The sequence below is a fragment of the Struthio camelus genome, chromosome 3 (genome assembly GCF_040807025.1).
Source record: "Struthio camelus isolate bStrCam1 chromosome 3, bStrCam1.hap1, whole genome shotgun sequence".
Lineage (NCBI taxonomy): Eukaryota > Metazoa > Chordata > Aves > Struthioniformes > Struthionidae > Struthio > Struthio camelus.
The window spans coordinates 21,151,182-21,223,270 of record NC_090944.1 but is presented as its reverse complement, the minus strand read 5'-3'; the positions used below and the strand labels follow the sequence as shown (position 1 = coordinate 21,223,270).

At 38.9% G+C, this 72,089-nt stretch overlaps 1 long non-coding RNA gene across 1 annotated transcript; it reads right to left on the bottom strand.

The window, feature by feature from the left end:
* Window positions 1–20,061: 20,061 nt before the first annotated feature.
* Window positions 20,062–54,597, bottom strand: LOC104145357 (uncharacterized). The gene is made up of 4 exons (XR_694312.2): window positions 54,306–54,597; window positions 51,358–51,424; window positions 29,232–29,395; window positions 20,062–20,195 (listed from the first exon to the last, which is right to left on the bottom strand). It is a non-coding gene; the product is annotated as an uncharacterized lncRNA (long non-coding RNA).
* Window positions 54,598–72,089: the final 17,492 nt, after the last annotated feature.

The following is a 72,089-nucleotide window of genomic DNA, read 5'->3' as shown; positions in this document are numbered from 1 at the left end:
ACTAATGAGGGGGAAAATCATATTGACTTTTGGTATATTAATTTCCATGATTAAGGCCTAGATTACTGTGCTTCCTAACTCCTTTTAATTTGTTAATTTATTTCATCTGAGCAGCCAGAAAAAATATCAGAAGTCAGACTATCAGAAGTCTGATGGTCTTTGCCATTTTGAAGTGACCTTAAAGATACAAATCAAATACTTCTTTTGTTTGCATGAATAAAAAGAAAAATCAACCTCTAACAGATCATTTCTTTAGTTGCTGTCTTATATTCCTTTCAGCTCCTTCCAAAGCTACTCTCAGCCAGGTCTTCTGACTGATTGCTCAAGTACTGTGACTTCACACTCTTTCTCTGTGTTGGCTTCTTTTGTTTTTCTCTGTAAGATTCAACACTATTATGAACAATATCTTGCAAAACTCTTTCAACTGCAATATTTTCACTCAACAAAGACTGCCATCTGAATTTTATGTGGAAGATGTTGTTTGATCATGATCTTCTGTAGGATATTTCAGCTGATTTGAGTAGGAACAACTGACCGACCTGTGTAATGTTTCTCTTACTTTGACAACAGTAATATCATGTCAGTAACTGCAGAGCCCTACCTGCGCTGAAATTCAACTGAGCTGCTTCTGCACAAACTTTTTTAAGATTTGGTCTGAATCCTGAAGATTTTGCAGTTAAGAAAGACAGAACAAGTTTATATAACAAACCATAAGAGGGAGAGGTGGGTAGAAAAATGCCAGTAACAGAGTCACTACATTTCCTTTTTTTTTTTTTTTAAAGACATATGAAAATCTCTATACACAGGTATATTTCCCCCCAGGGCTCAGTCCTGGGTCCGGTCTTGTTCAACGTATTCATCAATGACCTGGAGGAAGGCACAGAGTGCACCCTCAGCAAGTTTGCTGGTGAGACTAAGCTGGGAGGAGAGCGTCTGACTCACCAGGAGGCTGTGCTGCCATTCAGAGGGCCCTGGACAGGCTGGAGAGGTGGGCGGAGAGGAACCTCCTGAAGTTCAACCAAGGCAAGCGCAGGGTCCTGCACCTCGGGAGGAATAACATCATACCCCAGTACAGGCTGGGGGTTGGCCTGCTGGAAAGCAGCTCTGCAGAGAAGGACCTGGGAGTGTGGGTGGACAACAAGTTAAACATGAGGCAGCAGTGTGCCCTTGTGGCCAAGAAGGCCACTGGTACACTGGGCTGCATGAGGCAGAGTGTTGCCAGCAGGTGGAGGGGGGTGGTCTTGCCCCTCTCCTCAGCCCTGGGGAGGCCTCACCTGGAGTACTGTGCCCAGTGGGGGCTCCCCACTACAAGAGAGACATGGCCCTACTGGAGGGAGTCCAGCAGAGGGCTCCAAAGATGAAGAGGGGACGGGAGCATCTCTCCTCTACAGAAAGGCTGCGAGAGCTGGGCCTGCTGAGCCTGGAGAAGAGAAGATTGAGACACGGAACACGGGAAGTTCCATCTGAGCCTGGGGAAAAACTTCTTGACTGTGAGGGTGACAGAGCACTGGCACAGGTTGCCTAGAGAGGTAGTGGAGTCTCCTTCGCTGGAGATATTCAAAAGCTGTCTGGACGCGATGCTGGGCAATATGCTCTAGAGGACGCTGCTTGAGCAGGGAGGTTGGACTAGATGATCTCCAGAGGTCCCTTCCAACCTCAGCCCTTCTGTGATTCTGTGATATGTTTATGTGTGCGACTATATCTACAAAGCAGACAGATATGAACCTTTTCAAATAAGTGTTAATTTTCAGTTGTCAGTATCCACAGGTATGACATCTTGCAGAATGATTTAATCTATTAGAAGAACACTCATAATACTTCTCAAGATTTTCAAAATGTGCCGAAGACTTTGCTTTAAAAGACTATCAACTGAAAATAAAAAAAAAAAAGAAAGTACTTAGCTAGTGTGTCAGTCTGTTCTATTAAAATGTTACTTCTTCAGTAAAACATCAAGATAGAATTTAGTTTCTGGTCTGACGGGTGAAAGAGAAGGCAGGGTAATTTATTAGGATATATCACTGCTGTTTTCTCTAGGGTAGGCATCATTTCATGTACAGGGCAAAATGTCAATAGAAACATGTTACTATGCCACGTTACACAGGAGATCTAAGAGGTTTAGTGCCCCAGAATGTTTGGTATTCCTTTTAAGCCTGCAGTTTCAAAAAAATGTTCTAAATCCCTCATGTTTATTTGAATAGATGTTGGCAGGATAATTAAATGCCCCCTTCAAACATCCTGTTGGAAATATTAAACAGTAATTACCTTATTCAACTTGTTCCTTTTGTGAGAAGGGGAGCCACCTGACTGCCGGCTTTCGTTTGCCCTGACACAGATGCAAAGGCTGTGCTGCCTTTCTGATCTGTTCACACATTTTCTTCCCATGAGAAAGTAAGCATTGTTTGGAACATAGTATTTTCTCCCAACTTGCACACACAACTGCTGCTTGTTTCAGAAAGATGCCGACTAATTTGAGCAACCTCTCCAAACAACTCTCCAAACAGTAACGTCTTTCATAAGTTTCCGGGTCAGCAGCCGTTAGTAACTCAGGATGACTATTCTAGTCCTGGAGGCACTGAAATAGCTCCATATAAATTGAAGCAGTTCCTATATCACATTGTTGCCTCAAGCATAGCATTCAGCACCTCCTTGCACATTAAAGTATCTCTTCATGGCACAGCTTTACACAAAAGAGTGTCTTTGCCCATATGGTGTCTTTCTTATTTGTTCATTTTCTTTAGTCTGATCCTCTCATTTACTGTAACATTTATATCTTATTGTGGGTTGAAGCTTTAAATGGTCAGCACGAATAATGCATGTGGAGGCTTTATTTTCTGTGCTATCTGTATGTCAGTATATGCTGAAGGTGTCATTTTTAAAAGAAAAAAAGTGTCAAGAACTTCTGTACAACACTTGCCTTTTCCCTTGCCTTGCCTTGCCTTCCCCTTTCCCTTCTCCTTCCTTTGCTTTCCTTTACTTTGACATAGAAACAAATTTATATGTTGATTGTACTTCATAATTATAATACTGCTTTTCTTCTAAGATTTTGGGTCTAGTCCACTGTTTTTGAAGGTCAGCACAATTCTTTTATTTGAGTTCAATGGGCTTTTGACATACTATATGCACTGTTTGCTATACCAAAATTATTTAGCAAGTATACAGGGCTACTGCGGTTAGAAAGAATTGCAGGCAAGATGGATGGGAAAGATGTTCCGGATTTTAAAATGAAGATAACTGAAATTAATCAATATAACATTACTGTCCTTCCCCTAATTTCTTTTCCTCTCTCTTTCCTTTTCCTTTACATTTAACTCACTGGAGAAAGGATGGGCCAGTTGAAAATCAATTGAAGTTTTGCAATTTTCTTGAATGCCAAACCTGAACTTCATCCATCATCTAGGCATAAGGGTTGTAAATAGTCTATAAACCATGTTAGATATGTAAATTGGTAGTTGGAAAGTGCTACTAATAGCTTTAGTTTCCTAGGTATACTGATTTTTGAAACCTATCAAAATGCTGGGCTTGTTATTAATGACATTAGGCAGGTAGGTTGCTCAAACCACATAGTATGAGTGTAACTTGGAACAGACCTTTTTAAAATATAAACTGCATTATTACAACATATTTCAGGCACAGTTCTTGAAAAATAGGATCTTCCAAAGCACCCAGGAAAAGCAAGTGGATATTTTGATTGTTTTGGTACTGGACATTTGAAATTTTCTTTTCTTTTCAAGGGAAGCCAGTGCTTCCTTTTGTTTATTAAACAAGCAGAATCCCTATTCTAAACCTCCATAATTAAGGACAACTAAATGCACAAATCTCATATTGTACCTTAACCAACTAGCTAAGGGTATTTCTCAATTCTCTTCCGCAGCTACAAAATTCATGGAATCACATACAGAGCAGGTAACCTGACAGCTCTGCTGTCCACTAGGTGTAGGAGGGGAGAGCTCTACAATTCCAGTTCCCATAGATGCTTACAGATAACTTCAAGCTGTTACTGGTTTTATATCCTCCTCTTCCTTGTCCTCATCATCAGGTTGGACATGCAAGTGTCAGACTGCTGTGATAAACTTGTGTGGATAGGATGTCTCTCTACAGGTTATCAAAAGCACTTAGATTTTCTCATTGACTACGCATAACACTCAGACAATTTAGGAGGATGAGTTTAGGCTAAAGTTGTAAGCCTTTTAATTGTGCTAAAGTGTTTGGATCCCACTCACATTCTTGATCTGAAATGCTACTAATTGATTATCCTTTATCATATTAAAGCCAACAGTTGGAGCATGGTCTCACAGAAATTAAAGAAATAGTTCCTTTTTTTTTTTTTTTTTTTTGGTATGGACATCTTCTTACTTTCATGAAAAGCTTCTCCAAAGGGGTGTGCTCATGTGAGTGACTGCAACGTGGATCACTTTTCACGGTCAAATTGCAACAAAATTACACTTGAAAAAAACCCTAAACATTATCGTTTTCAGGAGCAGGGAAAAAAGATTAACTTCAAAATTTCAGAGCAAGCTTTTTGTTTAATACGGTTGTCAGTTCTTTGAAAGAGGAAATGGGTAGAAGTGCAATGGTAAAGTCTCCTAGCAGTATATTTTAAGAAGGATCGTGAATCTGGCTATGTAAAAATAATTACTTTTATATGTTTTCAGTTAAACTGAATTAAAAGAAAACAATTCGGATTAAACCAAGAGGACTTTTAGTTTTCTCATTAGAGAAAGGAATCACTAAAAAAACGTGTCAAATAGAACACTTCATTCATCCCCAATGAAATGCTTGTGGAACAAAAATCAAGAAAAGGGGCCGGAGTAATAAAAGAACCCGCAGATCCCACCTTACCTCGTCAATCAGGGATTGGAGCACTCACTGGCATGTGTGACATCCTTCCTCTTCCTGGCTTCCAAAGGGCAGTGCTAACTACAAGCCTTTAAGCTTCAATTCCTTTTTTCGGACATGCTATTTTTTTCATGGAATAGTAATGTTATTCCGTGCCAGGTATCAAAGAGGTAATAATGACTGTGCAGCTTGACTGGCTTCCTACAAGACAGGTCAGTGCCTACTGTGCAAATTCCTGCTAGGAATCAATGTCTGTCTTGTCCAAAATATATATTGGGATAAACCATTTGAACAGGAATTCTAGCTGAGAATGAATGAGGGAAACTTGTCCCACTAATCTCTGGCCTGTGCAGTGGGACTGTTACCAAAGTAGAAGACAAGCAGTCAAATCCTTTCATGAAAAGACAACATTGAATCTAATTCTCCTAGGAAAATGCTCTTCCTCTGGCTGTTTCCTCCCCAAGGGAGAGAAAAATCAGCAAAAATGAACTGATTAAAGTTAGGCAAGTTTTGCAAATAGCTTCAGAATCACCGCAGTCACATTTCTGGTGAATTTAATGTTGGTGAGAACTAGTTTTCCCAGGTCTAATTGTTAGATATTTCCGTTGATTAGGAAACAGAGGTTTAGCTACTCACCAGCACACAATATTTAAATAAATAAATAAATGAAACGTGTAGTAGATCTTGCAGATAAAACTCTAATTGTTGTAACAACACCAAAGTAATTAGTAAAATGCAGTTAATACTTTATCTGTTACAATCTGAAGTAAATAAAATGAGTAAAACAACGTGATATGCGCTATTCTGACAAGCATTTAAAATCTTCCTGGTTTTGACTTAGGGTACAGATTCAGAAGCCTGTGGCTAGCCTTGCTGAAGTGTCTGTTTTAAAATATTGAACAGCATAATAGAGAAAGTGTGAGTGGGACTCCTGAAATGGTCTAAAATACTTTTGTGCCCTCTAATTAGGTCTTGATTGAAAGAAAAAAGTCATGGATTATAAATATTAAGAGAAAGGCAACAAGCAACTGGAAATGTGATGGTATACAGAAGTATATGGCAATGATTGTGATTCTATTACTGGGATTGTGTAGTGAAAAACCAAAAGGGACTTAATTGAGAATAAAAGCTCGGAATAGCAGATTAACTTTTTAATGTGGCAAAAACTTGAAAATATAATCTGAAATTTGAAAAATGCCCAGGGACCCTGGCATCAAAGAGAATAAAAACAACATTATTTTATTGAACATTTAGTGAAGAAGTGTATTGTTTGCCCTAGAAGATCATCAAAGCAAATACTACTACTGATTTTAAGAAAGAATTTCATAATTTTATTTTCTACAGTATTATTTATATTTTAATTAGTGCTTTAAAATAATATGAAGATAAAGCAATGCACTGGGCTTAAACTGATTGTTCGTACACTCAAGAAGGAATGTTTTGCTTGTGGTACTGTATAATATAATTACTTAATCGTAAGAGGGCTGGAGCACCTCTCCTATGAAGAAAGACTGCAAGAGCTGGGCCTGTTCAGCCTGGGGAAGAGAAGATTGAGAGGCGATCTCATCAACGTGTGCAAGTATCTGAAGGGGGAGTGTCGAGAGGATGAGGCCAGTCTCTTCTCCATGGTGCCCAGCAGCAGGACAAGAGGCAATGGGCACAAGCTGAAACACAGGCTGTTCCATCTGAACCTGAGAAAAAACTTCTTTGCTGTGAGGGTGACAGAGCATTGGAACAGAGAGGTAGTGGAGTCTCCTTCGCTGGAGATATTCAAAAGCCGTCTGGATGTGATCCTGGGCAAAGTGCTCTAGAGGACCCTGCTTGAGCAGGGAGGTTGGACTAGATGATCTCCAGAGGTCCCTTCCAACCTAAACGATTCTGTGATTCTGTATTTCTTTTATTCTTCTGATGCACTTGGGGTGGGCCATGGCTAATTAAAAAACTCTTACTTGCTTCCTCATACACATAGTACTCTTGACTTCAGTGTATCTATTTATGTGATTTGTTTAAATGCAGCCTAGACTATAAGATCCCAAACTATTTCCTAAGGATTTACGCTTCTCTTACGGCATGTGGAGGACTGTCAGTGTCTGGCAGAATCAGGTCATCTACACTTAGAGTCATTAATCCCACTATAAGATTTGTCTCATCTGGCATTAGCAATCTGAAATTGAGGCAGCTATTCAAAGTTAGTTGTGTGATCTCCTTTTATAATCAATGGAGAAGATCAAGCACTTCCAGAGGCTGATGCTGCCCATTTTAAGATAGGTATGTAAGATGCATGAGATGCGTTGCCCTTTGGGTGAGCCTATCTGTGTTTTCCAGATGCCTCACTTACCAGCTACATAGCAAGTCATTGAATGGCTTAGCATTAGCATGTTTCCTTGGCAAGAGAGCCACTCTGCATGCTTTTGGTTGGCCAGCAAAGACAATTCCTACTATGTATAGTTAAAAGTGTCATATACATACAGAATACCTGGAATATGGTTATAAGAACATTATTCTAGTGGTATGTAGTAATTTATATAGTGGATCCTTATCACCCCTTTACTAAACCATGGCATAAATGTTAGAAGGGGCATTTACCTCCCCCCGTTTAATTTCCTGCATAAAACAGACCGTAGACCTAAGGAACAGAAGGCAGGAACAAAGTATATCATTCTTTTCATATATATATAGGAAACACAGGGAACCTTTTCTAAACCAGAAGAGTCTACAGACCTTCTACTCATGCTCCCCACAAACCGCAAAATACTTCAGTATCATTGAATAAGTTTAAGATCACTTTGAGAACAAATCTGGCAACAAGTTAGCGCTACTGGCTAAAGCATAGCTTTGAGAAGACTATTTAAGCTTTAAGCTAAAGACTTCAAAGGTTAGAGAATTCAATTCTTCCCCAGGAAGTCTGTCCCCACTTCTAACCATCATCACTGCTAAGAAAGTACTCTTTATCTGAATTTGTCAAGATTCAACTTCCAGCTGTTAACTTCCAGAAAGTCTATTGTGGCTTTCTCCCCTAGAACAAAGAGCCCTTTAAGCTTAGCTTTTTTCTCTCTCTATTGTAATCAAATCACCACTTAGTCTTCTTTTTCCTAATGGGTGTGTGAATAGTGACTTCAATGCAAACAGGATTGAGTTGCTGATTTCAAGCTAGGCACTGAAAATATTTTTCTTATCAGCAGTCTTGCTCCATCACATGCACACATTAGCTTATTATTGTTGGGCTGCTCACATGCTGGGCTGAGGTTTGACACTGTTTGTTTTTGTTTTGTAAAAGAAGGAAGCTCTAAAGCATTTGTTTGAGGGGAAAACATGCAAAGACTAACAAAAATTTTTTAAGCAGAGAGGAAGAAAAACTTAACAGAAATTAAATCGGGATCTATGTACACTAAAGCATCCTTTTCAATGTGTACGCTTCATCGGCCTTCATCTTAACCAAGCCTTTTGGAATGCTGGAGCAGTATTTACCTTTGGAAATCACTCATGAAGTCATGTATTTCAAAAATAAGTCTGTTTCACTGTTTCTAAATTTTTAAATAGTGACTCAGATTGTGCCTAAATGAGCCAAGGTGGCACACTAGAGATACACAGAAACGATAGCTCATCTTATACCAATATAACTGAGACCTGAATAAAAGATTTTTTTTAATGAAGAAAATAATTCCAAGAACAAGCTTGGGAGTGCTCACCAAGGAGAAGCATTGCTGAATGTTCATGAACATTCAAATATGGATCTGATGTTTTACTCTGGAAGTTTATTGTTAATCTTGCCGTCTTGCTTTCTTCCTTATAGATACAAAATGTATGTAGCTGGAAAACTGGTCTCCAAAATGGTAGGATCCCAGAACATCGCAGCATTGTTAGACAGCCAAGACAAAGACTTGTTCACCATCACTGCTTCAAGCTTCAAACGGCAGATGAATGAGAGAATGAGAGTAAAATATGTTCACAGAGTTCAGGTCTCTGGGAAAAAGGCACTCATTTAGAGTGCTAGTGCCTACTGCTCACTAGGTACTCATTCAGAGCTCAGGAGTTCCATTCTTTCATACTTTACACAGAAAAGGGTTAACAATTAATGAAATGCTATTTATTCACTCATTATAACAAATCACTTTATTCCAAGCTAAAGGTAATTTTTTCATTAATGAAACTTTACAGGTACCTAGTTTAACGAATGTAAGAATGAATTCTTAAAGCACTCATGCAGAGATTTAAATAGAAGAAATTGAGACCGTTGTAATGCTTCATTCCATTCCGCTGTTTTCTACTGCTACGCATGTCCAAATCCACTCAAGCATTTTCTAACTTACTGTCTCAGTGTTTTTTTCTGAAAGAGGAAATATCTCCTTTTCCTTTTGCTTTTCGCATAGAACTCAATTTGTATTTATTTTCTTGGTACAATGAACAACTGTTCCCACAGAATAAGAGAATAAGGTGAGGGAGTTGGACCTCCTTTGGACTCAGCTCTAAGCTCACATACTGCAATCTACAGAAGCCATCTGGAATAAAATAAAGTGTTACAAAACACATCTTCCTGGCAATTCCATAAGCTAACTTCTGTAAAATGATTTGCACACACCGATTAGACTCATCACAAGTACTAGCTGTAGCTCTGTTGACAACATTGTCTGATACTATCGTCTGTCAGGCTGTTTGGATGGAATATACACAGGGGAACAAAAACAGGTGAGAGATTTGGCAGTGCCAGGAAACTGCGTTGTGCTCAGGAACACGCACATGAGAAGTGCAGCGGTAGCTCAGTACATTAATCAGTGTGATTAAGGAGGTACTTTCTGAAGCAGTTCAAAAGTGATTATGACGATTGGATAGTTCCATTTTTTTAATTTTATTTTTCTTTTTTATTGTGAGAATTCTTATCTGATTCTAAAATATTTTTATTTACTCATGTTGTCATTATAATGTATAAGGGTAAGACTATAATATCAAAAGCATTACGATCTTCCTTCAGCTAACTCCACTGGGAGAACATGATCAAATGAGGAAAGATAAACAAAAGGAAATGCTGGAGAACACAGGAGAAATAAGACATTTGCAAAAAGAACTCTTTGGCGAGCTGGAAGGAAAGGGAAGTTATTTATTGAGTTCTTTCAGTATACTCTGTGGATGCAAGCCTTTTTCAAATGTTTGTTATCCTTTTTCCTCTCCAAGACTACTTGTTCAACCTTCCCTTCCTATGTTTGTATTATAGGAACTGGATTTCTAAGAGTCAATGGATCTAATCGATTATCATCTGCATAGCTGAGAGTAAATATGGGTAAACAGAGATTACTAGGATCTAAATGGATAATATAGCATTTATTCACTTCAGATATACACCAAAGAGGTGAAGCTACTCATTTCCATATTTATCCGTCTACAAATTGTTTTGAAAATTGGGAAAGGATTTTCTTCCGTTATGATCAAAATAGGGGGGGAAGCTGGAGATATATATATATTTCCAGCTTCCTATCAGTGTCAGGAGCCACAGTTCTGCAAACTGGTGCAGGATCTTCGAGTGTCATATCAGTAGCTTTGAAGAGCTTTCAGTTCATGCAAAGTCCCATATGGTCAGAAGGAAGATTAAAGGGAAACTTCTCGATTTAAGCAAGGACTGAGATTTCACTGAGCACCAGAAGAAAGCAATATTTTCTTTAGTTTTGAAAGTTTGCTTGACTTCCTCTAACTTTTGCAGGAGGAAGCAGGCAAGGAGAAAAGGAAGAAAATTGAGAGAACCCTCTCCACTTTATTTTGTAGAATAGCTTGAAACGGCTGAGCCTGGTTCACAAACACTTCTATGACATCTTCTAGTTAGCAAAGCTCTTCCTTGAAATGGTATGTACCTCACAAATGGGAACCATAGTCTATTCTCAATGTAATCGTGAAAGATGTCCCAAAGCTATAAAGTTTTGACAGAGGAGTAGATGCAGATAGAAAGTTGTCCTAATATCTTGAATGTTTGGATCCTGAATTTTGGTTTGACCTGTCACTGACAAAGGGAACCAATGACAAAGTCTAGAACACGGAGCCACTCTTATAGGAACGGTCCTACAGAATTTCTCTCGAATGTACTCTAAAGTACTACAAATATATATGTATATGTATTCTGTTATTGGTTTAGATTTCTGTAGCATACAGAATAGATTTTTATTCAGTAGAAAAATTTATTTTTCTCTCTTTTAGATCAAGAATTTTAAACTTTTTTATGTACGGAAATAATGGTTAAGTAATCCTATGAGCTATGTTTATGTATCTCATTGTCTGATGGTCTCTCTATCTCTCACTATTCCCCCAAGGTTTTAAACTCCTGTTGAACTTGAACCAAATCTATCAGCTAAGAAAAGATCTAAAAGCTATGAAGTTCCTGTAAAAATAATGAAAATATGTAGCTGGGTAGACATCCTACTAATTCCTCTCTGAGGAAAAGAACTTAGTGCGACTGTGAAAGATTTAACTTTAAGAAAAGTTCCATTTGGAGTCTGTCCATTATTACACATCAAAATTGTCGTTCTTCAGTCAAGATTTCTTTCCTCAGGTGTATAATAACGTGTCAACTCTAAATGAAATTTTTAACGCAGTTGGAGAAGTCATTCTCTAGTCTTTTATCGTTCTTTCCTTGTCTCTTGCCTCTCTTTAACATAATTTGGTTTACCTAACGTCTGCTCAACGGTCAGGTCATGCTACAGCTTTAGTGCAGTTGGCTAAAAGTCATTTCACCGTGTGACATAAAATAATTAGAAATCAAGCTTTATCGTTTCCAGTGTTCAAGAAACTGTTCAGCTTTGGTACCATTTCTCAGAATAAATTGCTAGAAACTTTTTGAACAATTACATTCTAAATATTCTAAGTTATGTAAAAACTGCAGACCATCATTGCTTCAAAAGTTCTTTGGGGGGAAAAAAAAGTAAATCCTCAATTTTTGGCTGGATCGTGATTCTATGATCCTTATGCAAATGGTAGTTTTCATCTCAACTATCTGTAGGTGCCTCTCATACAGATATTTATACATACATGATAGTCAAGTTGACATTTATCAACAAAAAAAAGTTTCGGGGGTATGATTCGTGTTTCCTCTTTAGACACAAAAGAGGCCTACCTTTGATAAAATGCACTGCACTCTGGAAATGCCTATTTTTCTCCAACAGCTAAGAAGAAAGCTTAGATTACCTTCTCAGATGTGAATATCTTACACTAAATTGTTCCACATTTAGTCAGAAAAATGTCACTTGGATGTGCTCATCTTCATGGGAACTCTGCCCTACCAATGTAAAAAGCAGGGCTAACTGTTTTATGGCATTGCTGACTCACCTTTCTTTTTTTCTAGCATCTATGGATATAGTGTTTTGTGTGGAGAAAGGGAGAAAGTATTAGTTCCTGTTTAATGTGACTTAATATGGGGCCAGGCACAATGTCACTTTTTCCCTCCTTTCCACAAAGATTTGGATGGAAATATGATGTCTCCTGCTGATATGTTAATTTCTATCAGACTTTCTATCCAGTCAGGATGATCGTCCTGTATCAGTCACAGCTTTCACAGACACTAATTGAGCAGCTTTAAAAGACATACTGCCAGGAGTGTGAGGGACAAGGAAGGAGCTGGTATCCAAGGAAGCATATTACTGAGAATATTGATAAAAGAGAATGTTATCACCCAGCTTGGAAAAGATATGGTTCATTTTCTTAAATTCATTCTACTCCACCCTCCCTCTTTAAACAAGGAAACCAGAGATGTTGCTTTTCTGCTTGTAAGGTCCTAATTCCTCATTAGATCAACCCATGTATTGCAAAAAGCATCTAAGGAAAAAGTCTGCCTTTTACATATTTTATGTGCTTTGTTTCCCCTCTCACTCCCAAAGCAACATTTTTAAATTGCTATGAAAATAGCAGTTATTCTATTCTGCTAACTTATGAACGTATGAAATTAAGGATCAGCTTTGGTGGCTAGCTTTGGAATCGTGACATACACAAACTAGGTGTTTTCCTAATACACAGGGAAGTATTTTTGTAAAGAAGTGCTGCCATAAAAAGGTCATCTACCCATTTACCCTCTGCTGCTCTTCCATGTGGGAACTAATGACACCCGGGGCAAGTTGGATACCATCAAATAGGATTTCAGAGCTCTGGGAATGGTCCGGGTCAAGGGTCTGGGAGTCCAGGTCGTTTTCTCCTCAATCCTGCCTGTGAAGGGGAAGGATAGGAGGAGGAGGAGACGGGTTTTTCAAGTTGACAACTGGCTGCGCCACTAGCATTGGCAGCATGACCATGGGACCCTATTTGAAGATCGGCAGCTGATGGGGAGAGATGGGATCCACCTCACTAGGTGGGGCACTCGTGTCTCTGCCAGCATGTTGGCCAGCCTGGTAAGGAGGACAGTTGGAATAGTCAGCTGATATTACTTAAGAGTTCTTGAAGTTTCAATAGATTATTCAAAAAAGCATTTAGTTTTTCATGGCGCAGCTTGTTCATCACCCTTAACTAACTTTTAGAAATAACGTTTGCAGAATTCAATAGATTTTTTCTAAGCTGAGGCTGTAAAAGTTAGAAATGTAATTTGAGTGTTTTTTCATTAAAAGGATACTCAAATGTATATAGTTAGCCTGTATCACTGTGCTCAAAGCAGAAAGAGAGTCTGACATGTTCAAATGCATTCCTGACATGAGATTGGCTATTATGAACTTCTAGCAATTGCTAAAGAATGGCTATTCATTTGAGTAGGGCTATGAATTTCAGAAACAATTCAGCCTGCAGAGAGGCTGAAAGTGCAACTAGACTAGTGAATTACATGTGCCTGATACCATTTTCTGGTCCTGAGAACAAATGAAACAGGAAGGTCTATATCCATGCGATTAAACTCTCTTGCCCTTTAAAAGACTGTTGCCACATCCAAAATACCTAATGTGTATGGTCTTTGGCCTATTCTAATTCCCAGACTAATTGGGAGACGGCTAGTTTGCCAAGGTGAAATCTCTGATTACACTTAGAATCTAACAATATCCGTATCACTGTTTTGGTGACCAGGAACATTCCTTGCTATATTTAATTTACTACTGCAGACAGAGCCAGAGATTCTTCTGGGCAGACCTGAGCACCTCAAACTCAGTTGCACATTTTAATAGTTAAAGGAGTGTTTACATTCATCTCTATTAGTATGGCTAACATTTGTGAATTTGACAAATAAATATTCTATGAATACAGTGAACTAAGACCCAACATTTTCAAAATATCTCAGTAATGAATAATGTCTTCCAGGGAGAAGAAAGGCTATGGAGGCTTACAGTTTTTTGTTTTTTGTTTTTTTTTTTTAAATAAATCTGATAAATGGGTAATAAGATTTTCAGCAAAAGTTTCTAAAAGAAGGAGTTAATTAACAATGGAAAAAATGCTGTACATCTTTCCCATAATTTTTTCCTTTGGCTGTATCATTCTATCTCAACATCAGTTTCAACTCATGTACATTTGACGTTAACATTTATACCTTTCATAGTGACATGCAGCACCTTCTTTGTATATAACAATTAAGTTTTCTGTTTGCTACATTTTTATTACACAAGTTAAGATGTTGCATTTGAGTTATTATCATAAATTGATCTGCTGACTTCCACATTACAGAATCTAATAGAAGGGAAAGACAGTTTCGCATGACTTGAATATTCAAAAAGATTTCACCAGGAAGCCAGGTCTCTTGAATACGCTAGGTAAGAACAAGTTCTACAGACTTCTCCTCTCTTCCATTTCTGTATACTTTTGCCTCCAATTTGCTCTGTTAATAACCTTTAGGCACTAAAAAAGGCAGCTGGGTTAGATGATCATAGTGAACTGTTCTAGCTCCTAGACAGAGGACTAAGAGAGTCTGGAGGAAGACTTATGTTGTCCTTCCTCCGACAGGAGGAAATCTACATTACAAGCAGTGGTATGATTACAGCAGAGGAAGGCAAATATCTGGCTGTGACTGCTGGCGGCAAAGGTATATTTAGCAGAGCAAAGTCTTGTTACCACATCTATGGAGGGGCAGAAAATAGATACTTAGAAAAAATTGCCTTTACAAACAGAGAATAGAACTCTAAGGTTTCACAAAGACTAATTTTAGCAAATATTCCTCTTAAGTCTGAGAAAAATAGCTGGTTTCCTTAGTTTGCTGTGTTATTTCTATAAAAGACCTATTTCATACTTGATCCGTGAAGGCAAAAAGTAACGCCAAAATGGCAAATGGGATCCCAAATATATTCTCAGGTGGAAAAGAGAGGCTCTACTCTGTCTTTGTTACCTGTGTAAAGCTATTTACCTTCCCCTTCCATTCTCTTGAACTTATGATCCAGAATGGATATTGAAGAGCTGTGTGTTCAGACTGTCAGAGAAAAGCTGAAACTAAGTCAGAGAAAAGCTGAAACTGAAAACCATGCATTATTGTGAAAGACGTCAGGGACTTAACATATCCCAAGGGTTAAGTGATGTTTTGCATACCATGCCATGGGAAGCATAGATTTGATAACGAGCACTGTAAAATAAAGGCTAAAAACAACACAATGATTTGAAGTTGATGCAGGGTATATTCAGAGCAGATTTTTTTTTTTTTTCAATAATGAAGATAATTGTTAAAACTAAATGGAATAATCTACCAGCGGCAGCAGTGGATTACGCACCAACAGAATTTCTTGACTAAATGTGGATTTATTTTTCCTAGTTTCTGACAGGATTTAATCTAAGGATGTTTGTCTTATAATGGTTCTTTCTATTTTCATAATTCATTAATGAATCACTCAGCAGGCAAACAAAACTCAATTATTCATTTCATTTCATTTTTGGGAAAGTTTTCAACATCCTTTCAGAGATGGAGTTTATGTATCTCTTGTTAAGAATGTATCTTTAAATCTAATTTTCCGTTAATTTGTTTTCTTGCCAATCTCAATATAGCAAAAACAGATGTTAAAGGGCTAGAATTTGTGTTTGATTGGAAAACGGGGCTAAAAATTCTGCTGACAATAAAAATGGCATTCATTAATATTTGCCAAAATCGTTGAACCACACTAGCTACTGTTTGACTCAATTTATTAATAACTGACAAGCACCCTAACAAGGTTTTCTGGCAAGAATGAAACAAAGGAAATGAGCCAGAACAAGTGTAATCAAGAAATGTAAATAAACTTTAGGATAAAAACATGGTATGTTTGAACTTTGTATGAAATATTGACAGCTTCTTCCAGGAGCTCTGTAGGTGGAGGAAGAAACTCTGAGATCTTCTGTGGAGAGGCAGGAAGAAGAAAGACAAGTCTTCATAGGGAAACAATGGGATCATCTCACCCACTCTATCAAGCTCATGTCATTGTAAATGGCTCAGCACTTTGTTGTAGCATTTAGAAGTTACAGATTCTCTTCTGTGCTTTCAATTAAAAGAATTTTGAAGGGTTTTAGATAGTACATGTAGTTCTGCAGATACTGCTTTGCAGTGACTTCATTCAAGCGTCCCTGTGGTGAGACTGACGCACTCAGTCATTAGTGACTGCAATTTAAAGAAAAAGATGTTGCAAGAGGGCTAGGCAATTAGCCCATTTCATGAACTATTGCTATTCACTGATTCTGCCCAGAGTAATCAAGATTTACAAAAAGTTCCTGACGGTTTGCTGGTCTCATACTCACCCTTACCTGTCTGAATTTCTTACTCCACTCTGCAAGAGTAAAAGCATCGATTTTTTTTGAAGCTTGCCTTAACTTAAAATTAATTCTGTAACTAGTAGCTAGCTATATTAAGTTTTCCGGATGCTGCAGTCTGTGTGTTGCTTTAACTTGTAACCTTTACCTAGGACTGAAAAATATCGCTCCAGAGACCTCCGTTGACTTCTGGGGCACTGGCTTGTGACATGTGATCTGGTAACAGCGAGCCCAAAAAGTTAACTACAAAGGGCCTTCACCAGACCCATCTGGGATTTCGTGCTTGTCATGAACCAATTAATGTGAGGCCTGTTTGTGAAACTCACACTTCTGAGTGCCTTTGCTAGCAATACCACTTTCATAGAATCGCAGAATGGTTTAAGTTGGAAGGGACCTCTGGAGATCATCTAGTCCAACCTCCCTGCTCAAGCAGCGTCCTCTAAAGCATATTGCCCAGCATCGCGTCCAGACAGCTTTTGAATATCTCTGGCAAAGGAGACTCCACCACCTCTCTGGGCAACCTGTGCCAGTGCTCTGTCACCCTCACAGTCAAGAAGTTTTTCCTCAGGTTCAGATGGAACTTCCTGTGGTTCAGTTTGTGCCCATTGCCTCTTGTCCTGTCACTGGGCACCACAGAGAAGAGTCTCTCTCTGTCTTCTTTACACCGTCCCTTCAGATACTTGTACACATTGATGAGATCCCCTCTCAGTCTTCTCTTCTCCAGGCTCAACAGGCCCAGCTCTCGCAGCCTTTCTGCAGAGGAGAGATGCTCCCGTCCCCTCTTCATCTTTGGAGCCCTCTGCTGGACTCCCTCCAGTAGGGCCATGTCTCTCTTGTAGTGGGGAGCCCCCACTGGGCACAGTACTCCAGGTGAGGCCTCCCCAGGGCTGAGGAGAGGGGCAAGACCACCCCCCTCCACCTGCTGGCAACACTCTGCCTCATGCAGCCCAGCGTACCAGTGGCCTTCTTGGCCACAAGGGCACACTGCTGCCTCATGCTTAACTTGCTGTCCACCAGCACTCCCAGGGCTTTCCCTGCAGAGCTGCTTTCCAGCAGGTCAGTCCCCAGCCTGTACTGGGGTATGATGTTATTCCTCCCGAGGTGCAGGACCCTGCACTTGCCTTGGTTGAACTTCAGGAGGTTCCTCTCCGCCCACCTCTCCAGCCTGTCCACGTCCCACCCTATGGCAGCACAGCCTCCTGGTGAGTCAGACACTCCTCCCAGTTTAGTCTCATCAGCAAACTTGCTGAGGGTGCACTCTGTGCCTTTCTCTAGGTCATCGATGAATACGTTGAACAAGACCGGACCCAGGACTGAGCCCTGGGGGTGGACACTGCTAGCTGCAGGCCTCCAACTAGACTCTGCACCACTGACCACAACCGTCGGAGCTCGGCCATCCAGCCAGTTCTCAAGCCACCTCACCGTCCACTCATCTAGCCCACACTTCCTGAGCTTACCTAGGAGGATGTGATGGGAGACAGTGTCAAAAGCCTTTGGGGGATATTAGGGGGGAAAAAAAGAAAAAGAAACACTTCTGAAAGGTCCTTCACCCTAAAACCAGTGTCATCCCAAAGCAGTTGATTGCTATCAGGTCTCATTTCATTCAAAGTCAGCAACAAGTTGCCTGTGTTTATCCCATATAACATATGCTTGTTAATATGCGAGTTAACATACAGCCTAAGACTCAGAGGATAAGATACTTCACCTTAAATTCATGTTCAGCAAGAGATGGGAGGATGACAAAAGGAGTAAAAGAAAGAAGCTTTACTTTCTTTTTCTCTTTGCTTGAGTTGACCAAAGGATGATTCTGAAGTTAACAGAATGTGTTCTGGCCTAAGGGCACAGTAAATGGGTAAGGTGTGCTCTAGGACACCGCTTAAAGTCTCCAACTGCCCTAATGCATTCTCCGGAGTATTCAAAGCAAGCCAGAATGTGTCCTTGTCTGAGCTACATTAGTTAAGTGGAGACGTGATATCACAGCAAAAAAAGGAGGGGAAGAAATGTCCTACAGACTGAAAACTGAAGATCACAGAGAAGCAAAAATTCTTTTCAAAGCTTTTTTTTTAATGACTTGGATAGTGAATACACGTTTTTCAGTTTACCAAAAGAGAGTACAGTACTGGAATGAGTCAGTTATTCACGAATCAACAACTTCACTGAGCTATTTTAACTTCAGGGTGATCTCTGGGTATGTTTATGCTGACAGTTACATATGTGTCTCCAGCTGGTTTTAAAGCAAGATTCACCTACATCCACATTGTTCACATGCGAACACATCTGTAAGAATAAATGCAACCTGGTCTCTGAAGCATGCTGGAGGGAGAGAATCTATGCTGGCCTGGTGCTTCGGTAAGGATAAAAGCTCTCTTTGTTTGGCGTGGATGGATTGAACACGGGCAAACTTAAATCCCTTTCATTCCTATCAGCCAGCGGGCAGACCGAATGCAGCTCTTAGTAAGCACACAAGGATACTCTGAGCCTGACCTGCAACTTGCTGTATGCAGCTCTCAAGCCTGTTCTTCCTTTTCCTCTGTAGAAATACCTTTCTAGGCTTTTGCAGAGTCACCTTAGGGATGAATTTCAACAAATCAGTTAGTGTCCATTCATACCCTTAGAGAGCAATGTGTTAGATGGTATCCCTAGCTCTGACTTCATTCTGGAGCATTTCAATTGTTCAGATAATTTATCTATCTGTCTGGTGCATTTTTTGTTATTGGAGGGATATCGAAAGGTAGCACTGAATGCAGACACCACTTCATAACAGTTCCAGCCAGGTAGTCAAATTGGGATAGCAAAGTGATTCCTACAACACATCTTCTGAAGCTCCTCCACCATAAATATTGCATATGGAGCAGTGAGAACTGAATAAAGAAAAAAATTGAAGTCACAGCATAAACTGTACAACAGATTAATATTAAGATTAGAATTAAGGAGAGTTGGAAACCATAGTCATTTAAGCACAATTTATAAGCCTAATTTCCTGCATGTCCCTCCCAGATAATAAATACTTTTCTTTTGGCTTGGAAAAGCTGTGGAAAAAAAAAAAAAAAGTTAATTTAAGGCTCATTAGTTTATTTTTAGTAGCTTGAGATCTGAGGGATTTGAAAACATTTCCCTTTTCCAATAGAACATGCCTTCCTGTATACCAAGGATGTCCACTGACCTCACTCCCTCCTGGAAGGTGCCATTGATCCATGACAGAAATCCTGTGAGGGCTTTGAAAACTAAATAGGAACCAGAAAAAAGTATTATCATGCTTAGCTGATTATAACGTTGGAAATAAAGTTCAACTGTGAGTTTGCTGGGAAGAAGAAGTAGTGCCTGAAACAAACAAGCACTTCCTGTGTTTGCCTGGAAGAAGCCAATCTTCCCTGTGCTTATATAATAAGAACATTACTAGCTAATTTGCCAGTAGCTGAAAGAGTTTTCTGTTTTTAGCTCTGGGTCTGTGGCAACTGTTTTGTTTTAAATGAAAATTAAATGGGAACATACAGCTAAAAAACCGTCGAGCCGTAATTGAAGTGCATTAGTGGTAATTACGTCTTTCTTTCACTCATCATTTTGACAGAGAAATCCATTACCCCTCCATCTCCATGTTTCCACAAATTACTCTTCCCTGTAGATGTGCGGCAACTGAAGGAAATCATGGCTTTGTTCTATCTTCTTTTTTTCAGTGCAGTCCTGTTCTCCTTGTACTTCTTTCCCTGAGGACACAGCTGAAAATATCAATAAAATGTATAAACAGTTTACTACTTTGATAGGAATAACAGGGGAAAAAAATCATCAAGCATTAAAGTGGAACTGTGAATGTCAGTTATTGAGAGATGTAACTTGTTTGGTGTTGCTCATGGCCATATATCAATTATGTGATTTATTTCCAACTGCATTATCTTGCCAGTGAGAGACACTTTCCTCAGACAGCAGTTTCACCATGTGAGATCCTTTTAAGGGTCATGTCAGTCTGAACACAAAATTTTCATTTCTTTACTTGGGATCTTCTTTTCAAATGTACTTTGGTACTCAAGGAGACTGAATTATCCTCATAGGTCCAAAATATAGTCACTTCTCTTGTTGGTCGACCTGCCTTAGGTGGACTAGCTTAAGAACACACTCATGTAAGATCTAGAAAAGGTCTCTATTAATATTCAGAAATAGCTATTTTATAGAGAGCAGGAATTTTGTAACAAAAACAACTTTCCCTTAGCTGTGGAGGAGATGAAGTACGATGAAGCTTAAATGGGAACTAAGTGAATGTTTCACTTTTAGGTGACTCTCAGGATATGAGTACTTGTCACTTGGAGATATTTCTACTTTTGTTGAAGACTCAACATGGCAGAAGCCAAACTTGCTTCCTCATTTACATTTGAGATTGTTGTGAAAAGTTTTGATAAAGTACCGATAAAATACCAATTATTTCTGAAGTCATTGCATAAAGAAATAGTCATTGCATTAAGAAATATCCTTAAGAGATAGTATCTGGTGACTTTTAATCAAAATTAAGCATATATTTAAATATTGTATTCAGTTACTTCCTTAAGTAAGTGATTACAAATTCATGTTCAGAAAACTCTTATAAGAAATCAAATCATTGTGCATTAAGTTGTATATATGTATGAAAACCATTTTTAAATGTTTTTAGAGTGTCTTAAAATCTTTTTACCAGATGATCTTATTTTTATCCACATGCCTGTAACGTTAGGTGCTTAAGTTTCTAGTAATCCCCCTGTGCAGGGCGCAAAGACAGTGACAAAACTTTAAAATTAATAGCTTTTCTACAATAATATCACCTCAGACTCTGAGAGTTCATTACTTTAGGTTTTTCCAGGCATTCAAAGAAGTTCTATAGAATTCAGAGGTCTTCCTTTTGCAACAGATTTTCCCTCAATTTTGCAACTTTTAGCAATGACGATTCTACAGAGAATAAATAAGAGTTACTCAGAAAATGTGGCTAATGGTATACTTTGTTTCTACAGGGGCATTTTTGTCATACAGTTCCATAATTTGTCACCTGGACACTAGCTTTCAATATGATGGTAGAAAGACACATAGACAGATATGCATAAAATGAGGCGTTCTAAATGAAAAAGTGGGGCTGAGGCTTTGTATGCCTAACTTGACTAATATGATTTTATTTCAACAGGAAAGAAACGTTTAAGTGAGGTATTAAATGTATTGCTCAGTTATTAAGGTATCGTATATATATTTTTTTGCTCTTTATCTTACTTGTGAAGACAAGAGTCTTTGACTTCCATTCTATTAGAAGTTAAAGAATTTGTAGAATCTGTTTTGGCTACCAAATATTTTCCTCTAAGTCTCTAAGAAGATTGGCACTGCCTGTTACTAAAGGAGTAGTGTTGGCATATTTCTACCAGATTTTCCGTATTTGAATCTATTCACAGGACAAAATTACTTAGCAGAATCCATTCTTTTCTAAAATTATACTGAATATTCCTTGGATGTAAATTTGTAATTCTGTGAAGCATGACAGGGACAGTTACCTTAAGTTTACTCTGGGATTCAAATAACGTTAAGGAAAACAAGGTATATTAGTAATATTAGTTTATCAAAATAATGAAGTGGAATGTATTTAGATTCTTCAGGCCATAAAGACTCTCCTCTACATGGCCTTTTTTTCTGTTGTTTTTGGAAAGAGCTGAGCTCATGGTAGTTTCCCTGGCCTTCTGATTGGCTTTAACTGCCTTAAGAAATGTTTTGTAAACTGATACATAGGCTTAATCCAGCCCTGAATTGGCCTGAACTGCACCAACAGAAAAATGGTTTTACAGCAATATGAAAAAGAAAAACAAAAAAGGAAAAAAGAAAGAAGAAAGAAGTGAATAAAATATTATCCAACTGAAATTGCTAATAAAATTGTCAAAAGCAGAGATAGGAATGTCAGGGACCTCAGGACAGTGCCATTTTAAACTGTGCCAATCCTGCTGACAAATACTCCTGTTTTCAAGGGTCTCTATTGCCTGCCTCGGGAAACTGTGGAGTAACAGTGTAGATTATTCCTTCAATGTTCTGCCTATTGTGAAAACTTTCTTAATACCTCATCTTCAGTTTCCTTGTCCGTTACTTGTTTTCTGTGTCTAAGGGGCAGAAATGACTATTCTCTTATCGCTTTTATAAGTATGTTTGTCTTAATCTTTTTTCTTTAAATAACCTCATTACATTTAGGCTTTTTTTTATTATTAATATCTTTTCGATAGTTGTTTCTAGGTTTCCTGTGTTAGTATTAATAATTTAGGCAAGAAGATTGTCTCAGTACCTTACTTTTACGCTTCCGCTAAACAACAGAGAGTTTGTTAGCATACAACTAATTAATTATATCCCTGCTGACTCAGAGAAGAGATGCACGAGCATTATTTCCCTTTCCTCTCTCATGTCTTTCCTCCCTCCTCCGGTAATACTTAAGTGAATTCCAAAGTTACAGTAGGAGTAATATGCCAGAATATGCAGATCTGAGATATCTACCTGAAGAAACGCTTCAGCCAACTCCAGCCTTCTAACAGTTAATCCTCTAATCTAAACTAGTCATCCAGGATGCCTTTGTTCACTGCAGAGAAGAAAGGCATCTTGAGGAGGACAGCTTATCTGCCCTGGCAGCTTAAGGTAGGGGTCCAGTACTGTGGGATGCTTATCCTCTTGAGATCCTTCTCTCTTTCCATGCACAGCCTGAGCACTTGTTCAGAAGCTCTCAATTGTTCAGCTGGACCAGATGTCTGCCTTTAGCTATTGTGACCAGAGGTGGCAACTACTCTTAACCAAACGGTGGACTGTGTAACTGCCAACCTGGCTGTACCACATCATATAGGTGAATGTACCAGACCAGATTATCAGTAAGTTTGATGCCTAAACCATATGTCTAGAGCACGTGTTTTGAGCAACGCCTCAGGAATGGGCATGTTTCGTATATTTTGCACTAGATTCTCAACTGTACCTTTCTTTGCGGTCAGAAGTCCTGACGAGAGCTCTAATGCTCATATAAAAAGAAGAATAGATGGTTCACTAAAAAAAAAAAAGCAAACAGAAAAATGCTGATGGTACTATTTCTTTAACATATTGTCCTTCTCATATAAATTATTTACTAGGTTCAACAGGTTTAAATATGTGCAAACTCAAGTGAGTGCCCAGTCTGACTCTTGCACAAGCTTAGATCCTTTGTCCTATTAAGTATCTGATCCTAAAATATTCCTTATCACTCATTAAAATCTTGTGGCAAGCTCTAATGTGTTTGTAATGTCATGAAGTATTAGAAACTATTCATGGCATATGTTTTGACATGCATTAGCTTATCACAAAATACAATGCGATCAGAATGCTCAATTTCTTTCACTGAAGGTATGGTTCAGTTTATAAAAGTGTAATTAGATGGATGTTATCTTTTTGCCTTATCTTGAGTCTATGCTGAAGTTTAAGAAAGCGTTTTCGTGTGTTGCTGTGTTCACATATACATGAACATTGTCATATTTATGAAAAGTAAGGTAGCACTCTGGAAAAGACAGTCGATTAGCTTGTCTTCAGCTTCTCTCTTAAAGCTGAAGGGAAACTTGAACTCTTATCTAGAGGGAGCCGGTCAACCTAAATGAATGGTCAGACCAACACAAAGCTAACAAGTGAGGTAGATCACTAGCTTGTTGAGAGAGCTCCTGGGTAAATCTGGAAGGTACTCTTGGGCATAAACATGGCGCAGGTGGCACTGCAGCAGCTGAATCCTGCTGTGAAATTAGCCCCTGTAAAATTTAGAAACATATTTTAGCAGGTTAGGTACTTAATTTCCCTTGAAATTTTTTATTTCCAAGAGTTACAAGGGTATTTGCAAATTCTTAATGCAATCAAGGGAAATGAGCTGCCCTAGATCTGAATCTTAGGCTCTTGTGTAAATCCCCCAAGTGCCTTTTAGTATCTAAATGCTTCTGTAAATCTGGTACCAAGTTTTTGGAGTCTGTTGTCCAATGACAATGACAAAACTAGTGATTTAGTAGAGCAGGACTAGACCACCATGTAGTTAACTATCCCATTTTCCAAGCACACATACTAAACAACACACGTTTCTTTTTGGTGACATATAATAAAGTTAATTTTCTTGTTTTAAGAGAGACATATTTTCAGTCTTTCTCTGTATATACATTTACCTCAATAGAGATGTGATTCTATCCTAATTTCCTCTTTTACATTGTGCCTCCTTGTCTTACACATTTTTTCCTCACCTACTGCAGTTCCTACAGGAAACTGATTTCCTCCCACAGTCACCCACACTCCTTCTGTCCCACCAATCAGTATAAGCTCAATTACATTGTTACACAAACTAAATAGAAAAATTAAAAAATAGATGAATTGTAATCTTAGTTTCGTTATATTCCGGGCAAAATTCTGGCATCTAGTTTAGCTGGACCACCTTCCATAGTATTTCACCTTTCCAGAGTTTTGAAGCTTTTATTTTCCTGACAGCCTGTGAAATAGGGAAGAATGAGCGTATTTAATTGTTAGGGGGTGATCACAGTAAAGTAAATTGCAACTTTGCTCCGAGAGCAGAGAGATGCTTAAACTGACTCTTTCATAAGCTAGCTCAGTCCTGGAAGCAAGGCCATGCATTGCCATGCATTGTGGATTTATCCACACGACTTCTGATCCCAAAATGGACCTTTTGTGGACTGTGTGAGCCGGATACACGGACTAGGTCAGTCAGGATTGCCTGCAACATGGTTTCTTCCTCAGCAGAGATGTGTCATGGACAACCTCCTGACACGGGCACTGTAAAACCGTGGGCAAGCAAGGACTTGCACTGAGCTCCCAAGTTCCAGGTTACTATTCTAATCAACAGAGTATGCTTTTGCTGTGTAACTTGCAGTTCAAATGGTAGTGTACCATCTTTCTCCATTGGATTGAATTAAAAATAAAGGGTGTACTTGTCTTGGAGTAGAGAGAAAGCCCAAAGATTTTCCCTGATATCTTGTATGAACTGCAGAAGAAAAAGGAAAAACTTCCTCTAGGAAGGTTAAGGAAGAGCAGACATTGGTTTACAGTGTGATCCAATATTTGGGGGAATGTTGTAGACAGATTCTGGAGTAGATTCATCTCACTTAGCTTTAACTATCTAAACTCTAGGGGTTTAGTCTAAGCTTGTCATCTAAGCTCCTTCTTATAATTGATATATCCTCTGGGGGTGAGAGGGGAGTGAGATTAATCTACCTGTTATTGACTTTAGTAGGTTTGGAATTGCGATTGAGTTTGTAGCAATTAGTGTGTCAGCCAGTTACTACCAAAAAGGGTTAGGAAAAAACCTTCAGCTGTTTACAACACTACCACACAAACACTCTCAGATATCGATGTCTGTTAGACACAGTTTCAGAGGGTGAGTCTGTCCAGGATAAAACTCACCTGAGATGGGTGAACATCCGAGACCTAAAGATGCCGTTCTGTCATTTCAATGTAGTTCTGATGCTAGATCATCCTGGGATTTTCCCCAGGATCCAGCAATGGGTCTTACTAACTGGTTGTGGGAAAGGTAAAAAGAGCATTTGGGCACAATGGTAGGGAAGGCTGGAGAGGATACCTCATCAAGGAAGATTATAAAAGGAGGAACTCGTTGGCAGGAAGTGAGCAAGTCACCCTTACATTGCATGATGAATGTCACATTGAGTTTGATCATATAATGTACCTACTGTTGCCTATTGATTTATACTAGTAATTCTTAAAGGCAAGGCCTGATACTTTTCTATGTGTCTATATAGGTCTTGAATTGCCTGTACAAACCTTGTATATCCTGTAGTACATGAAGTCCGAGTCCTTGGCTGGAGACACTCTCATGTCTTCAGAATAAAACTCAGTAAAATAACTATATGAGCACAACAGGTATGGTAGATGAGGTCTGCTATAAAACATTCTCTAAAACTGCAGTTGATAAAGGTTTTGCAGGGAAACTTAAGTATTTAGTGAGTTTTGGTCTACATGTAGCACCTGAAGCATCACATTAGGAGGCTGGTTAAATTTACAACGAGTTCTAAGGAACTCTAAGGAAGTCAAATCTGTGGAAGATTTGTAAAGCATTAGGTCAAGTCCTGAACGGGAAGTAAATCTATAGTAGGATCTGAATAAAGCTCTCAGCTTATGTGACACAGACATCACATTGGTGCATTTTTGATTGTTCGAAAGAAAGAGAAAAAAGAAATCTCCTCCACACCCTCTCTATATAAACAGCTGAGAAAAGCTGAATTCCCTAGTCCACAGGAAAAATAAAATCTTGGTTCTGGCACCAAAATTGTCTTAATTATACTTTACACTTGACAACTATTTCCTTATAATCTAAACCTCTGCTCCAAATCCCATAAGCATTGAAGCACAGAAATGAAGCTGATTTAAAGCCCCGAGTGTGTTTTGTTCCCTAGCACAAGATGAATAAATTTAGTGTTCCTGGAGGTCAAAACCCACACATTGTAGCAGACTTCTTGTAAATCTTTTAGATAAGTTTAGGATGGCTGCTGTTATTTTTGTAACCTTCCTTTGAACCATAACTTCCTCATCAGGTACTTCATATTCTGCCTCAGAGACATAAAACGCCTAGAAGCCAAGCTATTTCTTTCAGTTCTTTTACAGTACAAAGCAGTTATCCAGCAATCCCTAGGGTCATGCGATATTGCTACCTTTTGCATCAGTTCTTCAGAAGACCGAGCTCATCCCTTATCATTTTTCATGCTAAATTGACAGAACTTACCTGAAGGAGCCACAGGCTACAGCTCATTTTAGATGAAGGCACAGGGGCACACATTGATTGGCTGCCAATTCAATTGTAACTCTGAACAGAAAGATATGCTATCATAGCACCCATTATATGGCTAATATAATGTTCAGGACAGAAATCTAAGCTTTATAATAAATTGAGGACTGAAGAACAGACTTTACCAAGAAGCAGAAAACTAGAATGTCAAAAATGGACATATTAATACTCTATTGTAATTGTGTGCATTTAATTTTGTGACTAATATTTTATGGTCTGTGCAAATGCATATATATGTTTGGGTATTTAATAGACTGGATAATAACTGGATAACCATTTTACAACTGGGAGCTGTAAATTATCCGCTTTCCTGCTGCCTCGTAGTTTCATGAGGCTAAATGTATTAAAAACCATGAAATCTTTAAATACCATAGTGCTGGAGGTCAAAGGATTGTCTAATTATAATTTCATATTGTGCAGAAATCATTGTTGCATTATTCACTCCTAAACTAAACTTCATTTAGCATTTTTGGCTAGTCTTTATCACTCCCCTCACAAAAACGGTTCCAGGAACATTAACCAGAAGAAGTTAACCAAGTCCATTACCCCGATCCAGAACAAAACGCCCCCTAAACCCAAATGTTTGCTCTTTTTCTTTCTTTCTGAAACCTGAACCTCACACTCTTGGCTGATTGGTGGTGACTTCACCTAGAGGGGGATGAGCGCCACCAGATTATGCATACTGTATCTTCTAGGTTTATGTCCTTGGAAGCTGGGAGGTACAGATCTGAACCTTCTCAGTTTCAGGGGGGTGAGGCTTCCACCCACATCTCCAGATGAATAGTCCAACATTAGGCTAATAAGTGAAACATATGTGACCTTTTCTTCCTTTGGCAATATTTTAGGTAAAAGTGGCCACTGTTACTTTCCTTGTCTTTTGGGGAGCCCCAGGTTTTTGGATCTTATTAGATGCTCTCAGAGCATGTGTACCAGACCGGGCCCTCTGGGAGACTTAGGCGACCTCATTTGTAAATCCCAAACAGCTTCAGGTAGCTATTTGGTACATAAATACTCATCAAATACTGATGCTTGTGTTACATTAACAGGTAGCACAAGTTTTTAATTGCCTAATTAGGTTTCTAGGTAAACATCTTGGTGTCTATGCACCATCTGGTACATCAGCAGTTGGGGGGGGAGTGGTCTTTGAAACTGCGGCATTTTTATGGAAGAAAACTGCATAGTAGGCAAGTGGCTGCTGTTTGGATCTTACCTCTGGCCTTTAAACAAAATTAGAAATTCTACTGCGGGTGCTGCCAAGCCCATGAACATGTAAATTCTATGTGTATTTACCCTGCGATGGGGTTTTATCTTGTTGTTTTGCTTAAGGAATTCACTGAAATTCAGAACTTTTCCAGTATTACTTCAAGAAAAGTCACGGCATTTTTTGGCAGAAATGACAAATGGCAGTCACCATTTCCAGGAATGTGATATTTTTAACATGCTGAGGCAATAGAGTCGGGGGCAGATTTGTCAAAGTTACTTATTTTACGGGGTGACATTTAGCATGAACAGGTTAGCAAATGGCTTGAATTTGTCTAAGAAGAGAAAATTTGAACTGTGACAATAAACATCCCAGCAGAGATAAAAGGAGCATTTAAAATTGGCTTCATTAAACTGCAATTATGCCTTCTACTTTTGGTTCTCAGTAGCTTCAGTGAGACCTTTGTAGTGTTTGTTTTTTTTTTCTTTTTAAAGAGGAATCAAAAGGACTACTACTCTGAACTGAGAAAAGGTAAAATCCTATAATTATGCACTCCTGAGTTTGCCTCCGTTTTTGCATTTCTTAATTTGTCCTTACGAAGCAGGCCACAGTAAAATCTCAAACTACAACAGAGGAACTCACAGAAAATACACGTGCCTGTGTATACAAAAGTATATCAAGTCATCTATGTAATCCATAGGCCTTGGGCTGCCATGCACCCAAAAACATCTTTTGGTGTAATAGCTTATACCTCTCAATTGCACTGCTTACCAAGAATAGTCAGAACAGCCATGTCTTCTGTTTTAAACTCTGCACTTCCTCCCTGCAGAGTTCAGAGTCGTGGAGCTATTCCCTGAAAGGGAGGAAACCTCCTATGACCAGTCCTATGTTCAATTTCTTGAATACTTTATCCCATGAGTCTCATCCGGAGAAGTCTATATTCAAAGAAAGATGAACATTTAAATGTCAAACAGATCTGGGATACACCACCGAAAGCAAACCAGGTAACTAGAAAATTGTGTGTGTTAATTGTTTAAATGTGAAACACGCACACAAAGGCTTCCACATTAAGCCTGCTGGGATCTTAGGTAGCATGCAGCACCTTTATAAACCTTTTACATTTCAGTAAGTTTTACCTTAAGTGAACTCAGCACAAAGAAAAGTTGTCATGAGCTCACCCTGAAATGCCTGCCTAAGAATGATTCAAAGAACAGCTCAATCTGTTCTTAGCTGGAACAAATTGTTCAAAGAATCAGACTGATTAAAAATCATAGGCACCGTTAATGCAGAGTGCCGATTCCCCCAATAACATGCTTTTTTCTGACATTGGCTACATCTATTTTGCTTATGTACAAATGTCAAACATACCATACCAGGCATCTAATCACCTAAGTTATACCTCTCAAGGAATGAGTTAAAGATATGTTTTCTGGTTCATTGTATAATGCAAACTGATCTCAGATACCTAGGCAGCCAGTAACTAAAGAAAGGGAGATGATGGCTTTAGGAACAAAATAAAGTCTTAGCAGGAAAACAGGGAACCATAAGATCTCTCAGGAAGAAATAATAAACAGCTCAGTTCAGCAAACGGGCTTGAACAGAGCTTGGTCAACAATTCTTGACAGATAATTTGCTTGACTAACTTTTTCCTTTATACTGTAAATCAGCTAGTTTACTGAATGTGTTTTCCATTCAGAAGTATGTGAAGAACTGCTTGTGGATACTGAATGATTTCTCCAAATGTTTCTGGAGTCACTGCAATTACAGACACTATAAAGTCAGTATCTTCTCTGAATGCTCTATAGCGATCAGTTTAAATTAGGTATTCTGGGAAATATGCAGGAAGAAATTCATTTGCAAAAATATTCCCGCATCAAACTATTCTGTCACACCCAAACAAATGGAGTAGAATCCTTGAAAAAAGTTCAGCACTGCCAATCTGCTCTAGTATTACCTCCTCTAACTTCGAGTGACATGGCATTCCATCTATGTTCATTAAAACATCAAATGGTTAGCATATGGATAGAACAGAGTCAAACCAATAGTCTTTAGGAATATTTCCACCAGGATAAAACCACCCAATGTCAGTTTTTAACAGGATTCTGTTTTGTTTGATATGTGTTAACATAGACCATTACTTCTTTTTTTTTTTTTTTTTAACTGCAGCTTTCACATACTGTAAGCAAACCCTACACGTTGTGTTGCTTGGAAACTGGTGAAAAAAAACGAAACCAAACATAATCAGAAAGAACTATCCAGTTATATACAAAAAAAACCTCTTAGAACTGTGTGAATTGAATACAATTTAGCTCAGCTTTGTTTGCAAATTATAGTGTGTCATTTCAACTTAGTTATTCACCTGGTTTACTATGATTAGTGACTATTAAGTCAAAGTGATAATTGTTTTGTTTGCCTAAGACACTGAAACATAGGCTGCTATTTATTATGGTTTTAAAAGGAACGTTAATGAACATTTTTGTGTTTAGGTAAATTTGTTTGTTGAATTATTTGTTTGTTCTTCTTGTTTTGTGAAAAGAAGAAAAAAGTCATCAGCATGTAAGTGCCAAAGAAAAGTCTAGTGGAAGATCTAGAGGAAAATTCAATTAAGAAAAAAACCTTTTATCTGTGGTCCTTCCTTTCTTTTGAGCATATGAAAGCTGGTATCTGTAAAAAGGAGAATGTTCCAACATCAGGTCTTTATTTCATCCCTTAATTTTAACAAAAATTGAACCATAGAACCAACAGTTAGATAGGTCATTGAAATTCCATCAGAGATTGTCTTTTCATTGAAAATTAAAAAAAAAAAAAAACTTAGGAAACATGCTGGTCTTGACCTTTTTCCAGAAAAGTAAGAAGTCCTCTAGGGATAAAATGTAGTAATGGTGAAATAATATGTTCCAGTCTCCTGAAATTAGTATTTTGCCTTTTCATTTGAGGCAATATTTTGTTAAGAGATTTATTACATTTTATGTAAGATATAGAAGTATTGCAAATAAATTAAAAAACGCACCAAAGTATTGAATTGACCCAAAGCAAAATAATTTATGTATTCTCTGTGTGCAAAACCTCAGGTTTTATTCTAGGCCATAATGAAAACAGATTCTAGAATTGCCACATTTCCCATAAAAAAAACAATTCTCTTGAACTCTATCTATAAAGAATATATCTGCTGAAAATGTAGCAGTTACTTATGGCTCTAAAACTGTGATAACAAAGGTGCATAATAATTTCTCTAAACCGATTTTGGCAGTAGTCGTCACACAATCAGTTGAAGATATTTAAGGAAAGTTCCTGTTATAACTGTAAAATCTAAACCAGTTACTTCTGCCTGAAAGCAAATAGAGGGGGAAAAAAAAAAGTAGGTATCTCCTCCGTGAAAGCCAATGCAAGGAAAGCATTTCTATCAGCTCTGAGTAGAAATGTGATCATTAGACAACAAGACAGCAACAGTTCTGTGCCATCTTGTTCTTTGAATCTGGTCAAGGCCACCACTATAGGGAGAAATATTCTAAAAAAAGGATTCATATGTAACTCCAATATGTTCAAAAAACTGCATGTCCTGTTAGTGATGCGAATAAGTACATGTGTATGAGTGTGAGTATTCTTATCTAAAATGTGTTTGCTCTATTATCTCTACATCAACTGCGGGTTGTGATGAATCCCATACCATGAGAAAATGAACATTCTGCCTCTCTCTGAGATGTCAAAGAACTCTTGTGACTGAGCCAAATTCAAAGATTAAATGAGGCGATTTCATGGCCTAATTATTGTATTAATGCTAAGGCCTTGTCAGGACAACTAGAAGCCTATTCATATTTAAAGATGTAAGTAACAAAGCTGCTTGCTGCTTTGGATGTCACTATCACCAGCAGTGTGAGAGCGATGGACTTACCGAATTCTGAAAGCAAGAACTTAATGGCTCTGGGCAAGAGGAAGGCTTGGGATCTTTCCACTTTCGCAGTGCCATGGGTGCAGAAAAACATGCTGAAAGGCCTTCTGACGTAAAAAAAGAGTTGTGGTGTATCTTTGTTAACGTCAATGCCATTTTGCTAAAATTTTGATGAGTGTGGACTCTGGTGTGACTATTTGTCAAATTTTACTTTCATCTTGAAAAACAATCTTTATAAAAGGTATGAACCTCTTAGATTTAACTTCAGCATGAAATTGCACTGTTTCCTCATGTGGGAAAATTCAGATATTTTTTTCCTAGCAACATATATATTTAGGGCAACATTTTCTTAACCCATCTGTGGAAATTACTCTTTCAAAAGTCAATGATGAGAGCCATGTGCAACCAAGGATAGAATTAGTTTCTTGATGCAAAATGATAATGGGTTATTTTATTTTTCTTCTTTTAACTTTGAATATTATCAGGTTTAAAAAGAGATCTCCTTTGCCTTTTAAGTTCTCAAGGCAAACATCTCGCATTTCCTTAATGAGTTCTTAGTTTTATTGGCATAGCATCATTGTATAGAATAATCATTCCAAAAAAATCTTCAGGTAAGAGATCTGCTTTAATATATTTTGACTTGAGCCGGTATTCAATTTCTCTTCTATTGTTTATTTGTCTAGACCTACCCAGAACACGCTTTACTATTTGTACAGCAACAGAAGTCCATCTTTCCACTAAAGATAAAAGAGAGGAGGAGGAGGACAGAAGAAACCAGCTGGTAAAACTAACAGCGTGTGCAGATCGCTCAAAGGAAATTTCTTCAAAGTAGACTAAGGTTCTCAGCTTAATTCTGCAGGTGTATTCCTTGCACAGTACTTAAATGGAACAAAAAAAAAAAAAAAAAAACAGCAGTATGTTGCAAGACTTCGAGAAACAAAATAAATGAAAACTTGCACAACAATTGCCCAGAACAGGGATATGTTCCAACACAGACTTACTTTGCTTTGACATTTAAATCTACAGCTAATACTAGAAAGCAGTAGAAATGTCTAGAAAGTTTTAGGAAAGCTAAGTCCGGAACCAGGGAATAAAGACCTCCATGTGAAGACTGAAAAGAAAGAAAAGACTGGTCTGATGCCTACCATGCTACCTTGTCTGAGGTATGCTCATACTATATCATGGTCTTTCAATGGGGTGGAGGGAAGAGGAAATCTGAGGCTCAAGTTCTCAAAAATATTTCATTATCTAGGGTAAAGTCCAAAAATAAAAAATGTATAAGCAGCTAACTTAAATTTATACAGAAGTTAGACCCTTTTATTGAAGCTCTCAAACTGGAATTTCTCCACCTAAGGCGCTCACATAGCAAGGCATACAAGTGGTATGGTTTTCTCCAGAAAAAGTATTCACCTGTCTAAAGTTCTACTGCTAGATTAACATAAAGTGATATCATCTGGGCTTAATTTTCATCTTGAAAGAATAGCCTTGAAAACAGAATTTTAACCTACAGACTAGAACAATTAACTGGGCTGGCACCCCCGGGATGGTTTTGCTTTAAGGGTCTTTTTTATTTGTATCTATAAAATGCATAAGCAGTCCAGAGCACAGTATCCAGTACTAAATTTTGCTTCTTGTGTGACAGCAAATCAACCATTTGACTGGACTAGACTCTCTTGGCATTACAAGTTCTATTTTTGCAGCACAGTTACCCAGCCCGAACAGCACAGAGGATAATGTGCCACCAAGACTGGCTTTCAGCTTGCGTAACTGGAATATTTTCCTATAAAGTGAGGAATATGAACTTGAATCCGTTTATACTGAGGAAGAAGCTGAACCCCAGTTCTCTATTCTGAAGATAACTATGGTACAGTAACCTTCAGTCTTTCCTATCAGCTATCAGCTATTTCCTGAGGAAAAAAGTAAGAGGGTGGTCTATATAAATGTCCAACTGACATGGATAATCATCAGGAGCTTCTTGCTCCAGATCTCATCTTGATAGGGCACTTAGCTCAGGGATGCAGTTACAGGCCCAAATTCATGAACAAGGTAGGATTTTTTATATGTCCATTTTGATGATATTTCTGGCTTGTCATTGTGTGTCCCATTTTCAGGCTTTTAACTTGCTTCTCTCAGAGTTAGACACCTTTTCCTTCTCTAGGTCAGGAAACTGAAAGACAATGAGCTGCACTATTTAAGTCATCACACTGCTGAGACACAGTGACACAGCCACAGCTGATGGGGAGCACAGTGTGCCTAAGACAGAAAGGCATCATGCTATACCACATACTTGCCCTTCCCAGTTCTCCGTATTCCATAATACGCTGTGTCTTCCTTTGCCACTGTTAGTGATGGGGCAAACAGAAATTTTTTCATATATTATTAGTAGCAGTATCATTTCTGGACTGCTTTGTGGTGAGAGAGAGAGACATGGAGTCATAGCCTGGCAGGCAGGGCTAGATGCTGTATTAGCAACACCTAAATTTACTCAGACCTGTAGCAACCTAGCAAATCTGTAGCAATGCATATCTTGATCTGTCTGTGTGAAAGTTCACTGCTATAAAATAGTACACATTTATAAACATAACTGTGTAGGATCATAAATAGAATAAGAGATTATTTCTTAGTATTTTTAATAGTCACTCTTTAGAATTAATTAGATTCAATTCTTTATATATAATATTCTAAAAAGTTTAAATCTAACTATTTAGAGTTCTTTAGATTTTGTGTTTTTTTTTTAATTCTTAGCAGCATATATGTGATTTTTTTGATAATATGAAGAAGTTTTTGATTAGCTTCATTTGCTACTGACTAGCTTTATTTTCAGTTTTACAAAGCTTCATTTTAACATTTACTGACCCAGCATATTTTGGAGGAATCCTTTTGCTTTAACCTATCATTTCTTTCATGGGTCCCAAAAGATATAAAGACTTTCATTCTGACTGCGGTTTAGTCCACTGAGGAGACATAGGCTGTAGCTATTCACAGGCAGCTTCTGCATGAATCTGCCCTGCTGAGATACGGCACCTCTACTTCTACGAGGAGGATATAAAACCTTTGCATGGAGTGCTGGGCCGATGCTCAGTTTCTGAACTGCTTTGGTATGGGTTTTGGTTTCATATTCTTCACATTCCCAGAGACAGCATGTCTTTCCCAGCTTGATTTCGGTGTTGCATCTTGTGGTGACGCTGCGCTCTGACGGTTCTGTTCAGTCGAGCATCAGAAAGTGGGCTGCTGGCTGATGTTGACGGGTATCATTCTCTTCTCCGCTCTGTCATCCATCTCCTCGTGCGTGTGCTTGGTGGTGGCTAGAAAGAGGGAAATAACTATATCTTCCATCTGTGTAAATGTGGGATCTCTGAATGAAATTATTTTGTCTTCTGTTCTTGAGTTGAATTTAGACAGCTTATACAAATTTGTTATACTTTGTGTGGCATCGGCAGTCAGTAACAGAGAAAGTGTTTTTCAATTATCACATATGGGTCAGAAAGAGGGCTGAAGGGTGGCGTCTGCATGGAGCAATTCATTGCATAGCAAAGGAGTTCAAGATACATCTGATGAATCCCTCTCCCTCTCACGGACTGTAAAAGAAGCCTAGAGTGATCAGTCTACATCTAGAAACATTGCCTTTAATTACTTCAGTTAGGGCAGGAGAATCTCATCATCTTATAAGGTAAATAGGTCACAAATAATAACTACCTCACAGGGCTGTGTGAGAATATAGTAACTCTTGGTCAACAGAAAAATCCTTAGTTTTTTTATTGTGAGCTACCTTACCACAAACCATTTTTCAAGCGGAATTTGCATGATGCTACCATGACAATTAATTTGATACAACTTGTAGCTTCTCTCCTGGATTGTCAAAAGTCTGAAATAGCAGGGTTTCAGAAGACTAAAACAGACTAACTAATTCCTGGTCATGTCAGTGAATCATACTGCCTGCTGTCATGCTTTGTAAAAGGCAGCACAATTTTTGTGCGTGTACTAAACTGCAAGCATCATTGTTCTTAAAATGCAAGAGCCTTTAACAATTTGAGATTCTGACATATCCCTGGGAACACTGAAGTCAGACTGTTAGACTTGGGCACTCCAGCTGTGTTAGAACAAACACATGTGCAAGAGGGAAAGGGCACACACACACACATCAGGTAGCGCTGTAGCACAACGCTTCTTTGTCAGCATCGCTGCTTGCTTTGCAGGAACATCCACACGTAACTCAGTTCTTGAAGGAAAGTAATGTTTCTTAGAGCTGTGAAAGTGTTAGAGCTTTCCCTAATAGTTCGATTCAAAATACTTTACTCCATGTTGATTAACATTTTGTTCCATCCATTAGTAGTTAAAGCGGTTAAAATGGGCCTACCTGCAAAATGAAGAAGTGCAGTATGAGCATATGGCTTTAAAATGTCACGTGAAGTTAATATTCTGGATACGGCTTTCGGCTGTAAGAATGTTTTAAAGAAAATATTTCAGTGAGATGATACAGCTACTTGAAGAAAAAAAAAAGCCAGCGGCTTTGAAATAACTTATTTTTCACATTTATGCTTTCCTAATGAGGAGTGGAAAGTCAGCCCCTTAGTTTCATGTTTCAGTTTTTAGAACTTGTTGTTACAGATCTAACAATAATTTCTCATAATTTTTGGTTTTTAAAATATGTGTTTCTGATGTTTCTAAGCTGTGAGCATCAGCTCACGTTTACCAGGAGTAATGGTGAGTTTGTCATGTCAGGACATTGAGAATTAATGAGAGCTGATATTCGATCTTCCCTATTTATGTCTGTGAAAATAACTTGAAGGTGAAATGTATTTCAACTTCAACTCATAGGAACTAGCAAAAAGCCCTGCTAGGATTACGATCTGCAACTGCTGCTTTGTTCTGTCTTCTCCTAAGACTTTCCTCTGCTTTGAATAATAACTTCACACGGTTGGATCTTTTATATAGCAGACTTTTTGTTAGACATGTGTAATGTCTTTATACATGTTTCACATATGTATCTCATTAGAATTTATAAGACCTACTGGTCTTAACAAGATTTCATAAAAGAGCTGAAGCAAGCACCTCTGACCATGGAGTGAGCAGAGCACTTGCTTTTTCAAGCGTTCCTGGTTCCTTTTATTTGTATGGGGGAAAAGCACAGTGTTGAGCAAATCACAGCTTTGAGATCTAACTTTCTAGGGAGAGCAATGGCATGGCAGCTGACTTACTATTTTTGAGCAAAGGCACTGAACATACCAGTATTAACCCCAAATGTTCCAAAATCAGAAATTGGGCCTCAAAACCTGAGCAACCTAAAAGTGATAAAGCTTGTTTAAAAAAGAAGCAATGGCATTCAGAGTTTGTGCTGTTTGTCTCCTGTCTAATTTTCAAAGGTTCCCCACTACCCATTTTCTTTCATCATACCAGCCAGGAGAGGAGTGAATCGCTGAGGCACATGATACATGTGCTTAGAGTCATGTGATAGGGCATCAGCTGTGCCTTCTCCTTCATTCACCCTGCCAGCGTATTGCCAATGAAGCTAGCTCTGTCTAAAAATATACTTTATTTAAACGAATGAAAGCTCTGATTGTCCTAAAATAACATGAATTCCCATCAGGATCAGGGCACCATTGTGCTAAGTGCTGTACAAACACGAGGAGATAATGGACCTGATTCATCCCTGAATTACTCTGGTTTCCATGGATTTACAGCTGTGCAAGTCAAAGGCAAATGTGATAATGAGCACGCTGCAAGAATGCACAGCTTAGGGCAAGTTTCCTTCTGGACTAAATCCTTTGAAATCCGTGGAATTAAATCAACAGATGACTTGATGTATACTTTAAAGCTACTCTAACAAACTAAGTAGGACCAGACCATGAGCCCGGACCCTAGAGCTCAGTCACCAATAGCACAAAATCATTAGAGCAGCCTCTGGTTCAGCATTGCTAGTGGTTGCCCAGCGCTCTCTCGAAGCAGAAAGGTCAGGCTGGGAACCTTCCCAGTAGCCAGCCAGATTGTTTCGGAGGCTAGGATAGGTTTACAGTACGGTTGTGGTCAGGTCATACCGACTGGCCTCAAGGCCAGAGCTTCAGGGTGCTGATATTGATAAGTTTACTGGTAGAGCTATAGTCTGGAAGTCTTGTTTTTACTTGTAACAGTTTCTGTGCATGTCTAACTTCATTCTGTTTTACAGTTTTCCCTCCAGGACATTCCTTTTTTTTTTTTTTTTTTTTTTTTTAAACTTACACCTATTTCTCTTATGCTTCTCCTTAAATCACTGCTTATCTCCCTTGCTCTTTTCAAATCTCCATTTTGCACAGCACCAGACCAGCTGCAGTCGGGAAAGGGAGAGGAGCCGCGTGGCCACACAGCTGTGCAGCTGCTACTGTCGGACATGGCTCAGAGCATGCACACAGCACCAGGCAGCGCTAAAGCAGCGTGAGCGGCGCAGCCTGGCAGTCACTAACACGTTCGTATAGTTTCTTATATGTTCTATTCTGTTTTTTTTTTTTTTTGCCTTTCTGACATATTATTTCTCATCCTTGTGCAGACAGACCATTGCTTAGTACACGTTTCAGGGCACTTAACACAGCAAAGCCCTAGCATTGTATCCAATTATGTTAAATAGTAACATCTATTTCAACGTTTATTTGTTCAGTTATTCTTATTCATTTGTCCACCTAGCCTACTCTCTTAAAGCATCTGCCTAGGTTCTTTGGCTAAGTATCTTCCCCAGAATAATTTATTTAAGCTCAGTCTGTCTCAAGCTTCTTTAACAATTTCACATAGGCAGTCTTGCACCTCCTTTTTACTTCACAGGACAGCAAACAGGAAGATACTCTTCATGCATCAGGAAAAGTCCCCAAGAGGCCCATACAAGAAACTGTGCACCGCGGAGTCTTGGCATTGTTAAAAATAGGAAACATGGGAGGCAGAGAAAAGGGGATTCCTAAATCTGATTTTATTATGATAGTTCAGTCATTATTATTACATTTCAGAGTTAGGAAGTCTGTAAGCATTTAAGATGCATTTTTAGAAAGGATTACTAGGAAAAGCACAAACTCTTTGACAATCAATAGGATCTAGATGCTTTGAAATAATGTTGATACTTGGAAAAATACCCATTTTGTAAATGTTTTGGAATGATCAGCATTGACCTAACTTCATTCCTATTGGTCACAGGGACTATAGCTTAAATATAATGGTCAAAGGACTAATCCCTGACAGAGCCCAACTAATAAAACCTAGTGCACATGCACATGGCTAAATGGCCCCCAAAGAGGCTGACTGCACCCAAACTGCCTGACGTGAATATCTTGTACCCCTATATCCTGTCTGGGCACTGTCTTGGAAAGCACTAGGACAAAATTGTTTCAGGGAATGTGCCATCTATTTAACAGCATGGATAATAACATGCCAGTGCTTGGAGCTGTGCTGTTCTGTTTAGTTTACTAGCACAGATATAGCCAGTGAAAGCAGAACTGAGCCAACACAGGCCTTTGTGAAAACCTGATAGATTGGTATGAGGATTCCCAGTGCAAACACTCTGGTTAGACACTGTTCACACTGCACTTCCTCAAGCTGGAATTTATATCCCTGTAGGCATCTAAGACTTTTTCTGTATTTTTGCTGTAGGAATTTTGTACTATTTCAGAAAGTCTTTGCATGGTTTTGCTATTATCCCTTCTGATTAGAAGGAAGTGTAATGACTGTAGGCAGCAGATTCAGGTCACTTCCTTGAAGGTTGTTGTTAACTGTTTCTTGAACGCTTGCATCTGGATTTAAAACCTGAAGCACAGTATTTATAGTGTATCAGACCCTCAGACATGACTGCTGAAGGAATATTGTTATTCACGGTCATTGCCAGTGTAATCTTTATGCATCTAAAAATCAAAGTGAAGTCTGTGCACTGTCTTGTGTGAGTAAACAGATAAACCTCCCTACCAAAAGCTTTAAGAGTTTAATTTATAAATCTATTTGCATAGCTAAACATGCAGAATATGAGCAAGTTCTTCCCACCTAAAAAGGTACTTGGAAAATGTGTACTAACAAATGGAGAAAGCAGAAGCAAATCTATGTTTATTTTCTCCCTTTCAAAGCTCTTTGATACCATATCCCTAGCGCTACTACCCCAGAATCAACATTCACCTCCTGTTTGCCCTCCTAATTCCTTGGTTTTGGTTTTTGGAAGTGACAAAAAGATTCTGAAGCATAGGTAGAACTGAGGGTCATTTTGGTTAATTGTCTGAAAAAAGAAATAGGACTGATGAGGAGGAAAAGATTGTTCAGACTGAAATAAGGCAAAATGAAAAAATGTTACTGCAGCAAATTCCAAGAATACTGTTTGGTCAACACTCTTCTGTTTCCTATATTCTTAATTTTTAAAATCCTTGTCTAAGATGACTTTTAAATTATGATTCAATGTTAGGACATTTTTGTTCCTCTCTCGTTTTTGAAGACATTATTAGCCAACTCTAACTGAGACCGCAAATACAAAATAAGTCTATCAACAAATTGATCGTTGTTGCAAAATACTGGTCCTTTTTAGATACTTGTCAGACATGCTGTCTATTTTACAAGTTGGTAATTCTATTGAAAGTATAGTAGTCAACAGTATTCCATCTTAGGGTAACTTGTTGGCAAGTCCAAAGTCTAAGTACCAACTCATGGTTTTCACAGTTAAGGCTTTACACAGGTTCAGCTGCTGATCATGCAGGACCTCTTAATGGCGCTTGTGTTTAATGACCCCATTCTGAAACAGTACGCTCTCTTTATCCTTTTATTCGTTCAAGGTGTTCGTGAAAACTATATGTGACGTGGACAAATGAAACAAGGCATTGCTCCTTCTACCTCTTTGGTCCATTGTCCTCCTGTTCACCTGCTCCACTGAATCCAGGAACGTATCCTTCCATGTGTCAGGCTAAAGATGTGGATGTTTTTGACATGTTATCTAACTTTTATAGTTCCCTATAATTCTACTGAAGTTAATCACTGCCTATTTATACAATCAGTTCAATTTAAAAAGTGTAAATTCCTTGCATCTAACAAACTTATTCCGAACAAAAGACATTTGGCTTATATGAAAATAAGAGCATATTCAGCTAAAGTAACTTTTGGATCATAGTTTTCATTAAATGCCACGGTTAAACAAGCTCCCATATCTTTGAAAAATTGTGGAGGTACTGAAATTATCTGCATTTTTATTGCAGCAAAATCCCTTTGAATTAAGTTGACCACAGACAAACTTCCTCAAAACAAAACAATTTGAATTGCACTGTGTCTACATTGGTGTATGAATATATCCCTTCTCAAGAAAACGCTGTGCAAAATCTTGAAAGAAATCAAACAATTATGAGAAGGCAGGAAGCATTAGCACTGAATTTTCCACAGATCTCAGGCTGAGGCAGCAGAATAGGGTTTCTCTGTTTTTATGACTTCATGTACACCTGTCAATAGTGCAGGTTTTTTCTGTGCAGTTAAACAGAACTTGAGAAGCTACATATAAAAGAGTAATCTTGCTTATCGGCTCTTATGTTTGGGTGGACCTTTTCCTAAGCATTTTCCTCATTCACTTTTCACCATCAATAAAAAGCAGTATCTGAACTTGATTTTCTTTTATGCTTAGGATCAGATCTATTCATGGTGTATATCTACTGCAGTCAAGGGAGCTGCAACTCCTTTGTCTTTCACTTAAGTGCCTTAAAATAAATAAAATCTTGTTCCTTAGGAAAAAAAGGAAGGTTGTCTAAATGACAGGCCAAATAAAAGTCAAACAAACAAACAAACAAACAAACAACCATTGTTAATTGAAATCTAATTCCTGCTAAATTAGAACAGCACCTTGGGTGGTTTCACTATCTGTTACTGATTTCACTGCTTTCCCACGGAGAACTGATGCATGTGAGGGGAAATCTCCATGTGGGATCTCTTCTCCGTGGTGCCCAGCAACAGGATAAGAGGCAACGGGCAGAAACTGAACCACAGGAAGTTCCACCTAAACCTGAGGAAAAACTTCTTGACTGTGAAGGTGACAGAGCATTGGAACGGGTTGCCCAGAGAGGTAGTGGAGTCTCCTTCCCTGGAGATATTCAAAACCCATCTGGATGTGATCCTGGGCAATATGCTCTAGAGGACGCTGCTTGAGCAGGGAGGTTGGACTAGATGATCTCCCGAGGTCCCTCCCAACCTCAACCATTCTGTGATTCTGTGATTCTGTGAATCCACCAGCAGAGGAATCCCCCTAAAAGGGCAAAGATGTATCACCCGAACTGAGTGGGAAGTTTTTTAAGAGATTAAATTGTCACATTGATCCAAAGCTAGCAGAGTAAAAATTTGTTTTCCCTTATCTGAAGACCTAGCTTTATTTTGCTTGGGCACACCACTTGTGTAATAGCAGGACCAGTCCTCGTTGAGTGTGTAGCTAGGGGTTAGCCTCTATGGGCAGTGTCTGCCTGCAGTGATAAGTTCTCCTGTGTTCTCCAGTTCTTCACATCACCGGCCCCAGGTCCCACACAGAAATTCAGGCCCCACCACTGCCTCAGTTGCTGTATGAGAAGCTGAAGACACTGCTTCACACAAGGAGACTGAACCCAGACAGACAGTTTGCTGTGGGTAGTATCATTATCTTTCAGAAACTGTGGAAACTGCCCATATGGGCACTGTCAGCATGCTGTAGTAGATGCAAAGTAGCATATATTTCTTTCGTTACTGTGGGGTGGTAGCCTGCCCACAATAGAGCAGACAATGTGCTGTGCCTGATTACCCTGCACTGCTTCTTTGTGGGTCCACATGGGTGTTATGGCTTAGCCAGAGAAATTAGTTAATGGTCTGTATGTTACACAGGTCTGATATAAAAGCTGTGGGCCATCTCAGGCAGACGACAGCTCTTCATTGACAACAAAAGGAGTAAAAATAGCTAAGAGATGGAATATCTCTTTGGAGAATGTGTAAAGTGGTTAAAGATTAATTAATCCCAGGATGCATTCATATTAAGTCAAACAAATTCTGAAGGTGTACTTAAAAAGGTAAAGCTAGCTCATTTCTCAGCGTAATGATGCAGGTTTATTGTAGCTGATGGACTTCTGCCGGTTGATACCAGCTTGCTAAGAATACCTTCCATTTTCCTGAGTAGTGATCACTCAGTAATACTCATGCCAAAGAATGGCATGAATGAAAGCTGCCTTGAAAAGGAAATGCTCATTTAAAACTTGCTCGTGTGAGTAACTTTGTACACTAGAGTACTCCCATTAAATACAAAATAAGATGAATTAAATGCAGAAAATGCAAGACTTGGAGCTGCGTAAAATTATTTTATATTCTTTCACAAATCCTAAGGATGAAAGAGAAGTTCTTCAGTGACAGATAAGGTATCATGCAATACATGTTTTATGTTTCCTCATGTATTTCTGGATATGTTAAAATTAGCTGCAAGAGATGACTCTTTGCCAATGTATGGTAGGTGTTGTTATGAAATTATTCTTTCACGAGAGCAATGTAGAGTAGGTCTATAGTTTGATGTTTGTAGAAGAGAAGAGTAGGCCTTTTCTTAAAGGATTTGCTCATGTTAGCAAAAATAGCCATTCCTGTTTTCCGGCAGGTATCAAATAACACAAACCAGATCCTTTCTTGAAGTCAATGTGTATCTGCTGGGGTCCAAAATTCTTATTTTAACACTATAAATAACATAAAACTGTAAACAATAAAAAGTATATGTTGAACTCCATGGAAATAAACCAAATATCTCAGTAGTTTGGATCTATCTTGTCTCTTCTCCCAGTTGTATGACTTCTTTGCATATTTTGCACACGTATGAAAACCATTAGCACTTTCAGTGAATATGGAAGGATATTTTCTGTTTTCCTTATGTTAAATAAATCAAGAGTAAACCCAGAGTCCCAATAGAGTCAGATAGGAGGAAATGAGAAGATAAATCATAATTCAGTAACTGAAAAGGACCAAAGGATTAGTTTTACATAAGCAAAGATGATTGAATTCATTTTGCCACTTACAGGTTAATCACGATAAGTCAGCTATCCTAATCTTCCTTTAGAGTCAGTGGAGAAAAACACACCTCCAGAAGGCACTTTATCTTATTATCTCTCTCCATTGACTCTTAAGGAAGTCAGGATGACTAACTCAAGCTACATAGCTAAATTCCATACAGCTAAATTTAGATGAGATGGGTTGGATGTTTTGTTCCATCCCTATAAGATGCTGAATGCATAATTTGCAATATCTGTTCTAGCCTCCTGTATGACCCATTGCACACATCCTTACCCAGTCATACCTTTGTGAAGACCACAATTTCAATCTAAGTCAGACTTTCAGAATACGTGAAGAACTACAGGAGGTGAGGAATTTGCCACGTCCTTAGGCCCCCAATTGTTAATTATTTTCACTGTTAAAAAAAAAAAATCCAAAAAACGAAGAGAACCCTACTTCTTTTTTAATTCAGTAGGAGTATGGCGTGCATTCAGCCTTACAGAAATTGGTCCTTTGAGATTTGCTGATAATTTCTGTCTTTCAGAAAATTTCATTATGAATTAAGTATTCTTTAGAATTGGCAGTTTTTTGTATCCCATATCCCACCACATGTGCTTAAGTATATACTTTAATATCTCCAAATTCTGCAAGGGCCCTCGTTCTGCAGTCTGATTCAAGTCTTTTTGGTTGAGGTGAAGGCAGTAAAGAAACTTAGTGCTGGCAAAGTGAAATCCTAGCCCTAATAAAATTAAGCACAGTTGCCACTGTTCTTAAAGGTCTTCATTTCATCTATTGCTTATTTTTATTTTTATTTTTTTGTTTTTTTGAATTACTGTTCCATATGATATCTTTCTCTGATAACTCTTATTTTCCTCACAGAAATAAAAAGGCTATCAAAATAAAGGCTAGGAAGGGATCTTATCAAATCTCTAAATATGTTAAGGAGAAAATAGAGAAAAGACAAATTAAGCTAAATATTAGTAATTAAGTTAATATAATGTTTCTCCAAGAACAAGGATGCAGAAAGTAGCTACGAATGAGCTTAATCTGGAAATTAGAGGAATTTTAAGTTTTTCAGAACATGCCTCCAAAACATGGGGGCAAAATGTCAGGCCAGTTTTAAAATATGCTTCCCTGCAATAGCAGGAAAAATGTTTTAAGGATCCAAAGAGTTTGAGGATCTCTAGAATACTTTAGATACTGTACAACAGATGTACTAACGTACAGCTAAGGGTTAACTTAAAAAAGACATACAGGCATCTAAATCCAGTTTAGGCAAAAACAGAAAGACAATTTGATAGCTAGCTCTTATGTTCTGAAACCTCTCCTGGACCTCTGTGTGTGAGCAAGGCCATTCCCTTCCTATGGAGAGACAGAAAATGAACCGTGTTATCTTCTTGCCTGCAGGAGACCAGTGAATTGCTTAGCAGGTGGAAGTCAAGTTGAAAGCCTTTGATTATTTTGCTTGTTTCTTAGATTACAGGTGCAAACCTGAATTCAGTGTATCAGGCAAGGCCATATAACTGGTGTCTCTAGGTATTGTGAGAATGCTCTTCAGTTTCTCTATGACTACCTCTTACAAGCTGAAGTATGTTGTGTTGCCCATCATGGAATAAAAACTTCAATTATATCAGAAATGAAATACACATTGTCACCACCCGGACAGCAAAAAGAAAATACAATGCAAAAACAAACAAACAAGCAAAAACCAAAAAAAAACTTTAAAAACAACAAAAGCAAATAAAATAACATTAGTAATGCTGCAGCAGTTTTCCACTTTTTGCTATAAAAGATGCACTTTACATCTTCCATTTGGTAATTTCCTAGCTTGGTTTGATAATTGACGTTAGTGTTAATACTAGTCTGAATGTTAGCACTAAAATATTCTGAAGACTCCAAGTTAGATTTTTAGCTACTTGTGCTAAGTGTTAGACAAAGCCGTAACAGTGTACAGGCCAGACAAGCAAAGGCATGGAACAGTGTAATAACCTGTATGAGAATATGGGAGAGGAAGCTGGGGTTTTGGCGGCCAGGCTTCGGGCTGGAGAGGCCGTTGGATCAGCGGTCCGGTTACACCCGCTGACACAGGAGGCAGCAGCCAAGAGGAACCATGAGGAGCTCCCCTTGCCGTAGGGTCTGACGGGGCTCTCTCTCCTCGAGGCAGCAAACAGCGGTGACCTACCGCACTCAGCTGCTATCAGGACTGAAAGAAAGGAGGGCCCTAGAGTTGTTTTCCTCCCTGCCATCCCCAGCTGGGGTTTGTATTGCCCAGAGACCTTGGGGAAAACTCCTCTAACTGGGCTTTCCCTGGAAGGACCAGGAGGCTTCAGAGCTCATTCTGCATGGTTACTCAGACTGGAGTTTAAAGGTTTTATACTTTTCACAGGAAACAGGATAAGGCCCGTAGCTCTGATTTTGATCTGACATTTAGTGTTAACGTATCTGAAACTACTTATCCAAAGCCAAAAGAGAAGCTGCTGCCAGAGCAGAAAACAGGCCTCAAATCCTATCAATCCTACTGCACCACAATAAATACAAGACTAGTGTTTTAAAACATGACACAGGACTGTTTTGTCACATCCTCAAAAGACAGACATAATCTATTTTATTGTTTTAGGTTGGGAGTTTTCACATTATGTTTTGCAGTGGCTTGCTTCTGTCACCGAGGAGAAGTAATACAAGTTAAAAAGAAGCCAACTGTGCAGTTATGAAACACCTCAGATTCACTTCACGGCTAAAAGCATTGGCAATGATGCTTACTGCAATGTAGCACAGCCATCATGAGCATTATACTTAAAGTAAGTGGCTCGTATTATTTTTAAAGGCGTTTCAAACCTCTTGGCCTGCTTCTGACCCTTCTTCCAACATTACCACTCCTGCGATTTTTACTCTCCTATGAGCTGAGATGATAGGTTTCCTTTTCTACTACTTCTTGCTAGAAAGAAACTGACTTAAAACTAAACCTTTAAAGACTCCTCTTCGGATTTACTTTCATACAAATTAAAGGAGAATCAGAAGTGCTTCATTTAAGACAACAAGGTCTTAATTACTTTACTTTTTATTTAGTCAAACCTGACAATTTTTGAATGAAACAAAAGTAGGCCCAACCATGCGCTTATAGTAGAGCAGTCTTGCAATGGCAGGGGGAGATTAGCAGTCTTCCCAAATGGTCTTCATGTTCTTCATATCTATACCTGATATCACTGTTTCCCAAAGGAGCATCCTCCCTGCTGAGGATTTGTTCCCTTGACTGCGATACAGCTGCATTTGTTCATGTTGATTAAGGATTTGTCCCAAAAGATAACAACAAACCAGTCAGGCTATAAATCTTTTCTTTAGCCTTACGAAACAATGAAATAACGTCTGTAGTGAAGCCATTACTGTGCTTGTGACACAGGTAGTAATACCTAAAATGACTTTACATAGCTATTGTGGGTCTAGCACGCAGTGTAGCTGCAGTAGCATGCAGTTCGCATTGGTTGCAAAATCACTCTGTAAACGTTAAGGTCATGCAGCCAGACAAGAAGTCATGCTTCTCTATCGGCTCTGTGAGGATTAGCTAGGTAGATTCAAACTGCTGAAATATACTCATAGAACTGTCTGCACGATGCTTATGGTAGAGAACCCAAGATCTGCTCAGATACTCTCAAATCTTATTTTTTTTTAAAAGTAGGAACTCTTAGAAGGTATTGTAATTCCAATGGTTATTGCTAAAGAAGAAGCAAAGTTCTTAGGCAATCAGTCTCCATATAACAGTTCAAGTCAGACATAGAACGTCACTTTCATGTAAGCTGTAGGTCTTATTACTTACCTATAATTTACATCTGGGTTAAGAGAGTCTGGGAGCTACAATTGAATTTTTGGCTTCACTGTTCCCTGGCAAGGTCAATGTGCTGTTATAGGTGTTCCTCAAAAGTGCTATTTAGGAAGATTAAGCATTAGCAACACATGGCTTTAGAGGCATATGGTTGGATTCATGAATATATCTTAGACCTGAAGGATTCCAGTTTGCAATGCTTGCTCTCTGGTGGAATTTATTACCCTCAATTATCAGGACTACCTACCCTAATGCATGAGCAGATGCAGAGGTGTGAAGGATGGAGTTCATAGTCTGTGCAGTCTAGAGAAGGGTGGGCCAGAGTCTAGACTGAAGAAATTGTTCCACTTTACCCTTATGACATGATTCCGGTGAGAGGATGCCTATAACTCTGCTGGTTACACAGCTCATAGTGTCTTGCTAGGTATGAAATCAGGACCTACCTTTCTGTGCTGGAGCCAGGCAGATTTGTCTGTACGCATATATGCTAGGGAATTCCTAGCTATGCCAAAACAGTTAGGTTTTCAGTGAGGGGCAGGCTTAATTCAAACACAAGGGTTTTTTTTTTAACTTTATGCCATCTGGAGCTTATTTTAAACCCATGCCTTCAAGCAGCTTGGATGTGATGTGATGTGAATCTGGGCACCTGAGGGTACACTCGAAATACAGTGTAGATTCAAACTTTTGAAGGTAGCACGCTGGGCAGAGTACGAAATACTGTAAAAAGGGTCTGAGTCTCAGCACAAGAGATTTCAGCACCTAGTTCAGTGGGGGAGGGATGGAGGAAGACAACTCTATCCGTATGAGATGTCCAGATGTTAGTCAGCTTCTGAAGCTAGGCACACAAGCTGGGTCCTTCTTGGAAGAAATTCCTAGCAGAAATGGAAGAAGTTTCACCCAGTTGCTGAGAAACAGACCTACTGGAGAACACCTATGCAGCAGGAACCTAAACCCAAATCTAGCATCTAACCTTTACCCTGGGCTTTACTCTGAAATGAAGATCAGCACTTTGACGGAATTTTTTCTACTTTATGTAAAGTATTTAGGCATCCATTTAGAAAAGAATCTGGTAGCCTGCTTATGTCACCTGAATGCATTAAGAAATTTGATTACTTTGATCTGTAAAAAGTGGTAGGTGGGTAATATTTTGTATTTGGCACTGATATGGTGGTTACTGAAAGACAATGTTCATTTCCACCTCATGATGTTCAGTTCTGCTTCATGGATAGTACAGAAATTTAGGATTTTCCCTGTTGAATAGTTTAAGGGAATAGTTTAAGGGAGCATTCAGAGAATAATGAAGGGATTAGAAAAAAATACTACAAGGTAAAGAGCTTAATCTGCTTTATTTATTTGATAGAAGATGGAGAGGATCTGAAGTACCTGCTAGAAGTATAAAAATTTGATTGTAGAGTTCTCTAGTCTTGCAGATGTAAGGGCTGGAAGTTGAAGCTTGAAAAAAGTCTGACTAAAATAAACTATGCACTTCTCACTTTGAAAGTCATTAACTACTGAAAGAGCATTGCAGAGAGTGGTAATGGATTCTAAGCCATTAGAAAATTTAAGATGAGGATTATGCCAAAGACAATACTCTATTGGGTTTGAACTAGAAGTTATTTAAGGGGTCCTATGGCTTCTATTATGCAGGAGGTTGGACCAGATGATCAGGAGGGTCTCTTTTGAACTTTGTTGACTCTTTGTATAAAAATGAATCCTTGGTAGTACTATTTAATTTGACAGAGTTATAGCAAGGAATAATTTGACTCAGGAACTAGAAAATAATAGTTAGTTAAGCTGAGTTAAAACTGCAGAAGAGAATAATGAAATTACGCTTTTTCTTTTGGGTTATCTGAACTCCTATTTATCAAATAACAATTTTGATTTATGACTGCTCTGATAGATATTCAGTAGTGAACACAAAATGACCTGGGCCAATTTGGTCTGATTCCTTATGGAAAGGTAGAAGGCATCCCTGAAAAGCTCCCCAGCAAGATAAAGAATTGCCTAGATTAGAAGTCCGAATTCTTCTTTCACCTTGGCCACTGAATACTGAAGCACATTGGCATTGCCCTGTGGGACCAGAAAACAGTTGTACAGCAGCTTTTTGATGTGTCCTGCTTTGGGGGGAAATTCATCCTTTCTCTACATCTCAGAATTATGCCTTGCGTTCTTAGTCGCTGCTTAGTTCCTGTAGTTTGTAATCGTTATTGCATATGACTAAATTGCTAACGTTACCTCCTCATTAGTAACCTTAGGTTTAAGCATAATTGTCTTTCAGTACATTGAGATTTCAACTGAGGAGTAACTTCTCTTTTTGCGAGCTATAAGGGCCCAATTTTTCCCTGTTTCAATAAAGCGTACCCCAGCAAGAAAGAGTTAGTCGGACCTCCTTTGCAAAAGAAAGCTGTGATTTCTCACTCTCATTTTGTAAGTTGCTGTTAGACTTGCAGAATTATAGAATAATTTAGGTTAGAAAGGTCTTCTGCAGGTCATCTAGTCCAACTCTTTGCTCAAAGAAGAGCCAATTAGAGTAGGTGCTTTGGGCCTTGTTCAGTTGAGTTTCGAATATCCTCAAGGATGGAGACGCCACAGCATCTCTGGGCAACCTATTCAGTATTTGACTACCCTCAAGATTTAAAAAAAAAAAAAAAAAAAGTTTTCCTGGTGATTTTACATAATCATTCATCAGATTAAGTAAAATTACTACTACACCATCATAGCGGTGAGGAGGGAACTTTCATGTTTGTATCAAGTTGGTGCTACAAAATAATCCATGGGATGAGAAGAACATGATCCACAGGATCAGAGTAAAAGGAATTGGATCTTGAGGTCACGCGGTTAAAGTTTAAAGAAAGAAACAGAAAATATTAGTACTGGGTCATTCATTTAGTGCCAATGTGATGAGAAGAACATATGTAAGGATTAACTATACTTTTAGCTGAAAACTGAAGTGTTGATTTTCTAAGATAAACTTCTAAATTATTGGGGATTTGCTTTCACTCTGAAAAATCACTTCCTTCTGCAAATGCCACATCGTAAAGAGCACCAGATTACAGTTCAGTTGTGCAAAGTCCTGTACCAAAGCTCAGCATGAAAGTCTATCCTGATATTATCTGATATACAAACAGCCCAAGTAAACCAAGAGCATGTGGAGACGTGAATCAGAATTAATTCATTCATAGTAGGTTAACTTCAGAGCTTGAGACAGATGCAAGTCACCACCCTGTCCATCCCGATACCGTGTCCGTGAAGAGCTCTCAGCAGAACATCCTGTGGATGTCACCTCTGAAATTCTGTCCTCTGCTCCTGAAATGACATCATTCCTACAATTACAAAAGGATAGAGGAATGGAAGTAATGTAATTAGGCCTGAGAGAGAGTAGGACGTTGCTTTGCTTTTTGTATTGCATACTTATGACAGGAATTTTATCAAGGATTGATAATGACCAGAGTGCTTTACTCTAATGTCTATTCAGTGGGTGGTTATAAGTGCTGGCACAGGATCCAGACACACATTTTTGTTTTACAAAAATGCAGATAAATAAATAGGGTGTCTCTAGAGAGCTGCTTTGCGTTCCTTAAAAGCTCTGGCTTAGAAAGGGGGATCATAAGGAGGTGTGAAAATTTAGCACTAAGATCTTAATTCTGCCTTCATTTACATGGCTACACCACCTGTTCCAGGCTGTGAGAACTGCACCCTGGAGAATGAGAGCAGGACTGAAATTAATGGAGCACTGCTGATTTGCACCAGCCGAGGAGCACATCCTATGTGACTAGCACGCTAATAGCAGCACATAAATAAATAACAATGATACCATCTCCTGAGGAGAGAGGGGTGGTGTGATAAATTAGGGGTGAAATCCTGGCCTTTTACAGCCAGTGGCAGAATTCTCACTGACCTCAGTCAGGCCTGAATTTCACCATTGCTGGATTTATTTTATTGCTGACTTTGTCCCAAGTATACCGCGCGCTATGCTGAGAAAGCATCCTTGATAGTTAGGACAGTGAACGTTTACTCAGCTGAACAGATCCATTGATTTAGTGCCCCAGTGTGCTACAGGGAAGGTAACTTTAAAGACAGCTCTGTGACTTTAAATTCCAGGAGCATATTTCAACAGGTTTCAAGGGGCTGAAAGCAAAATTTCCTAAGGGGAAGCAATATCTTTTGTGACGATCAAATTCCATTGCAGCATCTCCAGGGTAAATATGCCATTAATGTGGAAAAAGGTGAATCTTAGGTACAGTTTTGAATACAGTTAGACCTGGTTCTTGAAGCTGTTTCCTCATCATAAGGAAATGAGCTAGGTTTTGACCACAGTCCTGCGCAAATACAGAGCAAAAATGGTCCATCAGATTTAGCGTGCTTAAAGAAAACATCAATTCTTGTAACCAGGAGCAGTTAAAAGAAAGTGATGGCCAATGTCATATTCATCTGTCTTTTATTTCTCAACCAAATGACCTAATTTCTGCTAAACTAATGTAGCTAGGAGTTTTCTGGATCTACATTAAGACTTTTTAACTACCCTGCTGCCATACTGGGGGGAGCTGGATGTGAGAAAATATTGTCAACATCATAAATTTGAAGAAGACATAATGCATAATACTAATGACTATAACAAATTTATGATTGAAATTATTGCAATATCAATTAAAGTCATGTTTTTGTCCTGAAGTTTCAGAGAAGTAAAAAGCCCTCTATTACTGAAAAAAGCAAAATGTTTCCATAGCGAGCTACATTTGCATAATCTACCCAGCCCAGCAGCTGTAGGTATTATTTGAAGCAACTGCCTGGGGTGCTTGGATATGAAACTGGATTTGGGAGGAATACTACGAGAGCTCTTTCAAAGAGGAAGATTTTTTTCTGTGATAAAGGGCTCATTTTGTAGTTCTGTGGGAGGTCCCCAGCGGTGCCGGTTGCCCCCATAGCAGCTCTGCAGGAAGCTGAGGACCTGCCACACAAGGACTGCTGCAGAAGGCAACGGTGGAGGCTAGAGGGCTACAAGGACATGCCTCAAGCAGGTAATTGCAATGTGTCTGTGGGACAAACTGCTCGCCGGGAATGAAGACAGGTCTCCGGATCAGCGTGGATGAAATGATATAGCCACAGAGCTCACAAAAATGAGGATCAGAGCTAAACGAACTATCATCGTGTTGCTGAATGGGAGGATCTATTTCATTTACTCCATGTACGTGGTGCTGCTCTGCTTTCCCAAGTTCAGGACTGTTCTTTCTCCTGAAGAAAGATTTCCTTGTTTAGGTACAGTCTCCGAGTGCTTGTGAATGGAGGAAGTTTAGCTTTTTAAAGGAAACTTGAGACTTTCTGTTTTAGTTTTCGCAGTTTCTAGTTGGGGGCTCAGACCAATAAAATTATTTATCAGGAAGGACTGTATATAGGTTGAACACAGCCCCTTTAGCTACTGTTAACTACCTGACAAAAGGGTCACATATATGCTACCATAAGTAAGAATTATTGATCTGTAACCAACCTATAAACTATCACATATATTTCTACTGCACAATAAAAATATTTTGGAGTCATACTTTTCAATAGAAACTAAATTGCTACGTGAAGATTTTATTACAGTGGAACTATATAGAGAGCAATAAATTAGTCTCAGTTTTTTATATAATTTCATGTTCATAAAGAAAAATAGAAAATACCCTATAATAATGGCAGAACAAATTCTGATAAGAATTTTTTTTATGTTGAAAGTCAGGATTCTGATGAAGCTCTCTGCCCGTGGTATACCTAAACACGGACAGAGTCAAAACTTCTAAGAGCCTTAATATTTTCTATGGTGTCCATATTAAACATAATATGTGATATTTTAAGCCTCAGGTTAGCAACAGGAAATTCACGATATAGCATTGATTATTTCAACAGAGGAGCAAGAATTAAAGGCATATTCTTCAAAGCTAAGTTAGGAATAGTATCTGAAGAGATGACTCTTGGATTCTTGAATCTTTTTTTCTATAATAGAATAGCCTATTCCCCAGAATGCTATCATGCACCATTTTCTTAGATTTCACAGCTTCTCACTTCTTAAATTACACTGCAGAAAGAAATAACACCCTCCAAAAACATCTCTGAATACATATCTCCTTCCTAATGAAGTAGCTTTACTCAAAGAATAGAAAGCAAGCAGTAAATTTGAATGTATTAGAGCGTAAAATAAGCCTGGTCTTACCTTTTGGTTCAAAAGTCCATCCTGTCTCCAACTGCAGCTGCCTGATGCGTGCACTACTGTTTGTATGAAAGGCCAATAAAATATCTGACAAAAGGTTGTTGTGAAATAAGTCTCATCTATCAAATGTATCTAGCTGGTCCTATTTGTATTTATAAAAATACAAATCAATGCCTGCGTGAATTTGAAGAGCCACAAACGTATTTTATGCAGCTTTTATCTATTTTAAAATACATTGTGCTCTTTGAAGACATCAGAACTGGGACGCCACTAGGAGATTCTCTGGATCAGGTCTGTAAACAGCTGGGGTAGTGGATTTAACTCAGCTATTTTCATAAGGTTCCCTAGAGGGGCCTATTTCTCTTCAGCTGTTAGAGCAGAAGTCTAAAAGGACTATTTTAAGCTGCACACCTACATCGTGGATGGCTAAAACAGTGAGAATTAATCCTGTCCTGGGGGTTTAACAAATTTTTGTCAGACCTAGGTGATATGTTTTATAGACAAGAATGATTTTTCTCAAATTTTTCTCCTAGAAAAGCCTCATCCTTTTTATTTTTTCATATAAAAATTCAAGATATTTCTTTTCTTAAAATAAATTTCTAATAAACTTTTCCACATCAACTGCGGAAAATTGTCATTATTAAGTTTAAGATTTAACTCTCACTGAAATGAATAGGATTAGATTTTTTCTCTTTAAATATAACACATCATGATTTCTGCAGTTTAAAAAAGATAACCCTGCATCAGCTTCCATCAGCGTCTACTCAGTGCATATTCAGAAGCTCTTTTTCGGAAGCATAAAAACTTGAAACATGTATTTTAAAAAATGAAAGCACGTGTGGTGCAAATTCCGAATCTGTCACAGGAACTAGATAAATAGCTCAAATGGGCCAGATCTAGCCAATGAACAGAGTGTTTGACATCAGTGATTTATACTATTTCCCTTTCATGTTATAATAATTGTCACGGATTGAATTTATGTTGTGCCATTTCCTGTTCTAGCTGCAATCTTTGCTTCAAGAAAAAAGGTTTCAGAACTTTAATGCCTCCACTGTTCTTGGAAAGATAACAGCAAACGGGACTATTTTATGATTTCATTGCTTGGTTATTCATGTTCTTTCTCTCTGTAGCCTTCAGGGAGAACTAGAAGAAAAGGGTGAGACAAAGAATCGGCTTCCCATCAAAAACACAAAGAATTGGATTGTTGCTGCTGAAGAAGAAAAGTGAGCAGGGAAAATGATGCTCCCAAAATTACCCCATAACAGGAAACCCTATAAATGTCTCCCATCCTTCTGCTAGAACTGCATCAATTTGCAGTGTGAGCAGCAGAAAGGGCAGATGTGGGATCAAAGAGGAAATGTTTACCTAAACAATGAAAAAGCACTCTCCCAGCTTCTTTATACCCAATGCATGCCAGATTGCGCATAGCCTTTACTTGCTAACAGAAATGCAGAAGATTTCTATTAAGCATAGCGTTGCCTGATAGCAGCAGAAGAAAATAGACAGTGAGTATGAGGAGGGAAATGAATGCCTGATAGGAATTCAGTTTGGAAGCCAACAAGAAATCATTAAGCATGGGTATGTTCCATTGCAAAATCTAATGTGAAAATATTGTCTTTATTGACGTGGTGCATGCCTTTCAGCTCTAAAGTGAAGTTCTTCCTACTGAAGTGCACATTTTTGGAAATGAACTGTATTGACTCATAAAATTCAACAATACACTGGAACAAACAGCAAATAAACTGTCCTGGACATTCTCTTGTCACTGTGAAAGAAATATCAAAACGTGAATGTGGTATATGTTCTGTAGATTTGAATTAGAAAAGAGGTGTAGCCATAGCAGTGTTCTAACGCTCAATTAGTAAAACCATAACATCTGAGCAATAAATGTAATTAATATTCACTAAAACAGGAATTAGGCTACTGGGCCACCTATTGCATCCGACTCTCCATTCTGGGAATTCATATCCCTCTTTCTGGGAAACAGTCACTTCTCTGTCTTCAAAAAAGAGTCACAAAGCTGTCTTCAGCAGTGTTTCTAACCAGATGGACACTTCCAGACCAAGAAAGAGAGAAAGCTTCACAGAGCCTTTAAATAGCACATTTTCCTGTATCTCTTTCTTTTTCCTAATGTAAGCAGGAAAACGGTCATTAATGGGTATAAAAATGATTGTGACAGACATGTTCTGCCCAGTCCATTGTAAAAGGGACAGAGCCAGGACCTGGACTGAATCCGTACAGAAGAGACCGCGCTGCAAGTACACGTAAACGCACAGGCACAGCCCCCTTCCTCTGCCAACACGGACACCAGAGGTCCGCATGGGATCTGCTCCAGCTGCAGAGCCCAAGGGAAGCCAGAAGAGTATTCTCACATGCAGCTCTGCTTTGCCCACCCTCGGTGCCTGCTCCTGGAGGAAAGACGACCTCCTTTAAAACAAGCTACTGTCTAAGCGCTGTTAGCTGAATGAAAGGAGAAGGGAGAATGCTGGGCTTTCGATAGGGATTTCCCAGGCAGCAGTGTGTGCTGACACTGTTTGTGGACCATACCCCACCTCTGATCTGCCCCAGAAACACCAGCCCTCTCCTCTGCGCTCTGCAGAGCTGATCTTCACGTAGGCGCGTCTGATGCTTTTGGAGCGCTTCAGATTTGCTGTGCGATGAAGCCCATCCATGCAGTGCATATATAGCATGTACAACGTGCTCCAGATACAAACATATAGCTGATCTGCCTGTACAAAATAGCCGTTTCTCTAGAATTTGGTTCTCAGAAACCTTGTCAGACTTGCTGCTTCACCAGAACCACTGAACATGTGGAAATCTAGGATGGATGGGCAAAGTTAAACTCCTCAAACAGAAAACTTCCATGGCGTTCTGTGGGACCCCCAGGGTACTGTAGCTTTAGGTAGGTTATCATCTTTTTACCCAGAAAACCTTCTTTCTCTCCTCTTCCCTTCTTTCAGCTTATTTAGGAAACAGAGTTGTAACTGATCTGTTTTGCTCTATTATTCTTTCTAGTCAAGCCTAAATTGGTAGCTTTTTTTTCCTTTAGAATGAAAAGCAGAGCTAAGAAGAGAAGGGGCATTTGGGATTATGCTCACTCAGAGTACTGTGACTGACACAGCCTTTTACCTGCTTTGTTTTTCCTAGTATGAACAAATATCTTGATTTTTTTAAAGCGTGCAGCATAACTTCCTCATTATCACATTTGTTGAAACAGATGGGAAAGCATTTGGAGGGGCTGCTTAGAAAGCGGTGGTTTCTACAAAAAGAAAGTTGTATTTAAACACTGATATTCAAGTTGTTTGGGAGGCAACAATCTCAGCTTCCCAAATCTGATACACTTGCATAATTTCTCTTTTGTTCTTATGTTTTCTGCTTGCTGTTCACATTCCCTCCTACCCCCCTAAAACTCCACTGCGCAGGGTATGTTTGAAATAATAGGACTCGCATGCTTAAGTTCATGCATTTCACAACCCAGTCTTAATTCCCCACATCCATTTTACAAGCTGTAGTTTACACAATTTTTTGTGGCTTCATTTGGACTGGATTTCCATTTTCTGAAAGATAACTGTTCAGTTGAATAACCTCTTGAGTTTTACAATTAGCTCATACTGTTTTATATTTCTTTTTCTTTCCTGCTTCTTTTTTTTTTTTAACTTTATTCTTTTTACATGCCTTCTGTGACTGTTAAGAGATACTCTAAGACTTTTAATTTTGCTTCTTTTGATTTTAAAGCTTTTTTTTTGAATGGGTAGGCAGCTGGTGTTCTCTGACAAGAGCAGTAATTTTCTTTCTGATGAATAGTTTATTTGAGGAAAAATGTAATTCTGGTTGTCCCAAAACAATTAACAAATTTAGGTCAAATTCATGAAATAGTTTTGGCTAGAAAAACAACAACTTTGAGATGTTACATTAGCAAAACTGCTAGATAAGGAATCAGCTACCTTTTATCTCTTGGTTATGAAGCTTTCTGAACTTTAATTCTCTGAATTTCTTCCTTTTTAAGGTATGCTGAATGCACTTCTCAGCAGAAAGCTGTAAGCTGTATCCTCGTGTGCTGTATATTCTAGGCTAGCGTCCTAGGCTAGTTTTTAGACCTACTTTTGCATGCAATGCGTACTTGTTGACTCAGAGCATATTTAAATACTTAACAGAAAATGAAACTGCTCCAACAGGTGGGACTAAGGAAAACCCAGATCAAAATTAAGTACAACCAGGTGGCAGAGAGCTCCATATTAATTAGGGGAATGTAAGGTGTAGATCCCTTAGTGAGAGGAGGAAAGCATCCTGTTTAATGTCCCCAGGACCAATCTGTAAAAACTCCTCCTGTGGCAGTTTTGTGACTTTAATCTTTGGCTTTGTTTGGCTTTTTGGACTAATTAATTGATAACACCGAGTTCAGTAATTCTATTAAATATTAAATTTCCAAAGGTATTTATTGTTCCTGTACCCAGTTCAAGCACACTTCCTATGGTATATAGCAACGATTATGACCTGATCCCTGTAAGATAAATGATTTTACTAATCAGTTAGCAGTCCCTGTGTCTATCACGGATCAGTTCGCAGAATATCCATATATTCTTGGACCTGAGGTTCGTGTAATATAGTGGGTTCGCATGGTCTAATTTGGCCCCTGACTAACAAACTGACAAGCTGCTTGGGCTGCTTCAGCTTCTTTCCTTGCATGTTCTTGGGATTTTCCATTTCCTCTTTTAAAATTTCAAAAGTTTTCATTTTAAAAAAGTCCAGGGTCACAGGCAGACAGGGCAGCATTTTTCTTCACATCTTATTTGTTATAACCTAGAGTAAGGCATCAGTGTTCTTTCTGTTTCTAAAGTGTAAAGGGAAACAAATATCTTTTGCACAAATATTTGTTGTACTAATTGACCTATATTTTAAGTCATAAGTCGGTTGTCATTCTTGGCTAATATATATTATGTCAGTCTAGCAGGAGCTTTGTGTCCTCTCTTCTGCTCCCTAGTACCGTGACTATTTGTTTCTTTATATATAATTAGTGCTAAATTTTTTACTACAGCTGACCCCAGAATTATAATTATTTTCTTGTAAACTAATTATTTATTTTTTTTGCAGATGCCTGAAAAAATTTGTAATTTCAGGTCCAGTGGGATGCTTCATGTCCCATGAAACAAAATATCAAGCCACTGAGACCCACTCCTCATTGATTCTTCTGATTGTTTCCATCCATTTTATTGTGTTGTTCTTAGGCACACAGAGTCATAGCTAATATTTGGTTTCTGTTTTTAAAGCACCTTATTGAATAAAGTCCTGGTCTATGCTTAAAATCTTAGACTATGTCTATACTGATAACATAGACCAACAGGGTCAGACATCATGTTCTGGACAAACGGCATGTTCTGACTGTGTCCATTGTGTCCGGACCTTGGCCCTAAGTTTCCTAAATCCTGTATAGTGATCTTTTGGCTTGAGGGTGTGTTTTTCAGTTCAAAATGCCTTAATTAATGTGGAGGCTGTGTGGTATGAAAGTGATGTTTTGGCATCATGAAGCCAGCATTTGCATTACACACCCTGGGATGTGGCATGATGGCATGCAGGAACATTTAAAGAAGCCCTGAAGTGCTTGATGTCTCACACTCTTGAAGACAGGTTTTGGCATGGGCCAAGCTATGTCAGTAGATGTGCCAGCAGGGAAATAACAGGGATGATGACTTTTCCAATGCTGGAACTTGCTCCCTGATCATGTTTTATTTGTCAGCAAGATGCAGTACTAGGTGCTTACATAATAATAAATATTACTACGAATTTTATGTCTTTATTTCTAATATCCCTCTCCCATTGCTATATTCTCCAAAGAGGCTGAAACGTGCTATATTTTAATAATGATTCTACTTGTTTCTTGAAATACCTTGGGAGTATTGCTTTGCCGTAGGATGAAAATATCCTCAGTTGCTTTTCCAAGCATTGTTAGACATCAGTGAATTATTTGTCTGATGAAACATCTAAACACTATATTTAGCTACTCAAAACTATCTTTCATCATTATTTTAATAGACTTTGTTGACTCTTTCATGTCCTTCAGGCTTTGACGCAACAGAGGTTTAGGCAGATGCCTGGAACTAAACAATGTGTGGGTCGACACAATCACCGCAATAGAGCTACTGAAGGTTTAAAGCTAAATATGAAATTTGCTTATACTCTCTTCCTGATCTGTGAAGTGCTTTACAGACCTGCAAAGTGACTTCATTCTGACTTACAAACAGATATTTCTCTCTAAATCTCTCTAGTCTCACAAAGTATGTACAAAACTACGATGATCTACTGTATTGGATTTGTCTCTAAAATGTGGGTGCCAGTTTGTGCCAGGATAAATTGGAGTGCTATGCTCTCTGTATAGTCAGTAAGGCGTAAAGTGCTTGTCTTTACTTTGGGTGCAACCATGCGCTGCTGTCTCCACAGGAGGCAACGACAGTCAGCTACAGACAACTGAGTACTGTGTATTCACTGGCACTTCCAAAGCCTCTTGCATGGTGTATTTTTGTCTGCACGCACTGGGTTCCTGCAGGCTGAGCTGCTGCTCACGTGCCCAGAGCAAACCTGGAGCCCCAGTACAGGCATGTGTCCAAAGACTTGCTCCTTGCTAGAGCGGAGGCACCTGGTTGAGACAATATTGGACATCTCCATTTGTGAGGGGGGGTCTGTGTTCTCCATTCTTCCAAAGCCTCAGTGAGCAAGGTGAGCTCATTTCAGCAGCCAGTAACTACTGTTCTCCATTAGCATTAAAGCATTAGTGCCTGGAGCACTCTACCAAGAGGTAAAGACTGGCTTTCAACGCCCTCCTCATCCTCAGGATATTCTGGCCCACAGAGCTGAGGATTTAGAGAGTGATATAAGTAAGCAGGTCATATGAGTCTGGGAAGCTTTTTGAAAACTTAGGTTTTCAATCAAAAAGTCTCAAATTGAGCTGTTTGGTTCTCTTCATCAGTTTTCACATTTTATTTTAGCCGAAATTTCGTATTACATATTTCATGTTAGTACATATTTAGTAATTTCTAATATTGCTTCATCTCCAGGAAAAAACGTCTTTGCCTTTTGGAACAAAATATGTGAACACTTCTTCAGTGGCACATAGTAATGAAGATAAACTGCTTGGAATTTTTTCTGTTTATCTTTAATAGAACCTACGTTCTGCAAAAAAGTAGAAATCAGAGGTATCGTTCTGATTTCAAAAATCTTTTTCTTAAGAGTTTATAATTTCCACAGGGCAGAAATTCTCTTTTCAATTTTCAAAACCTGCTCAAATATTTTATCCACTAATGGACCGGGTTTATTTTAATTTAGTAAAGGGAATGTAGATGTCCCTCTGGCCTCTAGAAACTGAATCTCCTGCATATTGCTTGCCCTCTGCTCTGCTTGGAGGGCAGTTGGTTGTCATCGCAGCTCCTTGCCCCTCTCTCCCATGTCAGGGGACTTTGCACACAGGGTGCTCTGACTCTTGAGCCTGATCTGAGATCTGGGCTGGGTCCAGGTAAGAACAGAGGGAGCCGTTTGGAGTTGCTCTGGACCTGCCCTGTATAACTTTGTTAGGGAACATTTCCAACAACCAACAAAAATGTTAATTCTCAAAATGTAACTTATCAATATATGTCTAGGGTAGTATAACTCCAACAAAATTAGAGAGACAAGATCTACAGGAAGTGACCAGTGAAGAATATGGGAGTTACCTGTCTCAGAGAAATGAGAGATTTTTTTTTTTTTGTGCATACCCTTTTCTGAGAAAAGAAGTGATCCAAATTTGACTGAACAAATCTTTCTCATCAGTGGGGAACCCCAGTGGAGCTCAGATGCCCACGATGCAATGTGCTGTGGTGTTCACATGCAGCATGGGAGCCGCAGCTGCTGATAGTTCCCTGTCTCTTTTGGACCATCCTTTTGGACAAGAGGATAAGGTTTACGTATGTCCTGCGTACAAACAATTTTGATAATAACTTTTCTCCGTGCACATTATTTTTTTTTTACATCAAAGAGAATGATCAGGCCCTAGGAAGCACAATATTAACTTCTACTTTTAATAAAAGGTAAATACAGAAACAAAATGCAAATGAAAAAATAATCAGATCTGCCACAAATGTTCTGAGATGGGGTAAACATATCTGTATTATATAAAAATACAACAGCTGACAATGTTCATTATGGGAAAGACTGACTGTGGAGGGCAGAGCAAAAATATGACTGAAAGGTTTTTATAAAGGCACTCAATTTGAAGATCTGTTAAATAAAACAAAATTGCATGGATGCCTACACTTTAAAGTGAGCTAAATAGTGTAAGTGTATCTTTGTGCAGGTGAATTTTTGGAATTTCGTTTAATTCTTAAACAGTTGTTTTGTCTCCTCAAATTTGACAACAATTCTTGTCTCCAAAACTTTTAGTCTAAGGGAAGAATTAGAATTCTCTTTTTGTATCTCTCCCAGCTCCTGCGTGGCAGGGCTGTTGCTCAGCATCCCTTGCACCTGGCATAGGCCCACTGACCCTTGTGGAACGAGGAGGCTGCATCATTTAATGCGTCGCCGTGGGCTCAGAGTTTATATTACCTTTAACTGAAGCAGCTGAGCTATGTCCAGCCCATGAGAAAGGTTAAACGTGGCATGACGGAGCTAGAAACCCATGCAAGCTAGGTACTGTGTGATGCGCACTATAATCGATTGAGCCAAGTGAATAAACGAGTGTGCAGAGTGTATGTGGGTATCAGGTATGTGAGAAGGCCCGCTGAAGTTTATGGGGCAACTTGCGTTCTTAAAAAGCACATGGAGCATATGTTTAGTGAACCATGTCACATTCTTGTTACAGGCTAAAAATTCCAAAGTAAAATGTATAGACAAGCTTTGTGTGAGAGCCTATTTAAGGAAATTGTCTCAGAGTCCTGGAGCCATCTGTGATATAAAAGTATACTGCATGGACTCCTTGAATAAAGGGATTCACTGCCAGGGCTTGTTGGAAATCTCAGTGAGAGATGCTTTTTATACAGCAGGCATATAGATCTTTCACATGATGAATCAGATTTACTAAGAACGTCTGCTGTTTGGAAGTGATTTCAGACCTGAAGAATGTCTTACTGGAGGCCTGATTTGATTCGGGGAGGGGAGTGAGGGTCACATGCTGTTGAAGTGGACTTTATGTTCTTTTGGGCTGACCTCTAGAAATAATAATAATAAGGAAGAACCAGTTCAAGGGCTGTAGGCTAGTACCACTTGGAAACTAATTACAGCTCTGCACAGGACTGAAGTTTCCCTTGTAGACTGCAGCACTGATTTAGTTGGTATGTTAATACGGAAGTCTAAATTAAATCAGGCTTGTGTCGGTGCTATCGAAGAGGCACATTCACTTAGCCCTGCAGTTTTATAAAATGCAGAGAAAGAAAACCATATGGCAGATTAGGGCAAATTGCTTTAAAATTGTGGCTGAGAGCCAGGAGAGAGAGAGTGAGCTTGAGAGAGCATTCACGTCTGTTTGAAATATGCCCACTTTCACTCTGCTGCTTTACACGCTTGAAAGTAGAAGGCTCAGTTCCCTGTGAATTGAAACATATTAAATAATCCACATGCCTTAATGAAAGTAATGTGTCCAGGATTTGTGAAAGTTACAATAAAAACATGTTTTGTTTTGTTTTATTTTTTAATTAGGATTTGGACTACCTTGTACTGCTAAAGACTCAATAAAGGAGCTTAGTGCAAGCCCAGGAGCCCCGTTGATAAGGGGGGAAATGAACATGTACAGTAAGCAACACTTAGTAGACAGTCCTGGCTACTATTACTGCACATATAGAACAATAGTGACTAGAAGATTTATGCAGGAGCTGAGATCATGCGGAACTGAAAAAAAATAAAATAAAATAATGATCCCTGCCCCAAAGAGCTTTCAACGTAGTTTCATTTCTGAGCCATGTGAGGCTGTAATAAGGACATGAAACAGAACTTGTGATACATATATGGTAGTTTGAAATCCTCTTTGATTTTAATAACCTGAAAAGGTCTCCTATCATTTCACATTCAGAATAAAGAGGAAAAATGAAAGATTGTATTTAGTTTGTAGGAATTTGGCTTTACTCCACAGTTCCTCTGAGTCATTGAATCAGCCTTCTGTGGGCACTCCGTGGATGCCTGGGACCATGATGAGCTGGGCTTCTGAATAGCTAATACACTGCATTACATATTGCGCATGAGTACTGGAAATGCGTGGTGATCACAGAGACAACCTGGTTCCTTAGCAGTGGTCACTGCAGTGGCCCTGTGAAACTCTCCAAGTTGCCAGAATGGCTTTCTTCACATCACCAGGAGCCTCTGGAGGAAGATGCTTCTTCTCCTCCCTGTTCTGCAGGTTCTAAACCCTTCTCCTTTGAGGAATGCCAAGCCAGAAGCCTCAGGAGGTACAGCTTCATGGGTGCTGTAGCTCTGGATCAGTGTAGGGCTTTCTCATTTTTTCCTGAAGCTTCATTTCCTCTAACCACAGTCAGGACTGCCTATAGGATTTTTGTACCTTCCCTGAACAGTAAGGATCCTCCTGTGCCAGCTCGGTGGGCTACTCCATGAGCTGCTGCCCTACCCACATGATGCAATGTGGCCAGCCCACAAAGTACCCCCAAACCGGCATCCATCCATCTTCTTCAAACCTCAAAAAATCTTTATCTAACTGCTGCATATGCTTTTGGAGACCTATGTCTTATGAACTAAACTGTATTGCACCGTTACAAGTGTGGAGCGCAGAGTAGATAGTGCTGTTGTTTCCATAGTAACCCCTCTCTGCACATTTATAGTCTCTTACTTACAGCCTTCATTAGATTTAACATTCAAACAGGCATTGATTAAAACATGACATTCCTAACACACCAAAAAATCCATTTTGTACAAAACCCTATTGTATAGCATAGACAAACTGGTTGATGGCCAAATTAGTTAATAGAACTTTTCAGATGACATTGGAACAGGCCACAAAAAGGCTGCATTCTCATTATGTTAAATGTCTAAGTGAACCTTCACAAACTTAGCAGTGCAGGCTAGAAAAATATGGTACATAGGTGTATCGGGGGCATCTCAGGTAAAGTCTGCTGAATTCGACTTTAGCCTGAGGTGCTTTCATTTACACCTTTACTGATAACGATATGAAAAAAGTATTGAGAGAATACTGAACTAAGACATTTTTCTAGCCTAGGAGGCAGCAGTACTATCTTGGGGCTCAATTAGTGTCTTTTTCTTTCCCCTCAATAATCCCCATTCCTCTGCCAGTTTGATCTTGTTGAAGTCTAGGGTCTCTGTTTGGTGGACTTTATGATGGAAACTGCTGTGTGAAATGGCTTTGGGCTTCTGTTTTCCGAAATGGTGTGATTCCCCACCTCCAGCACGCTCCTGCTCACCAGCTCCCATCCCAGGACGTTCTGTTCTTCACCTACCATCCTAAAATACAAGACCTGCTTTCTTTCCCCACTCCTACCTTTGGGCTGAAGATCTCTACTGACCATCTGCCCCCACCCCAGACTGCTCTACAGCAAAAGTTGGCTGGGGTGAGGAGTGGAGAAGGGTAGCAGAGACATCACAGAGGTAACCATGCCCTAGTCTAGGAGGATGGAATAGATGTGTGGGTCAGAAACTCGGGGCAATCAGTTAGCACAGAATGAGGAACCCAGACTAGCATCAAGAGTGCACCAGAAAGCATTCAGAGTACAGCTGAAACAGTACTTAATAACATGTGTGGGTTTTGCATTGCACGTATATTTAGAGCAGGAGTGCTGCCATGGTACCTGCACTGTCCATTCCCACTTCAAATCCCTAATGATATTAACTTCCATCTACCTCCTGCTTCTGCCTTACTCTGCATGTAAGTACGGGTGAGAAATATCTGTATGTCATGGAATCATAAAATCAGTTCCCACCCAAATTTAGACGTACAGCATTTCAGCCAGAACACAATCATAAGTCTGGCTGGACTCTGAGAGGTCATCTATCCTGCTGTTCTTCAAATTTTTTTAACCCTACTTCCAGATAGCCTTTTTGAAATTTTGCCAAGGATCATCTAGTACAATGTTGCCATTATGTTCTTCATTTATATCTGAACAAAAATTCAACTCCCTAGGGAAAAATCTTTAATGACTTTTATTTTCTTCCATTTTGTTTTCTTGCTCGCATGCCTGGAAATGTGTATGTGTTCATATATATTTAAAAGCTTTTGAAGTTGTTTCAAAACAATGTGAAATCACCTTGTGATGTCTTACAGATCACCAAATGGTCTGCAGATCACAGACTGAGACATTCATTTGCATTTGATGTCTATATTGGAAGAAGATGAATTGCACCTTAAGGCTGTCTCTATACAATCAAATTAAACACGGCCAGGAAACATTCCTCAGCACTGGAGCTCAATCATCCCTGCCATAAAATTTTTAGAACAGTTTCCAGGACAGCTTTGGCCCGCACCAGGTAGCATTTACCAGGTGGTATAGCACTTTAACTGCTGGGTGCAGATCGGGATCAGCGCAGGTGAGGAACCATTCCCAGTACAAAGTTTCTGTGTGGCCACTCTGTTCTGGAGGGTGAGACTGAAGGTCTGCACCTAGCCAAATTGATCTAATTTGGCCTCAGTGTGAGAGAATTAGCCTGGTACTGTTTGTTTTACTAAGAAAGACTTCAGTTAATATTGTAGACACAAATGTGGTCGGATGAAACTGTCCATCTCTCTGTCGCTCATGTTAGAAGGTACCACCACATTTTCTCTTGTTACCTGTCACTGTAAAATCAGAACATTTCCTAATAGGTCAATAGCAATGATGAAGTTTCCACCAGATTTCAAGGTTTCTAAGATCAAATTGTTTGCCATAGTGTTTTCACTAGATATTGTCTTCCTTTTAAAAGATTTAATTAAATATTTCTTTTGTGAGGTTTAGGAGTTGAAGAGTATGCCAGAAAAGCTAGTAATGCTTTGATGGGAATTCATTTGCCGTAATTTTTGCTCTCTAAAAATAAGGGTTATGGTCTAGGTTAGTCACACAGGCTTTTACTATACTTATGGAGAGTGATAATCTCCTCCAGGGAGCGATTCTTCCCAGACAAGGTCAACATTTGAAAGATGTAGAACTACTCACTCCATGGAGGATTTACAGGCACTTCCAGTGGTCATAAAAAAATCATGAGACCAAATTTTCAGGAATTCTAGCCATGTAGGATACATTTTAAGCAAAAACAGTATAAAAGAGTTTCAGAAAGGAAGTGAATAACTGAAACAGAACAGAGAATTTAGGAAGGCAATGCTATCAGGGCTGGAATGATTTCCCTAATACACATTTTGCTTTGAAGCTGTATGATTGAATCTCCGTAGCAATGAAAGATAACCTTATCTAAAAGATTGAGAAAAAATGGGTTTGAATGTTGACTGTGCTACAGCATTCTACATAACAATGGATGATAATAATATTTGCATCTTTCCATACTTTTTATGATTCATTCTTTCTAGAGTTAGTCGTTTATAACAGGGAGTCTGTCTGTGGGTTTGTTCGGCGACCAGCACAACAGTGTCTCCACGGTCAGTTGTTCCTCCAGGTGCTACCATATCACATAATACAAATAAATAACAATATGTGGGTTTTCTCTCTCTGTTTTGTTTAGCTAACATGAACATTACACAAAACAGAGAAGGGGAAAAGAAACAACCTGAAATCATAACTCAGTACTTGCTCAGATTTCCATCTGCTCCCACGTTGCTGCTTTATATCTCGAATGCATCTCCTGCATTGCTTTTATTTTGTAATTGAGCAGAAAATGAGTTCCAGCCAATTGTCAGATTAGTGCTGTGTGTATCATGAACATAGTTAAAGAACCCTTATTAAGTTTTTGAGCAGTTTATCTCAGGGAGTTCAAATAGTTACCATTCAGTCTGCTGCAGCTGTATTCTCCCAGAATACAAAGGAGAGATGAATTTCAGTACAAACCAACACATGATCTTTCTTGCTAAAGAAAAACCCACTTTCTGTTGATATTTTCCGATGGAATTGAATGAGGAAAAGAAAACAGAACTTGGGCAGATGGTTGGGACAGGCTGAATGCTGCTTACTCTGCTTCAGAACATCCGTCAGACCCACTGCCAGGAGCAGTCTTCACTGGAAAATGTTTCTGCACTATTTTTTCAAACATATTTTTTCAAATATTAAAATTATTGATCTGGACTATTAAAATACCAAAATCTCCAGCCACTGTAAGACTTCTCCCCTGCAGCTATACTCAGAGGCTGGGAAAAGGGCTGCCTGTCAGTGGAGAAGAGCAGCGGAGAGCGCTACCGTCAAGAACAGATGCTCTTCGGTTGAAAGAGATGTCGAGTGTCCTGTTGAGTTCAGTGGGAGTCAAGATCTTTGAGTATTCTCAGCTGATCTAGTCCCAGGAACTTGACACTTACTGCCTTTATTTTGCACAGCACCTAAAAGCAGTTAGTCTTGTTGCTGTCAGCAGGATAGCATGCGTGAGTGAGCACGACTCAGGACAGGAGGGCTATGAAAACGGGCTCAGCTGTGAAGTACTGATTCTCGGTTATTGGAATGAATGTCACCGGTGGGAAATCATTGTCACAGGAGTCTGCAAGCCACGTCCTTCCATTATATCTGGTTTGAATATATCTGAATATATTTAGCAAGCAATTCATTTAGCAATAGACAGTAAAACACAGACTATAAACAGTAATCTATGTTGTTCAGAAATATTAATTGTACTCAAAGACAAACAAAACATAAGGATTTCCAATCCTAGCTGTGCTATGAGTTTTTTTTTTATTTTTATAGTACTAGCCTCTGTGTATGAAGGTGATAGACATAGTGTTGAACATCGTAGCACACACCTTTTTTCATTTTTTCCCTGAGAGTAATTGCTTGCTTTTTCCTTCTGCATTCCCACTCTTTCATGCATGCTGGAGGCTGTCAATGAGGCACTTGACCTCCCTGTGAGGGTACAGGTATACTCAAGTTTCCTGTGCAGCTGGTGCCAACACTGCTTCATGGATCACTTGACAGGGATCACTTGACTGAGAACCAGTCAACTGGCACCGTCTTTGCCAAAGACTAAAACGGTTACCTCAAACTTTTAAGCCGCTATCTGGAGACACATAAATCCTACGCTCTTGTCCAAGCTAAGATAGCACACGTAACAACATGCAGTGCTGTTGGTTTCACTGGCGAATGAAGGGGTGTACGCTTTCCAGGGAAGTGTGTCACAAACGGAAAAGGCTGCGCATAATGCATTTTCACTGAAGCCGTCTGCACTTACCAGTCACACTTCTGTCTGGACTATTTTTGCGTATGATTGTTATGAGAGAGGATTTACTTTAAATGAATGAGATTTGAGAAAATAAAATATTGTTTTTCTGTTTATTTCAGCCTGTTTATTTCCTGAATTTGGCAGTGTTTTCTATATAGTCAGCAGTGCAGTTTCCTAAGCCCTGGCAGAATTATTTTACCCTATTGTCTGTTTGAGTCTTTCACACAGAAACAGGAAAGAGAAAAATGTTTTCTTAAAAGTTTTTCAAAGCTTGTGAAATATTAACAACAAATTATTGTTGTTATTCTTGCCCTTCTTCCTCTCCATCCTATAGCCTATTACATTTTTATCACATTACATCTGCAGACTTTGTCTACATGTTATCCTCCATGCTGATATAGCTGGCTAGGAGAAGTTATATCGGTATAGTCCCCAATATAAACAACTTTGGCCTGCTGTAAGCGTAGCTTTTCAATTTAACTTAAACAACTTCCTAAGAGGCACAAACAGAGCAAAAAAAGACACTTTGATAAGACTGTCCAGTTTGAGGTTTATTCGTATCTTGCCCTGAAAACCTTTTGTGTGTGGACCAGACCATATCTGAAGCTCTTTTGAGAGAAACCGTGTAAGTTTATACCATGTTCTTTGGACAAGTATAAGCTTGCCTTATACACTTCCAAACTGAGTAGAAACTATCTGACAATATTATATGACATTTAGCCCAAGCTAATAAGCCCCCTTTTGAGGCCCAGCAGCTTAATTGTTTAAATAATTGCTAAAGAAGATACATGTCTTTATTTTCTCCATTGAAATAGCCAGAAAGAATTAATCTTGTTCACAATATAAAATGTAGACATATGTGAACTCTCTTTATTTGTATCATAGACTGCCATAGTATTCTTTCACATTTTCTTTAAAGGAATGTCGTCAGACGAGACAACTCTATCAATTATGATAAGATTCTTATGTCTAGCCATATGGCCATTTATGTCCATAACTCTCTGGACATTGACCTACTGGAAATCATGGACAAAAAGCTGCTGCATAGCACAGATATATACAGTCCATAGAATAGGACTCTATATTGTGCATGACTTGAGTTCAGTGCATATGGGATGGAACCGACTTCTTGGATTTACTGTGCTCAAATGCAAGCGTCTAGTACGTCCAGTGTCGAATATGGCTTTGACTTAAAGCTTTTGAACTAGCTAATGTAATTCGTGCTGCACAGCCAGTCTTTGGTGTTGGTAACTGTGGGTTGATGAAAAGTGTCAGTTCTGCCCGCTCTCTGCTCTTGTTTCGCCGAAATGTAAACGACCGTGTAAACATATAAACAGCAGAAAATACATATATTGGCCAGGTTCACCAGAAAAATGTTCCTACCTTGTACCATTCTGCAATAAAAGTAGATAGAACACGCTAGTGAAAACTGAGCTGTAGGTACGGCTCTTTTTACTGGTGTAAAAAGGGTCCAGAAAGCAACGGAGAAACTGGGTCATACATAAATTCTATCTTTTGTATCCTACTAAAATATACTCCTCATTTATTTCTTTCCAATAACTTCTGAAGGTACCACATATTATTTCTCTTTTTTGGAAGAGGCAAGTCATTGTTTCAGTAACTAGGTAACTGCGAGCAGCAGGTCTCTTTGACAGGCCTGTAAAGAACAGCTACTGGCCGTTTTCTGCCTGCTGCAAACCTACTTATTTACAAGTGGTTTACCTCAGCCTTTGCTTTGACAGCCCTGTTAGAGTGGGACGAGAATTCCTGCAAGAGAAGTGGACTGTAGAATACATCGCCAGTGTTAAAGACCGAAACATTTTTATATCTCCTATCACTCAAATCTAGCAGAGAATCTGAAGACATAAACTAAAACTTGCTGAAGATCACAGCTTTTCTGAATGTGTCACAGCTTCTAAACCGAAACAAAAAGAACCCCTAACTGTAAATATATAAGTTAAAATATACATACACATATATGTCTCTCTTTCTGTGTATACGTGTAAGTTTAATCTTTAACATAAGTTGTAGTTAGGAAAGAGGCTGGGCTTTGAAGTTTGGCTTGGATCTGGCTAGTTAATTCAATGTGCTATGGTACAACGCCTGTGTGAAAGGCCTTATTTCTGACAGTGCTTTCTTGCTAGTACGCAGTTTTTAGTCTTCATGCCTCAGAAGACACATGTCCTCGAGTGGTTTCCTTGTACTGCACAAAGCATTTTTCACTTATATTAAGGCTGTTTCCTCTGCTGGGATTTAACAAACTGACACATTAACAAAAAACCGCTATAATCTGATTTTCAACCTGTACGTTGCACTGTATGTCAGGAAGGCTCTTCTTCACAGATCTGCTCTTGCTTCCATTGATAGGAAACCTTCATTAATTTCACCAGGACTGAATTTTGTTTTCAGTCCTGTGACATAACTAAAATGACAATAAACTGGCTTACTGCTGACGTATAATTACACATATCTATGACAAGCTTTATTTAGCACATAACCTGGCATCCTATATTTTGCGCCCTGAAA